This window comes from Diplotaxodon limnothrissa, linkage group LG4, assembly GCF_057381915.1.
Source record: "Diplotaxodon limnothrissa isolate DT_005_m linkage group LG4, D_limnothrissa_male_GT1.1, whole genome shotgun sequence".
Classification (NCBI taxonomy): domain Eukaryota; kingdom Metazoa; phylum Chordata; class Actinopteri; order Cichliformes; family Cichlidae; genus Diplotaxodon; species Diplotaxodon limnothrissa.
Window position 1 is genome coordinate 4,228,865 of NC_140599.1, and position 72,089 is coordinate 4,300,953.

Consider the following 72,089-nt stretch of genomic DNA (forward strand, 5'->3'; position numbering starts at 1 on the left):
AGAAAGCGTATGATAGGGTGCCAAGACAGGAAGTGTGGTACTGCATGATTGGCAGAGAAGTATGTGAAGGTGGGGCAGGACAGACAGATACACTGGTGAGGCGTGCGGTAGGAGTGACTGATGGATTCAAGGCGGTGGGATCACATCAGGGATCAAGGATGGCAGCAGAGTGAATACGAAGGTTTGCAAGATGGTGCTGAGACCTGCTGCGATGTGTGCTTTGGAGACGGTGTTGCTGACATAAAGACAGCAGGCCGAGGTGGAGATGCTCAGATTTTCATTGGCAGTGAGAAGAATGGACAGATTTAGAAATGAGTACATCAGAGAAACCGCTCAGGGTGAGCAGTTTGGAGGTAAGGCTGAGATGCTTTGGACATGTGCAGGGGAGGGATGGTGGATATATCAGATACAGGATGCTGAATATGGAGCTGCCTGGCAGGAGGAGAAGAGGAGGGACTCAGATGAGCTTTGTGGATGTAGTGAAGGAGGAAATGCAGAGGAAAGATGGGACAGGGCAGAAGCAGATGATGTATTGTGGCAACCCATAGTCAGCTCAAAGAAGAAGAAATCAGGAAGGGCTAAATCCTTTTTCATGGCACAGTAAATGTACTTCTTTAATTTGATACACATTGATAAAAAAAACACATGATGTTATTATAACGCACATGGAAAGTTGTATTCCATAAAATAATCTGTTATGGAAATATTCTATTATCAAAATCTAATTATTTACAGCTATTAATGTCGGTACATGCTGAAACACAGTACCCTGATTAGCATGTGAATAAAACCTCAATGGAACAACGTGTAATAGACTGTAATTGTATCTAATTAGTTATTATGCTAATGCAATAGCTAGCCTTCCAGACTAGCCACTGCAGACATGCATATTCTCTCATTTTCACAGCTCGGCGTTGGCTCTGGTGCTACTCAGTGCTTCTTTTAGAACAAACGCAAAATAAACAAAATGACAATGAACAAAAGTTTCACACCTCAAGCTGCTATTCCACTTTATTTTCACATTCATGGACTGTTTATGCTTATTAATATTTGAGACTCCCCAGATACCCCGAGAAAAAAGCAACTAGCCAGAGAAAACAAACAAGTAGGGCTGTTTGATATAACGATATATATCAGATGATGATATAAAAACGTCTATTGTTTCATTTTACGCTATCGTTTGTTTCGTGGTGTCGCAAAATAAACTGTTTACGATATTTTTTCATCGTTCTGATGGTCACTGCAGTGGTTATATTAATGTCTTAAAGTTCTCTCCTTCTCTTATATTTAATATAACCACACTACGGACGGACAAGCGCCTGTTTTTATGCGTTGTCGTTAGCAACAGCGACGGTGACACCTTTGCGTGTCCGCTTGTTTATGTTCCACATAAACCTTTCACAATCAAGCTCAAGATCCTGTTGAGACTTTTCAAAATAAACTGAATCACGTGAAAGATGCAGATTATTTACGGATGAGAAGTAAAAAAAGAGCCGTCAGGTGCTAAAAAATAAACCTTAGACTCAAACGTTAGAACAGGCTTTTCCCCGCAGCACGCCGTGTAATGAATACAAAGAAAACGGCGGCCTTTACAACTTATGTCTAAAAATGTATCGTTTCATGCATCGGTTAAAACACTCGACTCCAGCTACACGACGCGCAGCTGGAAACACTTCACGCAAGTTGAGCTGCCCGAGATTCACAGAATTTACAGAAAATGTTAAATTTTTGTGATTTATATCGTTATCAGGACGATAGATGTCTGATATCGGGATATGAGATTTTGGTCATATCGCACAGCCCTACAAACAAGCTCATCTTTTTTAATTTGCTAATTGTTTCTCTGGGTTCATCTCAATCTCACACTGAGATTGCACATGCTGACTAACAGCTGAGATGATTAATATTTATGAGGCAGCCCCGGAAAAAAAAAAAAAAATCACCGACATGGACATATCAAGTGGCAATACTGTCAATTTCACAAGCGGCAGCCCCTTCTGATATTCTACGAGACCAACAGGTCGTCTTTTCCTGTTCTCGGGTCTCTGGTGACAGCAGATCATTTATATTAGAGCCACATGCGCTGCTCTGTTCTGGTGTTTGCCAGCTGTTTCCAATTTCACAAGCAACCAGGAAAATGGATCCAAATTGTAACAATCAAAGACGCGCCTGAAGCCGCAAAAGTCACTGCTGAGGATTTAGAATGTGGAGAGATGGAAAGGACTGTCAGCCTGAGTCAGATAGGCTTTCTGATACGCAGCCATGTATCTAGCAATGATCACAGTCTGTCGCTGCAAATAAAAAAAACACCAAGAAGCAAAGGACAAAAATACCTAAATACAAAACAACCCCAAAACCCAACCTGTTTCAACGAAGTTTCCATTGGTGTGTTGAAAGATGTAAAATCCATCCAAAAGACAAACATGCGTCTACTCAGAAAAGCACAAAGTCTGATGCTTTTGTTTTACACAGCGGCTGTCAAACTCAGTTTAGGGCCCATACAGCCCAAGAGTGTCGGACCAGTAAACCGCCGTAAAGCCCCCACTCCTCAAAAGGACAACAAAAAGTTGTTGTTTTTCCAGTGGTCCAGCTTGACTCCTTCACTGACCTGATTCTGGCCCCCGAGCTTCAGACCAGTCCCGCGGCTGAACTGGAGTGCCAGTATAAGATAAATAAGGATTATTTTGAGCCGTGACTCATGCAAAGCTACTCTAGTAGAGTTCAAATGTTAAAAAAAACAAAACAAAAAACTTACAGCCAGAAATGAGTACAATAGGTCCTTTTCCATTGCTCATTAAGTCAAGAACTAAAATTATTTTCCTTCCTGGAAAATAAACATTTTTGCTCTGTGAGGACCCCCACGGTGTGACCCTCCCTCCCCCACCACCACTCTAAAAGCATGCTGGGAGAAACCAGCAGGTTTCCCCTGAGGATATTCTGATGCACAGCTGGGGTAAGGCCCTAATCACATCACACACTGGAAGCAGAGAAATGTGAATGAGGATATCACCCATGGGCAGAAGCTGTCTTCAGCGGCTCTGATCTCCTGTGTGAACAAGTGTGCAAATACGCGTTTTGTTCGAACGATTCTCTGTTGAGATTGTTTTTATTTTTTTTTTTTTAAAACTGCTCGGGAAATGTGAGGGATTACTGAATAACACACCAGCTCATGCAACTGAAATCCCTCAGGTAAAAAACGATTACAGGGATTCTGTTCAGCGGTTTCACGCAGAATGCTGATGTACTCTGGAGCTGCCTGTGAATGACAAAATAGTGAGAAACCCCCGAGATCTGTCAACACAACAAATGGTTTTCCTGCAACTGTGGTGTGATGGACATAGTTTTCTATTGATTCAGGCTTATGTAGGCACTTCAGACAAAAATATTGACAAAATGGCAAGTGCTATTGGTTTCCTACTTCAGTGCTACTTATTACCCATACTTCTGGTAATCCCAAGCAGTTGAGTGCCTGCTTGTTGGAGTTATTTCCTATTGGAGTCAATGTGGCTGCGACAAGGAGTTTTTCTTTCCCCTGTTTTGGCAGCAAACTGGATCAGATTTGGATAATGAGGTAAATAAGATGCACAGATAATAAAAACAAATCTCATATCTACTCTTCAGCCAATCAGCTGGCGATGGGGGGCATCATCACATGACCTTTGGATGAACTCATACACAGCACACAGTCTGCTAAACATATTAGGCTAAATGAACAATACATCAAACATGCTGAAGTATACCAATTCTCACGAGTGTGGAAAAAAAGTCAAAGTCTTATCATAATGAAGTCAATTTGCAGTTGTACAGCATGTAAAATCTTCTCCAGCTTGTGCAGAAAGCACCCTGCTGATATTTGGCATTCATGAAAACGCTTCAAAGGCATTACCAGCTTCCAGCGAATGACTGTAAAGCTTCATCTAATTTATGTCCAATGTGAGAAAACCCAGATGGATTTTAATCAGTCTTCTTTGGTAAAGCTATACGTGGTGAAAGGTGCAAATGAAAAATGTAAATGAATCAAAATTTCAATCTAAATGAGAGTCATGCAAAATGGCTACAGGGAAACAATCAGAGTATAAACAAATCACACCATCAAGCTGATCTCCAAGTTTGTTTTACATTTCTTTAGTTTTGTGAGTAAAGACAGATTATTTCAGACTCTAAAATAATTCAGCATCTTTGACATTTATATATTTGTACAACAAATTCAAAGATAACCGGCTTTAACTCTCTCTCCCGGAAACACAACATGTAACAGCCTCCCCTGTTCCCGTTCTGATACCTCAGTATTTGTCAATAAAGTTGTGGTTTGTTGACCATTACTCATAGTTTCTGGATTTTTCCAAGGGTGGCTGCATAGGCAGAGACCAGCCTCACTAATTTCTAACGGCTGATACAAACCCAGTCATGTTGTACTATGAGCAGGTCTGAAATATGACAGCAACTGTTTAGCTCAGAAATCAGCTTCTGGGGTTACTCATAGTAGGCTTTCAAGGGGTAATGAGTTAAACCCCATCAAAACCAGTAAACAAAATGAGAAATATAGCCACAATTACAAAAGCCCCGTCCATGCCGGCATACAAATTTTATATGTCACATACACAGTACAACATATAGTGAAATGCTTGTGTCCTGAACTGCGGACAGGCTGCAGACATACAGGCTCCATTCCAGGGCTGTTTTGTTTTTTTGCATGGGGGGGTCTAGCCAGGACCCTTACTGGATACCAGGTGGGAATCGAACTTGCGATCCTCGCTCCAGAGGCGTGTAGTTTTATCCAGCCGCATGATGCAATATATAACTCTGCAGCAGCTGCACTTAACAGACAATGAATTCTGTCTTTGCTTCACTGTGGATCAACTAAAAGTATAGAAAGCCGAGACGGTCAGAGGGCAGTTTAAGTTGTGTGCAGGATGTGCCCCCATTAGCAGGCCATTATAGGTGGAGGCTGGGCAGCACGGGTGAAGACAAAGAATCTGAAGAAGCTGTAAAAAGGAGCACCTGACAAGCTTCATGACGTACTCTGTGAGTAATGGGTTTTTTTAATGTAAAAAAACAAACAAAAAAACTCTTGCAGTGAGCACTTTGTGTGGAAATGAATGAACTCTTTGACATCCAGGTAGTTAAAGGTAGTTCTAAGGTAGTTACCATGACCATTAGAGAGCGCAGCCGTCTGCATATGTGGTGACCTTCAAAGGTTTTTGAAACATGTGCCTGAGAGTAAAGTAGGCCATGCTTTTATTTCTCCACACTTGGTAAAACACAAAAAAATGTCATTATGAATGTGCAGTAGCACCTGTTCTTTGATATAGGCTGAAGTATTTCTGTCACTGGGTCAGGGTCTGAATCCTCACAACCAAAATACGCAACACTAAAGGACACTGGAGGTTGAGAGCAGAATAAATCTTACAGTCTGTGTTTATAGATGACAAATTTGAAACTACCATCTGTCAGCATCATAAACAGTGTAGAACTAATTGTACTGTGTTTCTGTAGTATAGGTTTCTTAAATATAGACCAACTTGTTATTGATCTAGCTTTCTGAGTAAGCTTGGACTGATATCTGATCCAAATGTCCCTACAAATAACATTTTTGCTGTTATGTTACAAAAGAAAAACTTGCAGACAGTTTCCTTAACTAATCAGCAAGAAAGGTCCGTCTATCCTGTACCTTTGGTTTGATTGAAGCCTTGCTGCTCCCCCTGATGTGCCTCACTCCCTACTGTGAGAGGTGCAGGCAGCTGGGCCCCACCTACTTTGAATACAAACACCAGTAATTCTTATTGTAAACTGTTTCAAATACAGCAAGTCATTTGGTGAAAAGTCTTATTATAACTTATACTACACACTGATCAGGCGATCAGGTGAATGGAATAACAGTGATTATCTCTTCGTTGAAGCACCTGTTAGTGGGTGGGATGTATTAAGTGAACATTTTGTCCTCAGACTTGACGTGTTAGAAGGAGAACAAATGGCAAAGTATGCAGATTTGTGCGAGTCGGGCCAGATTGTGATGACTAGGCAACTGGGTCAAAGCATCTCCAAATCTGCAGGTCTTGTGGGGTATTCCCACTCTGCGTTGGTCAGTATTTATCAAAAGTGGCACAGTGGTGAACCAGCAACAGGGTCATGGTGGAGCAAAGGCTGGCCTCTGTGGTCCAATCCAACAGACGAGTTAGGCTTCAGACTACACAGCACATCAGAGTTTGTTGTGTATGGGGTTGCGTAGCCGTAGACCAGTCAGGGTGTCCATGCTGACTACTGCTCGCCACTGAGAGCACCAAAAATGGGCACATGAGCATCACAACTGGACCACGGAGCAATGAGGGAAGATGGCTTTGTCTGATTGAACACTCTTGCTAACATCTTGGTGCCAGATACCACAGGACACCTTCACAGATCTGGTGGAGTCCATGCCTTGGAGGTCAGAGCTGGTCTGGCAGCAAAAGGGTGACCGACACGACATTAGGCAGGTGGTCATAATGTTATCAGGGTATATTTAAATTGAGGCCTACTCTGTTCTGTGCTGGGGCCTTGCTCACCCTGTCTACTGCTTTCAATGCATGCAAGCAAAACCAAAAAGAAACAACCAACACCATCACACACACTTTATATGTCAACTGTGGCTTTGCTTGATATTTATAAATGTACTTGACTGTGGTGCTTCCCTGTTCAGCCAGTCCAACTGTGCCTTAAAGGGGAAGAGTTCCAAACCACATCTGCATGACCACAGTGCAGCAGGTTCTGCATAAAGCATGAGCCACACAGCTGGGTTGCTGTTACAAGGTGGTGAGTGAGCGTTTTCAAGGCCAACCCTAATTACATTTGACTCCTGAATAACGCTGGCACATCAGTTGGTTGAGATTTTGGTTGCTTGTGAGGAAATTAGGATAATGAGAAGGCAGGAAGGGCTGAACGTGTGTTGTAAATGTGCATCATGGGGGACTCAGTGGTGTGAAAATGATTTGAGGCTATGTGAGAACTAAAATTAGAAATCACATCAACTACACAGTATGTCAGATCACAATATGTCCTGTTGTGGGGAATCGCATCAGAGAACATCTGGCTGAGTGTTGCTGCTGCACTGCTCTCTGTGCTTTGCCTTCCCCACAGTCACTCAGCAGAGCTAACGAGGAGGTACAAGAGCAGGCGGAAATTTACAGCACACAGAGAAAGATAAGGAATCCATACTGTGTAGACTCTAACAGTTTGATTACCTTCAACCTTTATATTATTGTATGAGTTGTGTTGCACTGCAAAACACCTTTCCTCTTATCACAATTACAGTCTCTCTTCCTTTTTAATCACACCTTAAAAAAAAGTTAATATACAGATTTGAGAGTTTATTCTTGTTTAGCAGACATTCACTTTTTAAAGAAAACCTATGATGCTTATTTGCCAAAAAAGCTACAGTGTATGCAGACAAGCTAATGTAACAAATGTAACAAAGACTTTTTTGGGGGGAACCAAATGAAAAGCAGCTGAGTTTGATTTTGCTTTGTATGTTAACACTGCAACACGAGCATGCTCTTTATGCTGCAGCAGATTCTGTCCTCATTATTGCAGAAAAGAAAAAATCTCCCAAACACTAAAAAGGCAAAGAATCTCACAAAAAAGCACATCTCACAATCTAAAAAGTTCTCTCTGAGACCTTTCAGTGGCAGAAACGTTTCTCAGTTGTAGTCTGAACATGCTCAGCCCTCTGCCCTGAAGGCGTCACAGGGCAGAGCTGACCAAAAAACCCTGAGTTCACTTACAGGTTCTGCTGGAAACCACCAATCATAGCAGCAGCCTGTGTCACAGATACAGGCGACATAAAAAGAGCTGCTGACAATTATGTGTTTTATTTAAACGTTCTTTAACCTGCTTTTCCTTAGTTTTATGCAATTTCACTCCTGAGCCTGGGCTCTGCAGCATACATAGTAGGAATGACTTTAACATCCAGGTGCACGGTTTGAGAACATCTTTAACATTATAAAGAAAACACTTCAACAAAATTACAGAACAGCACTGTGTTGGTGCAATTACTGGCACACAAAATATGAGTAATTAAACCACCTGCATGAATTTGAGTGAACGGTTCAGCTATGAAGACGAAATAACAGATAACCCACCTGGTGCAATGGAGGGGGAGGCCGGCTTTCTTCACCAACATATTTACTGGAAAACATCATGTGGCAAAGCGTCTTCCTTCACAGAAACTCTGGGAAAAAAAAGAAAAAAAAATGCGTTAAACAGAAATATTTCAAGATGATTATTTCTATTAACAAATATTATACAACACCAGTCTTTATGCTTACATTTATATAGGACTGAATCACAATAACAGTCACCTCCAAGGTGCTTTTTACTGTAAGGTAAAGACCCTAAAATAATATAGACAATAATACTGTCGCCAAGTAAGCACTTGGTGACAGTAGGAAGGAAAAACTCCCTTTAACAGTAAGAAACCTCGAGCAGAACCAGGCTCGGAGCGGGGCAGGTAACTAGTTTGGCCAGCTTAGTCTTCTTTGTTTCAGTATTTCCAGATGGCTTGCTTGTCATTTCTGAGGCTAGCAGGAGAAAAACTCTTCGCTCGTGAAGTTCTAATATTCTTTGCATGTTCTTCGGGTAAATTACCTACCATAAAATGCACAATAATGATCAATAATAAGAGAAGCACATACAGGGATGTCCCCTCTGCTGGCACTGACACTCCCGCTTTGCACCAGCCTGTTTTGTTTTTACCACCACGCATGTGTTAATGAATTAGAATCATTCAAAACAAACAGGAAATCTGAATACAACCTGCATGCTTCCAACCTTCCAATGCATACTTGTCTATATAAGGAACAACATTTACCTTGAGGTGAAGTGGCGAAAGCAGTGAGTATGTTGCAAGTTCAATTGTTCTTAATAACAACTTAGCATGTCCAGTGTTCCCAATCAGCAAAGACAAACCATAAGGCAGGAAGAAGACGCCAAAATGCACCAAACATCAGACAGATGAGTCCGTCCACAACACGAGGACAGTCAATGATATTTTGCAGCATGGTTTGAATTACTTGCAGTGAAGAAATCCTGATCTTTCAAGAGTTAAAATATTTGGTGTCTGGGACCCCGTAAACCCACGCTGGGTAGAATACACCGTCAGTCTTTTCACAGACTAGTTTAAAGTTGTGCTACACATGCATAGAGATATAAAAACCTTATTATTAGCTTACAGTATTATGTTTAATGCTATGTAGGCCAGTAACAGACAGCTAGTGTCAAGTTACAAAAAGCAGTGAGGCTTAAATACTTTCAGTTTGACGTTTTCTTATGTGAAACTGAGCCGTTTGATTATAATTTGGATTTTTTTAAATCACTGAATTTACCAGAAAGCACTGCCTCTAATTAAGTTTTAATTAAGTTTCATTAAATTTCTGTGACTCTGGAGAAAATATAGGTCACCACTGTGTGTGTGTACACGATTAACTAAGCTGTTTTTGTTTAAAATGGAGAAAAAAAGCCTGATCCATTGATCATCTGGATGTTAACACTCTTTATTACAGGTTGTGCCTCAAGCCCGATAACATGGCTCTGATATCAGGGAGCATTACCAGCCACCTTAACACTTTTCTCCTGAGTCTTCCCTTTGAATAGCTGCTGCCGGCGTCGAGCCAAAGTGCTTAATGAAAGCGGAAAAACACATTGAATCTACAAACGGGTGAACTGGCAGCAGCTCAATATATTGCATAGGTGAGAAGACGTGCAAAGCTGCTGGCCTATGGCAATTCCTGAACTATAAAGACAGCACTGTCAGGCTGAACAGCCAGACTGTTAAAATACTACAACACACTCCTTTTAGTGTATAATAACTGAGTAAGATCAATGTAAGAACTGGTGGACAGATGGAACCAAGCACAGCAATGACTCTATGAATGATCTTTGAATAGAGCTGAAATAATTAGTGACCCTAAAATATCCATCAGTGTTCCTATGGTGCAGCCGATAACATTCACTAAATCCAGCAGAGTACAGCAGTTCTTTGAGTTGGGGCTGGAAATAGCAGGGGAGCTACCCCAAATCCTTCCAGCACTGTGGATCCACGTACAGAGCACGATCTTTCCTGCACTTATTTCATCTCCTCCCATTTTGATCTCCCAGCTGTGCAGTCAGTTTCTCTCTCTCTCTCTCTCTCTCTCGTTGTGTCTCTGATATTGAAAACACCAAACTTCCTGAAAAATATTCTTTCAAGACTCACAGTGTGAACTTTACTGTATAGGACTGCTCAAACCCTCAGAGGGAGGAGCAAAGGCCTCAGAGAGTCTTGTACTGTTGATCTAATCCCTGGGCAACTTCCTGTTGTGGCCACTCCTGACACCATTCTTTGTTCCAGAGAGTGAATGTGGGCGTGTGCATGTGGCACAAAAGACAAAAGCCGGTTATAAAATCTCTCTCATCTCACTAAGATTTTGTCTTTCTTCTCTCCCCTGAAAGAATACAAAGCCCTTGAGAGCTGCAACTGCAAGAACTGTGCTGCAACAGATCCAAGGATGGAGGGAGAAGACTGATCACAGAAACAGGCCAATCAGAGCAGTTCAAAGGGGAACAGAACCGCACTGGTGATCGGGACTGTCACATGACAACTGGATGATGAAATGAATGACTGACAAAAATGCCCCCGTCTGACCAATCACTGTGTAACAGCAAATGTGGAAACACACGGACAAGATGCATGATTTCCCCGAGGCTTCAGGTGATTAAAGTGAGCAAAATATTAGGTGTGGCACAAAAGCAGACAAACATTTGTCGTGTTCAGCTCCTTCGTGGCTATCGGTGTTGAAAGATTTAATCATAATTGACCTTATTAAGATCAGATGGTGGCGTGCTAAATTATAAGCCAAAACTAGCACGTTCAACCATTAGCTGGATCCATGTTTGCTAATCAGTACAAGGCAGCACACTAAATAGTAGAATTGTGTTCAGTACCTCGTAGCAAACCATGTTTGTGTCAGAAAATTACAAAACAAACCCCCAAAAAAGCTTCAAAAGGCAGCATCACAGCAAACACGGTTAAGAGATAAAACTTAGCAGACAGAACTGTTTTGTTCTTCTACAAAACCATAAAAATGTACTTTGATGTAAAGATTTAATATTGGCACTGACTCACTCATGGAGCCAGTCACCAGTGGCCATTACAGGAAGTTAAATCTTCTTTAGCACTACCATAATAAATAGGTAATTGTAACACAGTCTGAACAAAGTACTATTTATAAAAGCTGAAGCCTTAAATATAAAGGGTCGTTCTTGAAAAATCTTAAAAATCTTTGGTGCAGGACAACCAAGGATGAAGGTTTCTACTCTGAGTCTTTAATAACCTTTAACTGTTTTCTATAGTTCCAAATTAACAAGTGAAAACTATTTAGGAAAGAATCGTTTTCTTACTGGGGCGCACTCTGGCGTCAGTTTGTGTTTCAACAAACTATTGTGTGATTGCTATGTGACAGGTTCTGATTTCCAAGCTAAGCTAATCCAATAACTCACTACACACCTCTGTGCTGACAAAACTGGGTGGTTGTAAACCAAGTAAACACCAATAAAGATTAAATCAAGGTTCAGCCATTTTTATTTGGGAGCAATTCCCCTGGGTGCCAAATACTGCAACATCGGGAAAGAGTATCCATAACTAACAATAAGTCCCTTTTTTAAGGTTTGTGTTAAACAACCCAGCTTCATACTACTAGCACCTAGTTTCATTTATTTATGTGTTTCATTACAATAGGCAAAAAGGTGGGCTGTGCTCACATTTTTCCACAGCTAACACCACTGGTACTCAACTCACGGTGAATAGCACTGGTATAGAAACTCCAGTTAGAGAGAGTTTCCTCAAACAAAGGTCCAGACTATCATAAAGGCCAACGTGCATTTCATTTCAGTGCAGTATATTTTGTATCAGTATCTTTATGGAGTCAACAACTGGTTGTCAAGCACAAACAATAAAGCAGAGTTCAACAGTGGGTGTTTGTAGCTTCTGTTAAACAGAAGCTGCAGGTTCCTGCTTTAACAGAAAAGTATGACTCCAAAGAAAGCTGTGGAAAAGCTTTCTTTCTTTTCAATAATCACCAGAGTCTGTGTGTGAACACCCACAGAACACAACGAGAACATTACAGCTATTTTTGTAAAAGGTGCGCTCACACTAACATGTGCTTACAGTTCTTATATCATAGGACAAAACTGAAGACTTCAAATCCTCCATCCATCCATTCGCTTCCACTTATCCTTTTCAGGGTCACATGGGGCGCTGGAGCCTATCCCAGCTGTATTAGGGCGAGAGGTAAGGTACACCCTGGGCTGGTCGCCAATCTGTCGTGGGGCTAACTCATAGACGGAGACAACCAGTCTTGCTCACATTCACTCCTGCATTCACACCTATGGGCAATTTAGAGTTTCCAATTAACCTTTCCCCACTAACTGCATGTCTTTGGACTGTGGGAGGAAGCTGGAGTACCCGGGGAGAACCCAGCCAAACACGGGGAGAACATGAAGACTCCACACAGAAAGACCCTGTTTTTGACTTCTTAATGCATTTCAAGTCCAAGCAGAGCTGGACCAAACACATCTCCACACTTTGTAAGGCCTCTTTGACCAAAACGCAGAGCAACGCCGTGTTGCAGTCCACAATTAGCAACCTCAACTCACCCAAGATGACTTGGGCGGAGCTGAACCACAGGGTTTAAGAAAAGCACTCATCGAGAGCTCAGACTAAATGGGAACTTTTGGGAAAGAATTCCAAGGTAATGACATGTTTGTGTACTACATTTCATATTTATCATTGTAAAGTCTTCACTGCTGTTTTACCAAAAAAAAATGCTTTGAATAAACTTGTGTCCAAACTTTGGACTGTAAATGCACCAGTCAATCAGTCAGGATTTAAGATTAGCAGATTTATCAGTGTTACTGTACAAGCTGGTAAATAAGCAACAACAGCTGCAGTACAAAATGCCAAACTAGGATTGATGAAGTTTAGAAAAATGTTTCCACACAGATTTTTACTTGCGCTGCTGCCCAGGTATGATAATGGCTGCCAAAGTTTATTTGGCAGCCCCTTTTTCCCCTTTATCCTTCCAAGAGAACGAAGCCATCTGCAGTATGTTAGTGTTTCCCTTCAACAGGTTTGTATGAGAAAGTTAAGCTGGAGGTTTATATGGTTTCTTATATGAGGGATTAACATTCTGCGTATTAGTCGTCTGACCGTGTCATGTTTTTTCCACATCCACCAAGCTCTTCATGATCGACTTATTTATTGATCAAATATCGACAAAAAGTCTTAGAACTTGGAAACTGTGATTCTTACAAGTGTGGTGTGTATCGTAAACATACAGAACGCACTGTATAAAGATCTAAAATATGTCGCCTTAGACCTCTCACCTCTCCTTCCAGGTGAATACACTGACCTGAAGGTTAAAGTGACCATAATGCTATAGGGAGCCATTTAAAACAGCTTTAGTGCCGCTGCTTGCACTAAAATGTCGACAGAGAGTTCCCAGAGAAGACAGGCTAGTTTACCCAGGTTGAATTACAATTGCAGAGGGCAAAACTGGCTCAAGTTGTCACTTTTTCTTGACATTTTCTTGCCTGAAACACATCAGCCACCCAAATACTACTTGCAGTGAAATTCTAAATGTCCATCTGATTCTAAAAGCACTTAAACAGTAGTTCTGTGGTCCATGTTGACACTTAACCCCACCCCTCCAACGCACACGCTCGTCTACATCTGTGTGATGCGAGCGTGCCGAGGGACCTCTGAGGACTGAGGCAACGGCTGTCTCCACACATTATGTAACCAAGCTCAGACAAACACACTCAGCAACCCTCACGCTGAGCCTGGATCAGTGGGTGAAGGGTTGACGGGCAGTGGAGGGGATGCCACTTTCTCCTCACCCTGCCTGCACCCCATTCTTGCTACACATTAACTCTGAACCTCAGAAAAGGACGCAGGCCTTGCATTAGAGGAGGGAGAATGAGGATGTCAAAAAGAGGTCACCTGCAGCTGCTGGCAGGGATTAAAGCTTTGTATGTGTACGCATGCTTAAACTTACATGGCCTTTCTTTGCTTTGTAATTCCTTCCATCCACTCGTTCATTGTAATTCCCTTACAAGGTCTAAGAACAGCAATATTCCTTAAAGAAAAAAAACAACTCTTTATAAAATGAAATCCTCTGAGTTGCCTTGTACACAGAAAATATATATGAAAGGCACCCTTGAAATGATTTATTAAGCTGTGGCACTGAGGTTCAGCTAGAGCTGAGGGGAAACTCTTAAAGCTGAATACATTTTCAAACGGCTGCTGAAAACTAATAAAAAACACCAGCTACCAAACTCATAACTTAAGGAACTCAAGAGTGCTTCCTATGTAATTGTATGTAGGTCTGGATTTTGCACTCTGGGGAAATACTAAAGGGGGGGTCCACATTAATTTGTTTCATACGCAGCTGTGGCTCTGACAGTGTTTTATTTAAAATGATAAATGAATAAAGATGTGGGGAAAATGTCTCTTTGCTTCCATTTATTCATCACTACACACTGAAGGAGTGTTCTGTGCAGACTCTCGATGCTGGACGAAATCTTACAAGTAAGGAAACTTTCTTTGCCAGAACCCTGAAGCCAGTTTATTGGCTGCTGTTGCTCAGAGTTTTTTGTTTTTTCCCCTATAGTCCTTCAGTCCTTCATCACTGTCTTTGTACAAGCTCCCATTCAGCCCTACAAATTTATGAAAATGGACGCAGACACAGAAGTATCTGCTGTCACACACATGAAGTTGAGAGACATCCTATTCTTAATCCACAGGGTTTAATATGATGTCAGCCCACCCTTTGCAGCTATAACAGCTTTGACTTTCCACAAGGTTAGGAGTGTTTTGTGGAATTCATAACCATTGTTCCAGAGGTGCATTTGTAAGGGGATGACGAGAAGGCCTGGCTCACAGTCTCCACTCTAATATATCAAAGGTGTTCATTCAGGTTGAGGTCAGGAGTAGGGATGGCACCGGTTCTGACATAAACGGTAGTAACCAGACCAAAAAGCAGCGCACATTTCGGTGCTTTATTTCGGTGCTTTTTTTTCCTGAGCTGTGATACACTTTAGATTCTAGCCAATCATTTTACGTTTCTGAGGATAGTAGGCGGAGCCAGGTACGTACGTTCTTTTAGAGCAGAGCTACAGATTAAAAATGTCCAAGGCGAAGCGGTCAAAAGTCTGGCTGTACTTCACAGCAAAAGATGCAAACTCAGCAGCAACAAGTGCTTTAAGCTGATACCGTGATACTGTCAAAGGAGGTAACACCTCAAATCCCATGAAACACCTGGCGACGCATAGCGTTTTTTTAAAAGCTGAGAAATGCGCCGTATTTGATAGCTTGCTGCAAGACCTCACACCGAGCACATCTACTGCGGGTGGGTTGCCAGTTATCGGACCCGGAGTTCGCAACATCCCCCAAGAACCCGAAGAGGAGAGTCCTGGCCCCTAGCCCTGCCAGTGTAGCAGAAATGATGAGGATGATGATGCAGCAGCAGCCGTTCTTCTCTGCGTGAGTAGCTTAATGTTGTTCGTGTGTAATTTACGTTGAGTAGGCTAACCACGTTATTACATTAATGCATGTAAGGTGAACTAGCAAACATCATCATAGCTACATGCGGCTGTCTTCTTGTTTGATGGCAGATACTCCCTTCACCCTGGCCAGAAGGGCTAAAATGACCAAAGAAGAAGTGGAAAACAGTTAAACATGAGAGGTTTTGGACAAAGTTTGCATTTTTTCCATTGATTAAGCACTGCTTCCAGCCAAGAGTGATACCATATATGCCCCATAGCTGCAGAAAAGGCTAACATTGTTATCTTTTTACAAAAACCAGCTGAACATGAGAGGTTTTTGGACCAATTTTGTGTTCTCCATTCTTTAAGCACCGGTTTGAGCACCGTTTGAGCACCGGCACAGTTTCAAAAGTACCGGTTTGGCACCGGTATCGGATAAAACCTGAACGATACCCATCCCTAGTCAGGAGTCTGTGCAGGCCAGTCAAGTTCTCCTACACCAAACTCACTCATCCATCTTTATGGGCCATCCCCAAACTGTTCCCACTAAGTTGGGGGGATGAAATGAAGCATTAAGAGTTACTTTCACTGGAACAAAGGGACCAAAAAACAACCCCACACCATAATTCCCCCTCTACCAAACTTTACACTTGGCCTAGTGCAGTCACACAAGTATTGTTCTCATGGCAACCGCCAAACCCAGACTGCCAGATGGAGAAGTGTCATATGTTATTCCAGAGAACACGTCTCCACTGCTCTAGAGTCCAGTGGTGGTGTGCTTTACACCACTGCAGCTGACGCTTTGCGTTGTGCTTGGTGATGTAAGGCTTGGATGCAGCTGCTCAGCTGTGGAAACCCATTCCACGAAGCTCTCTAAACACTGTTCTTGACCTAATCTGAAGGCCACATGAACTTTGGAGGTCTGTAGCGACTGACTGTCACTGAGTGCACCGACCGGACATGTTGCACAGTTAGCATCTGATCATAGTACCACACTGGATTTCACTGAGCTCCTTAGAGCAGCACATTCCTTCATAAATGCCTAGGTGCTTGATTTTATACACCTGTGGTCGAGGAACTGGAACACATGACTTCAATGATTTGGATGGGCGAGTTGATTAAATATACTGTAATATGATTTTAATGATGATATTATGGTGGAGGAATATCATCTTAATTCTTCCACTATAACAACCTCAGATGCTTCTAAGACATACACATTTGGATTATGTTAAGGCTTTAAGTCAGAGGTGGCTGCTGTGATTGACAGTTGTGCCAAAACAGGCAGCTGTAGCCAGGAGCTTCTGCTAGGCACTGAATAGTCAGTGAAGCAGGTAACTTTACAAAGTTATGAATCACTGAGTAGCTCAAGGTGGATGTTAAATTACAGATAGAAGAATAATACTGTGCAAATGTGTAAACCACAGTGAAGTAGTTTATACATTTGCGAAACAAGTAAAAGATCCAGGAGGAGAGAAATCCCCAGAACGGCATCTGGCTAAAAAAGAAGAAGAAAAAAAGACCTCACACATGTGGAGCTACCTGCTGTGCAAGCCCCTTATGAATCAGCAAGCAGCCAAAAATCAGCTTTTACTGAATTTTTCAAAGATTAGGTTTACAATTTATTAAAAAACTAGAGCCATGTATCTGTATATGCCCTAGTTAGTTGCAGCACTCAAACCAGGGGTATCAAACATACCATTCCAGCCCACCATAAAAGCTTTGGAAAATGTAAAGGAGTGCATAGATTTTACACTTTTAACAGCATTTACATAAGTATGACAGCCCCCCCCCCCCCCCCTAAAAAAGTAATTAAGTAATGGATAAACAACAAAATAACAAATAAGTTCCTGTTTTCCATCATCTGCTATAGAATTAACTGTTTTCTTTTAATAGTGAGTCCACAGTTTGTTTGTTTGTTTGTTTGTTTGGAAGAAAAGGGCATTTTCTTTAATTTTATGAAACCTTCCTATTTTCAGCTGCGAGTACTCCAGTTTCATCATGCAGGCTGTAAGTGGCAAACGATAGAAAAGGAGTTTGACATCCCTGACTTAAACCAAGGTGTCTGGAACTACAAGTCTGGACAGAAAATGAATGACTGAGCCCCCCTTGACTGGTCCACATGCTTAGCAAACACTCAGTCATATGAATAGGAATGGCAATAAGAATTGTGAGGCCGTACATTAACGACACACCCACCCACACCCTTACTGCAGAGAAGTACAACAGACTGGTGCTAATACCTATATGTGCAGCTCAGTGCATAATGGCATAAACTCATATACTAGGCCTCTCCCTATAGAAGCAGCTATTGGCTGGGAGCCACATTTCATACATGACACCGCCCTATGACACAGGTATGACTCTGAATCCTCCAGCAGCTTTTCAGGCAAACTTTGGCACGCAAGCGCCCACGGACAGACCGACCTATGGGCACATGTCACAGCAAAGGAGCGAGCAGTGACGGTGGAGATTACACTACAGACACACACAGACACTACATAGTTGTCACATCTTCCCTCGTTCACCTCTGACTGCAGAATGTAGAGTAACTCGTTTCACACAGTGCGGTGGCAGTAAGAGGAAGCCGGTGTAGGTGAACCTGGGGACGTCACAGAGCTGCAGTGCACCGGCCACACGACGACGGCGTTTCCCTGTAGCTGGAGTACAGCAGGCCGGCGCAGCGCCGGGATTGACGTGAGGACAGCGCTCACCTTGCACCGGCGTCCCCGAGCAGAAGCTTTCAGCCTGTTTTCGCTGAAAGTGTCAAACTGTCTCACTCAGCAGCACTCCACCGCTCAAATAAAAGCGCCTCCCGGTAGCGTCCACGTAAAACCGCTGAACGAGGAGCGGCAGTTATCTCGTGAAGAAACAAGCTCAACAAACACGTTAAAAAAAATCAAATAAAAGCTGCTTTACCGACTCGAGCCGGCGTCAGCTAATGCCTCTCCCTCCGGTGTTAGCCTCCTCTACCGGTCCGCTTTCAGGTGCCTGGAGACGGGAGAGCAACGTCCGCTAGCCGGTACTGTCAAAGTCATGGCCACGGTGTGCACAGGGAACCCCACGGCGTTTACTAGTTCTCTATGCTCGGTCCTCCCCCATGCCTGTACAGTACGGGTGAACGCGGGTCAGCAGCCTACGAGGGTGGCTCTACACCGAGGGTCTGCAACACCCTCTAGCGGACGGATGTGAACATCCAGCGCGGAGGGTTATATAATGCACAAAACCTGGATAACAATAATACTGTTTTGTTTTTTACTTCATTAACACTAAATAAAGTATAAACGTCCGATAATATCAATATTTCTGTTTTGTTAAAATCAGCCCTTGTTCTCAATGGAGGCACAGTCATACTGAGAGGAAGAACATATATCAAAACTTACAAAAAGCTTGAAAACCAACACCAACTTACCAGATCCACTCCCTGTAAAGCTGAATGATGAAGGTATTTCTTTTAATTTGACACTTATTTCAATTTTTAAAAAATCAAGAAGATCATCTGCACTGCAAACGGAAAGACAAAAAATGTTTGCATCGCTGTCACAGTTTCTGTTTCTTTCTCCAACCTGACAGCGCATGCTGCCTTTCTCCTCCCCTTTAGGGTGGAGTTGTATACTTTCCCGCTCCTCAGTCGTAGCACCTGTTTGCCATCAAGTTTATCCACTTCAGTGCAAACAGACCAGCTGCTAGTGTTGCACCAGTGAGCTACATACTGAGCCGAGAGGATAGAAACTAAGGCTACGTTCACACTGCAGGTCTTAATGCTCAGTTCCGATTTTTTTTGTCTGCTTGTTCACACTACAAATAAAATGTGACAGCAAACGCGCGGAATCAAAGCGACCGCATGCGCAAAAGAAGACGTCACGCACAACGCGCTCTGTTTAGACCCAGATCAAACAGTATTGTTTGACTGATGGCCTTAATATAAAGACTTGTTTCGGACTTTAAGTTTACCAATTTTACTTTAAGTTATAAAGTTATTTTGTTATTTACATATGGCCTAATGATGATCCTTATTGCTGTTTTAGAGAGGAGCAGGGCTTCAAAGGAAATGTTCACGTTTTCTTCAACGTTGTCTTCCCAACATCTACACAGGATGGCCAGGAAGCGTTCGCGATGTCTTCTCGGGCGCTGATAATTGGCGTCTGTCTCGTGTCAGTGACGTAAAAGATGGATTTAATGCGACATGACCATCAAACAGCAGTCGCTTTCTAAAACATCAGATATGTATCGGATTCAGTACCACATACGAAAGTGACCCAGATCGGATTTGAAAATATCGGATTTGTGCCGTTCACACTGTCATAGCATGATCGGATATGGGTCGCATAGGGTCAAAAAAGTCGGATTTGATGCGCTTTCGCCTGGTAGCCTAAGTATTGATATTTGGATCGTTCTGTCCACGTCTACACCTGCTAGTGGTAATCAGAAATAATTGTCCGTGTCCCTGTGTTACTTACCTTCATGCTTAGTTTTGTGTGTAAATGTAAAGGCTGTGAAACTTGACACCAGTCTCTGTTGGTTTTGCGTTTGGGTCCACCTTTGCTGACTGGCCTCACAGCCTTGACAGTGACTGCTGACATATTCAACTAAGAAGTGCATCTGCTGCATCAGACTAGCTCAGTTTTGAATTACTGCTTGGCCTTGAAAATTCAGTTTTTTGTAGGTTTAGCGTAAAACAAAATTGTTTTACAGCAAATTCAAAATAAAAAGCTTTAAAATGAATTTCCTTTTAAACAATCCACACACTTGCTTACCTTATAAAAAGGTTTGCTATTAATATACATTGTTACTATTCATTCCTACAGGCAAAGGGCTGGCATTTTTAAAGCACTTTCAGTTTTGGGTTTAATTTTGTTGTTTTTTTGGCCTACTTGAGGTTTGACTTATTTCACATCTGTACATAGAGCCGACTTCTAATCATGGAGACCTCAGGAACCCTTTTCATATGAAGTAACATTGCTAAGACACAAGGCAACTTGGCAAAATATACATTTCTCATTCAACTTAAAGGAAGCAGTAAAACCTTCTTAATATAAGCAAGAAAAATATTTCCTGTTCTGCCCAAACACAGATTGCTAGACATGGTGCATGGACCTTAAAAAGGTGAACTTAGTTATCTGCAGGTAGTGGTGGCTGTAGCTCAGATAGTAGAGCAGGTCACCTACTAACCGGAAGTTTGGTGGTTTGATCCCAGTCTGCATGCCAAGTATAGTGCCCCCATGTTGCTCTCTGATGCATCCATCGGTGTGTGAATGTTAGACAAGAAGTGCGTAGAAAAAAAAGAAGTCCATGGGTAAAGGTGCAAGTTGTGTAAAGGGCTTTGAGTGCTCAGAGTAGAAAAATGCTATTTAAGAACCAGTCCATTTAATAATTAGCCTTGGATGATACAAATCTGTAGATTGTATCAATATTGACAGTAACAGACTTTTGCTGTTGTTTTATTTTAGACTTTTAGAGAGTGTACCAGAGTGCTGAAGACCGAAGAGGACCAAGGATTTATCTGACATGAACTTCCTTCCCTTGTGTCTCGGCCAGTAGCTTAAAAAGATATGCTAATCTGACTGCACCCTATTTAAACTGAATGAGTACCAAATATAACACCAACTGTAACAGCAGGTCACATTTTTAAATACACACATATAAGAAAATTATTGATACATTTAGTTACAATTCATCAGTTTGGAGACTCTTCAGTGCAAATCAGTGGGGAGGAACTCTCACTGACAGGTGTGAGAACACAGGCCACTGTAGCTGTTCACTGCTGGGCTTGGCCTCTGCTAAGCCCAGCAGTGAGTTACTGAACTGGGCTGTTGGTACCTTGTGGAGCATGTTAACTGAATTATCCATGATGGATAACAGTTCCACTACCTCACAAGTGTCCAGTTGTCAGCCAGTCACAGAACCAGCCATCCTAATCAGTTTAATCAGTCTACTGGTGTTACCAGCTCTGATGCTGCTTCCCCTACAGACCACAGCAAAGTATACTTCCATCAGTCTGTCGCACTCACCACGTGTCTTTGTTTCTGCGTCTGTAAAGTTTATAGATACTAGCCGAGCAAGCTACTGTTAGCTAATAACCTAGCATTTCACTCGTTGGAGTAAAAGTGGTTCTGGCTTAAATAACAAACAAAGCATACTAGCAAAAAGGTGTGACGTCCTGGAGAAACTAATACATAATGCAACAGTGGCTTTGTCCATCTTTTATATACAGTCTGTGTTTTCACATATATTACAAGATTGAAAGACGCAGTCTGTGACAGTGTAGCTGAGGACTCTTTCTTACTCAGCTTGCACATTTTAGTTTAGTTCTATTATATTAAGTATGTTTTCACTTCCCATTGATTTAGCTAAAGTTTTGTTTGTTTTTTGACACTTTGGCTTAGCAAATGTCTAACAATTCCTAAAATTTATAGTGCTCAGCTAAATAATTTGGAATTATTGTAAAGATGTTTCTTTTGTTTGTTTTACAGATATTATAATGCTTTCATAACATCATTGGTCTTTACAGGAAGCCAATTAGTTGAATGAGTTAGTAACTAATCACTGATGTCTGCTAATCCTGTCGTTGACATTTAAGCCAGAATATTCTAAACTACGGAATCTTTAGTGTCCAATTATATGTGAACACAGAAGGGTAGCGCTGTCTCATACGCAGTCATTTCAATAAAAATATAAACATTTTATAGTAATTTTCATGTAATATTCACTTTGTTAATTCAAAATGCATCTACAGGATCTCAGAGCCTTTTGTTCTGGACGGCACATAGAAAAGAAATGACACCATTTCCTGTGCATATGTGCTCTTTTTTTATTGCAATATCTGCATGTTGACATATATTTACACTCACACACGCACATACGCTCACGATGCCAATGGTCAAACAGAACAAGAACTTTTTACTTTGAAGCACTGAACACATGACATGAGAAAACAAACGTAGCAAATTAACCAGCAGCTTTCTACACTTCACATGCACAGACTGAAACGCACACGCACAATCCCATTCGACACTCCACGCACACACTCACACGCGCACGAGTTCCCACAAAGGACCACCAAGAGACGTAGTCAAGGTCTGGATGTTCAGAGTGCAGGATATATTTATAGATTTGTTTTTAACACTGATGATGCCAGAACTATAAGAGCTAAACTGAACTGTACTGTACACAACACAGACAGGCCGGCCATCAATCCAACATTTACTTTCACTATTACACTAATCTGGTAAAGTCAACATCTCCATAGCAACAGGGAAGAAGAGTGATACTGATACATTTTGAAGTAGTCTTAAGTTCATGATAATCTTCGTTATATCTATGTATACTATTTACAGAACATAAACATACTTTATATTTAAAGGGATTACATTTACACATGGAACATCATCTTTTTTTAACTACTATTAAATATTCACTAAAAGCCTCTTTGTGATCACATCTTGATATTCAAAAGGCTTCGGCATTTTTGCATGTGCTCCGTTTGATACTGCTTGTGAGGATACACATAATAACAATAATTACCTGCAGCCAGACGAGAGGTATGCAACAAATACAACAAAGACTATAGCTTAAAAACATAGATGACTTAAATTCTTAACTCTTCTTTTTTTCTTTTTATACACACAATTCACATAACACCACATTTTTTTTTACAATGATCTATTGATTTTTCAGGTTTTAGTTTTTTTTACAGATAATATTTTTTAACAGTACGACTTCCAGTGTTTTACTCTGATATGTGTACTTGATGATGAGAATGCCGAGTAGGAGGGAAGTGATTCTGTGGTATTGCCTACAGATACATGCCGAGTTATAGAGGAACCTGTTTGTTCCTGTCTTGGACCAGGTGTGTAGTTACATAGATAAATGCATCGATGGATTCGAGGAAGATCTCTTCTTTTCCTGCTCTTCTTCCTTATTTCTGGGTGGCGTGTCTATTGTCGTGTGTTTGGTTTGCTCCTCTGGTTGGCTCTACTCATAGAAGCTCCGATCACTACAAAAGGGAAGAGTGGGAAAAGAAAGCAAGCTGTCTTACAGGTTGGTTTGCATCCATCAACACACCCATTTTAGACTGAACCGTTTTAGCAACCCCCACCATAACACTAGAGTCGTTGTTTGGTATGAGCAGGCTTTAACAGGGTAGTAAACAAGAAACTGTCAGTGAAAGATGGCGGTAGCGCACGCTGCTTTATCTTCTTTCTCAGCTTCCTTGTAAAGACTGTAATTTATAAAATAAACATCATAATGTATTCGATAAGCTGAGCTGACAAACCCAAGAGGACAGTGTTTACTGAGGTCATAGATTAAGTGACTTGGTTTCAACGTAACTTTATTCTTTCATGAGTTATTTACAAGTTTCTCTTTGTTCACAGCCATTGACATGTCGAAGAGGTTAACATGTGAGGAGCGGATCGAAATTGTGTTGATATCTGGTGAACGCAGTAACCGGGTCATTGCAGCAGATTTCAATGCAAGACACCCTACGAGACCACCCATCTCCCATGCTACAGTTAGCAAACTGTCAAACATCCCTTCAGCGGATATTAGCTACTCACAAATGGCACCCTTACAAACTCCAGCTACTGCAGCATCTCAACGAGGATGACCCAGATCAGCGCGGAGAATTTGCAGAATGGGCAAAACAAAAATTGGAACAGGACCCTCAGTTCACGCAGAAGATTTTGTTCAGTGATGAGACAAACTTCTATGTGAGTGTTGAAGTTAATAAACAAAATCACCACTATTCAGTTTTTCAGTTTTCAGTTTTATTTGTCATATGGAAGTTAGCACAGGGTCAACATTGCAATGAAATGTATTTGATGAGCAGCAGTCACTCAGCAGCATGATACAGTAGGAGAAAATATAATAAAAGAAAATAATAAAGAAAATAGAAAAATAGTAAGGAGCAAAATATTAGAGAGACATGGTAAAAGAGAAAAGATGACTAAATATATATGTATCTATAAATATAAATATATGTACACTAGTGATTAAATAAGAAAATCTTGAAAAGAAATATGACGGGAGGGCAGATGGGATATTGCACAGGAATGAGCAGCAGAAAATTACAGTATTGCACTTTTAAATATAAATATCAATAACAATAAAGTGGAGTGACCAGTGCAGATTAAACAGAGTACTTGTGAAGCTGCAGGGTAGCTTCTGAGTGCTGTGTTGTGTGTGTTTAAGTGTTGTGGTTGAGGTGTTGTATGGCTTGGTGGTAAAAACTGTTTTTGAGTCTTATAGTCCGAGCAGACAGGCTCCTGTAACGTCTGCCAGATGGTAACAAGGAGAACAGCTGATGTGCTGGGTGGCTGTGGTCCTTGATGATGCTGTGTGCTTTACGGAGGCATCGCTGGAGATAAATGTCCTGAATGGCAGGAAGCCTCGTGCCAGTGATGTGCTCTGCTGCCTTCACCACCCTCTGTAGTGATTTACGGCTGCTGGCAGAGCAGCTTCTGTACCAAACTGTGCTGCAGCTCGTCAGCAAGCTCTCGATTGCACACCTGTAAAAATTTGAGGTGATGTTGGCGTGCATGCCAAACTTCCTCAGCCTCCTCAGGAAGTAAAGCCGCTGGCGAGCTTTCCTGATAGCAGTGTCTGTGTGAAGGGTCCAGGAGAAGTCCTCAGTGATGTTGACTCCAAGGAACTTGAAGCTGCTGACCCTTTCGACCTTGACACCGTTGATATGGATGGGCTGGTGTTCTCTGACTGGTCGTTTCCGGTAGTCCACTATCATCTCTCTAGTTTTGCTGATGTTGAGAGTCAGGTTATTTTCCAGGCACCACTTGTACAGCGCCATCACCTCCTCTCCAGAGGCCGTCTCATCGTTGTCTGTGATGAGGCCTATGATGGTTGTGTCATCCGCAAACTTGATGATGATGTTGGACTCATGTTTAGCAACACAGTCGTGTGTGAACAGGGAATATAGGAGGGGGCTAAGCACACAACCCTGTGGCGTACCTGTGTTCAGGATGAGTGATGAGGAGGTGTGCTTACCAACTCTCACCACCTGGGGCCTGTTTGTGAGGAAGTTTAGAATCCATCTGCAGATCGGTGTTCCCAGCCCAAGGTCGACGAGCTTCGTGGCAAGTTTTGAGGGGATGATGGTGTTAAATGCCGAGCTGTAGTCGATGATGAGCATCCTTGCATATGTATTCCCTTTCTCCAGGTGGGTGAGGGTGGTGTGCGTTGCCAGGGCGATGGCATCCTCCGTGGCTCTGTTTGTCCGATAGGCAAACTGAAGAGGGTCCAGTGTGTCAGGGAGGGAGGAGCAGATGTGACCTTTGACCAGCCGCTCCAGGCACTTCATGATGACGGATGTCAGTGCAACAGGACGGTAGTCATTCAGACAGGAGACCACTGATTTTTTGGGAACGGGAATGATGGTGGATGCTTTGAGGGACGTGGGGACCACTGACTGCCTCAGGGAGAGGTTGAAGATGTTGGTGAACACCTCTGCCAGCTGGTCGGCACACACTCTGAGTAGCCGGCCTGGGATGCCGTCCGGTCCTGGAGCTTTGTGAGGATTGACCTTTTTAAAGGTCCATCTCACAGCTTCTGTTTTCAGAGTTAGAGTTGCAGCCTCACTGTCCTCCTGAGGGTAGAGGATCTGCTCTCTGTTGTCTGCGTCAAAACGAGCATAGAAGTTGTTGAGCTCATCTGCAAGAGATGCAGCGGGCTGAACACTGCCTGTGTTGACCTTCTTGTAGTCAGTGATGCAGTGCAGTCCATTCCACAGTCGCCTGGTGTCAAAGCTGTGGTAGCTGGACTTCATTTTGTCCCTGTAGTCCTTTCTGGCCTTTTTTATGGACTTTCGGAGGTCGTACCCGGCTGCTTTATATGCATCAGCATCCCCGGAGTTAAAGGCAGAGGTCCGCACTTTTAGCTTGGCGCGAACGTCTTTATTTACCCAGGGTTTCTGATTTGGATATATGCGGACAGTGGTTTTTGTGATGGTATCATCCATGCACTTTCCAATATATCCAATGACAGAGTCTGTGAGTTCATTGATGTTGCCATCAGCTGCATCCACAAATATCTGCCAGTCAGTTGTGTCAAAGCAGTCCTGCAGGACCTCCTCAGCCTCACTGTCCCGTTTGTAAATAACCCTGGAAGCTGGTTTTTCCTGTTTCAGTCTTTGTCTGTATGCAGGCAGCAGCAGTATGGAACAATGGTCTGCCTTACCAAAAGCTGGGTGGGGGAGGTGTTTGTAGCACTCTTTGAATGGAGTGTAACAGTGGTCCAGTGTTTGATCACCTCTTGTGGGGAAGGAGATGTGCTGATAGTATTTGGGGAGAACCTTCTTCATGTTGGCTCTGTTGAAGTCTCCCAGCACAATAAAGGCAGCTTATGGATTTTTGTTCTCAAGTCCAATAATGATGTCATACAGTTCGTCCATAGCTTTAGCTTTATCAGCATGTGGGGGAATGTAAACAGCTGAGAGGAGAACTGAGCTGATCTCCCTCGGGAGGTAAAAAGGCCTGACTTTAATGGTCAGCAGCTCGAGGCTCTGAGAGCAGTAAGTTTTTAAGATACACACATCTCTAGCCCACGAGGAGTTAACCATAAGGCACACCCCTCCTCCCCTTTTCTTGCCTGAGTCCTTCGTTCGGTCTCCCCGGTAAACAGTGAATCCATCCGGCGTGATGGCGCAGTCGGGGACGCTGGGCTCCAGCCATGTCTCTGTGAAGGCCAGAACACAGCAGTTCCTGGTGTCTTGTTGGTGTTTAATCCGTGCACGCAGCTCGTCAAGTTTGTTGTCCAGAGACTGGAGATTCGCGAGCAGGATGCTGGGCAGAGGTGGCTTGCTGTTTCTCTGTCGCGTTCGGCACAAAACTCCAGCGCGTTTCCCCCTCTTTGTTTTCCCTCGACGTCGCGCGAGTAAACAAAGGATCCCAGACAGCAGAGCGTCCACGGAGTCGAAACCCGCTGTAAAGTCCGAACTGGCTGACGAACGTAGCTCCAGAAGCGTTTGTCTGTCATACCGAGTGTATGATCGCGCTGTGCGCACAGAAATTGAAAGCAGTACAAAATAAATAATAACATTTTTGCTGAGATGACTGGGAGCTCTCGTCGGTGCAGCCATCTTACGGCGCAACCGGAATTATGAGTCTGACACTAACCTACATTGGATGGATCCCTCCAAGACTGTTGGAACAACAAAGTGATGGTTTGGTGTGGTATATGGGGTACAACAATAGTGGGTCCATTCTTCAATGGAAACCTCAAGGCCACTGGATATTTGAAATTGCTACATGATGATGTGTTTCCTTCTTTATGTGTCACGATCCTGGGTCTTAGGAGCCAGTGTTTTGAGTTTTAGTTCATTTTGATGTTTATAGTAGAGATGGCACGATACCACTTTTTTATGTCCGATACCGATACCGATATCATAAATTTGGATATCTGCCGATACCGATATGAATCCGATATAGTGTTTTTTAATCAACAAAACAGTTTTTTTAAATATCTTGCTGCATTTTGTATAAGTTCATACTCAAGTTTAAAACAACAACTACACTAAAGCTATTCTGTTATACCTGTATGCAAAAAAAAAAAAAAAATTTCATAGTTCAGCAATACTGATCAATCTAATAAACTTAAACCTACACCATCCTCCCTATTCTGGTATTTTAAAGAGTACTTAGCATAAATATTAAGCAACCTAACTAATAGGGTTCCAACTCCCAGCAACAACAAAAATAAATAAATAAAAAATAGGGAACCACCCCTCACGCTCCACCTCATGATGCTTAATCGACGTAATCAACCTTAATTTGATGCAGTGTGAAAAAAAATACACAGAAATCAATTATTTTTCAAGAAATATTAAATAGATTCAACATCTTTCTTCAACAAAATTGCAGACTGCACAGATGGTACCTTCCCAAAGGAAAAAGTACTATAGCTTACTAGGGTATATATATTAGACTTAATAGTTACTATATACAGTAATTGACTTCTATTCATTTTACATCAAATTAAAACTTTGGGTGTAAGATTTGGATAATTATTTATTAAAAGCTAGACATTTTAAATGAGAATAAGAAAGAAAAGTATGTCTTTGTGCCCCCTTTTCCCTGTTAATGCCCTATCGGCCCCCCTGGCTAAACTTTGCTAGATCCGCCCCTGCACAGTTACCAGCCGTCAGCTATGTAGAAAAAGATCCTCGAGTAGAAAGTAATAATAAATAAATTCTAACAACAGCTGATCAAGCTTAAACGTGCTGCTGTTGTTCAGCCACTGGTTTCCTCTTTCTGGTGCAAAGTGGGCCAAAAACAAAGAAGAGACACGGACTCGCAACAGAAAAGCCGATCAGCTGATCGTTAAGCAGTTTCATGATTGAAGTAGCAGCCAGAAGAGGCAGTCACTCCATATATCGTTTGTTAAGCTTAACGCAGGAATGCTTTACAAACATTCAGAGATGGACTTACACACTTGCTTTACTTCTCTCGGGGATAACTTTGTCGGAGATGAAATGCCGGGTTGCTAGCGAAGCTCCAAATGCTATCCAGACCACCGACAGGTCCTGCATGCCACAGCCGCTCTATCACGTGATGCATACTGCTCTGACATGCTAACGTTCTGAGGTGAGTTACGGCGTGTTGCAAGTTTTGTGAGGTGCTTTCGTGATATTTAATGGATCGGATTACATTTTTTATTTTTCTCCGATATCCGATCCAGTAATTTAGGTCAGTATCGGACCGATACCGATACGTAATATCGGATCGGTCCATCTCTAGTTTATAGTATGTTAAGCTCTTTAGGTCTCCTATGTTCATTTGCTTATTAGTTCCCCCTTGTGTTTCCAACCCATGTTAAGTCTCCCCTGCTCTTCATGTGTTTCATGTCTGTGTCTTACGTTGTCAAGTTCTGGTTATCATGTCTGCGTCTCACTTTGTTTCCTATTTTATTTGGAAGAGATCCTGTGCTTTTATATCATGGTTTATGTTTTGAGTCCTTTGATGTACTGTTTCTTGTTTCCCTGGATCTCAGTTATGGTTATCTTAGGTTTAGCTCTTTGGCTTTGTTATATGGCTTCCCTGTGTTCCATGTTATGTCCACTGTGATGTTTTGTACCATGTTTCAGGTTCCTATGTTCTGTCTCCCCAGTTGCTGTTAAGTTTGCGTGTTTTAGAATTCAGTCAGTGTGTTTCCTGTTTTACTTTGAAGGTCCATGCCTCATGTGAGTGTTTCTAGTTTTGCGTCTGTTTTTGAGTTTACGTTTTGTCTCCGTGAGTTTGCGTTTGGGTCCTCTCCTGCCTGCCACACAGCCGAATCATGACATTATGCACTGAAGCTGGCACGTTCCCTGAGTTTTTCCAGCAAGATGGTGCACCACCACATTATGGGTGCCAGGTCCGAGCATTCCTAGATGAACAGTTTCCTGGAAAGTGGATTGGTCATCGTGGGCCAGTTGAATGGCCCCCAAGGTCTCCCGATCTGACCCCCTTAGACTTTTATCTTTGGGGTCATCTGAAGGCAATTGTCTATGGTGTGAAGATACGAGATGTGCAGCACCTGAAACTACGGATACTAGATGCCTATGCTGGCATTTCTCCTGCGGTGTTGCTATCAGTGTGCGAAGAGTGGGAGAAGAGGGTTGCATTGACAATCCAACACAATGGGCAGCACTTTGAACACATTTTATAAGTGGTCAGAAACTTGTAAATAACTCATGAATAAGAATAAAGTTACGTTGAAACCAAGCACACCATTGTTTTTCTTGTGACATTACCAATAAGTTTGATGTGTCACATGGCCCTCTTCCTATTGAAAAAACAAATGTTGTATCCAAGATGGCCGACTTCTAAATGGCCACCATGGTCACCGCCCATCTTGAGGAGTTTGCCCCCTCACATAATATCAGCAACTATTCCCATGTTATTACAGTGTATCCATATAAATGGCCCACCCTGTATAAAAACTAAAACATGCAAACAAACTTAAACTCTGAATCAAAGATTAATAAGCATGAACTAAGGCACCATGGGATAGTGAAATAAAATAAAGGGGTAGTAAAACTTCATGCATGACATTTAGAATGTCATGTTAGGCTGATGAGATAATGTTTATATATGTGGATAAAAAAAATGACGTGCTGATGATATAATGAATGAAAAATCGGGAACATTTTAAGTTAAACTATTTAATTAACAATAATTCCTTTTCTTTTACAAATTACAACCTTTAATCCATTATAAATAATAATCACTGGGAGCTCTCTTCTATATCTTTCAATATATTTTTTATGTTATGTCTATATGCTTTTTTTGGTTTTACAACAACCTTAATATAGCCAATTTTAGCTAAAATAAACTATACATGCTAATGTGAATGTTGTAATATTTGGCCATTAATTACCATTTCTATGTAAAAATGCTAATACCTTATTAGCAAGCTACAGCTTCATATTCTAGTTTCATCGCTTTGTTGTTCACCTTACCAGTACACAGCGAGAGCGACCAACAGCTTATATTCGGATTTGGTCACCTTCATTCAACCTGGTGATTGCAGAATAAAGCCATTAGTGTTAGTAAGTGTTGAAAACGGAGTAGCTGATTGTTAGCCTTTTTGTGCTACTGGCACAATAGGAGCATCTACTATATCTGTTATATCTGGGAATACAAGATTGAACCTTTTAAAACAAATTGTGTTCTTGGCTATTGTAAATTAGATGTGTTAAGTGTACTCTTTCAGTGATGCTACCAACATCCTGATACTCTATTTTAAAAAAGGGGTAAACATATGAAAGGAAAGGAGATAATGATAAAAATAAGAAGGTTTAGGCTGATGAGAGATGATGGTAGGTAATGAAAGTTAATGAAATTGTTGCAGAGCAGTTGTACTCACGCCCCCTCGTCTCTAAGCAGAGACAAGAATTTGGTCACTCTGTAATCTGGATCCATCTAGAGACAACAAAATAAAGACGGAGAGGAACTGAAGAGTGGTAGAAATAGAAGGAAAAGGTTCACACTGAATCATACAGTCACATCTCATATTTCCTAACGACATTAGGCAGTGACACTAGGATGCTCCATTACATCCCTAGAACTCTTTCTAAGGCTCTAGTCACTATGCTAGTCAATTCTAGCTTGATTGTATTTGTAATAACCTGATAAATACTGAACAGTTAAAATAGTTTTGGGCCACAAATTGTCTCCAGGAATGTCATCTTTTGGAAAATATAGCAAACAACACAATTTAGATGGGTACACAAGCCCTCTCAAGGTCTAGTAAATGGACCAGTTAGAATTTCTATTGCTAGTTCCCAAACTACTGCCTATCACCAAGCAAACTTTAAACCATCAGTCAACTCGTCTGTCACACTACAGCTCACACACAAAACTTTTTCAATATGTCGCCTTGCTTCTCTACCTGCATTGACATCTCGATGAGCACGAGGAGTTTCTTAATACCTATCCAGACCCGCTTTCCTTTGAGTTGATGTGCGATGCTGGCCCGCTCTTTGTCTGTGAAGCTTCCCAGTAGCTGCAAAGACAATAAAGCCAATTCAAGCAGCACTTAAAGTCTCTGGTATAAGTTATGGAAAAACATGCTTTTATTTCAGCTTTAGCAGCTAGGCTTTTATTTTCAGTTAAATAGGTTTTTCACCACAAGATTTCTTGTTTTTGTATGCGCATGCATTTATCCTTTTGGGAATGGGGTGGTTATGTATAATTCAGCACCTTCACCTCTGAGTGCTAGTTTAAGTGCACAATTATGATTATTTTTATCTTTAAGCAATAAAACATGCATGCTGACCTATTCTAAAATGAACGTGATTTTTTCTGTTGTCTGTACTGTATGTTGTGGCCATTTGTGCGTCTGAAACGATGGGGCCATCTTACCTCTAAGGCATCGATTAGCTGGTCCCCAGTAGAGATGTTGGGGATATGGATGGTGGTGCTAAAAGCATCTAACATCTCCATCTCCTGTAGGACGTCCTTCCTGCTGGTGGTGCCGATGATGAGCAGCTTCCGGCCCTGCAGGAGGTTTAAATTACTTGTTTCTGTAGGTTGTTGATTACAACATAAATTACGGCAAATTATCCAGTTATTTTCTGTGCTTATGAATGATTAATTTCTTCATTAAAGGTCTTACAAGCCCTGTGTGGACTTTATTTTTACAAAAGGTTTTTCTTGTTATTAGTAAATTTACTACCATATCTCATGTCACAAAACTTTTCAGAAAAACAAACACAGTTATGTCCATCAGTACCTACAGAGAGCAGGGCGATATGACCAAAAATATTTATCACAATATATATTTGAAAATTTGCGATAACGATATAACTGACGATATAATTGATGCGAGACAAAATTCAACTCCACAACTTTACTAGCGCAAAAAAACATCCATTTATTTTCACTTAAACAAGCAGCTGTTTTTTAAGCATTAAAGCTATATAACAATTTAACAGTGCAAATGTAAATTCCTTGCTGAAAGTTTAACCAAAAGGCATTTCCAGTAGAAATGGGCTGACATATCCTGAGTATAACCATGTATAATATCTACTGAAGTTAAAAAGAGGTGCTTTGCTACATTAAACTGCAGTGTGCCAAATAAAAAAGTCAAATACGTATTTCTCGGACCATAAGGTGCACGGGATTATAAGGCACATTAAGCGAAACAAAGCAGTCAGATAAATCAAACTTTATTCAACTCATTCTTCTTGCTTCCTCCACTTCCGTACCATTAATTCATTAATGCTGTATTCTATCACAGCTGCTCTATTCCTTCAGTAACTCTACAAACGTCACTGCTGTTTAGTTTACTGTCTTCATTTATGTTGGAAATGATAGCAGAGCTGTACGTTTGAATTTTTTCAGAAATCTCTTAGTCAGAACATGCTATATCATGTTTAGGTAACTAGCAAAACTAGCGCGCTAAGTTCCGCTAGCTTCCTGCTAACTTCTAACTCCGTTAAATGTAATAAATTCTGTTTTCATGGATGCCTGGCTGTTAAACTTCATAGTCGCACCTGGTAAAGCAGCAATGCTGATCGTTTTATTAAAGATGAAAGAATTTAGATAGTTTTTAACTCTCAGTGATGCTGTGTGTTCGTTTGACTTTGGGGCCTGAAGGGGACGGAGTTTAGGACCCAGATTACTCCCAGATTTACGAGCACCTTAGTTCGACAAATACGGCAATAACGACGGCCGCTTGCATGTTCTACAAAAAATGTGCTTTGTTTTGTATCTGACAAACACCAAACCAGTTCCACATCACTGATCTTGCACCATTTTTACAAACCAAATTCTGGTTCATCCGTTTCACTCAACAATCGGCGCGTTTTACTCATATTCTATATTCTATATTTATCTGTTCTTTGCTAAGCTGTAACCTAGCTTAGCTTAGCACAAAGCCTATTAATGGGGGAAATTAGCTAGCACTTCTATTGAAAACTAATCAAATCCACATGCCAGTACTTCTCTTGCTAACTGGCAAACAATGAATTTTAGAAGGATAAGTGGCATAAAGTGGTGTAACCTACCTACTGGACAGCGACGGACTCATTTTTACTGCCCGTTTTTGAGTATTTATGCTAAACTAAGAAAATTAGCTAGCTAGCTGAAGATACAGATGAACTTTTCTACCTGTATGCACGAAACTAACTAATTTCGCTGACATTGGATTTGCTTTATATTTTTCTTATTATCACCAGAATATCATAGAAAGACCAGAACTACGTATAAGGAAACATACATGTTGGTGCCACAAAGACTATAGACAATAGAGATAATGTCACTCCATTCTTTATAAAACTACAGATATCATTATTGTAGTATTGCAATAAATAAATATTGCGACATTTGATTCACAGCTTATTTCTTTGCTAGAACAAGAGGACAAGAATCACAAGTAAGTGTAGTTTTGTTTGTTCTATTATTTTCAAACTAATAATAGTAATAATGCACATTTGGTGCTTTAGTGAAATAGTTTGGGGGGTTTTCTGGGGGGTTTTGGCTTGCATCTCCTTACACTAAAGCTGCTGAAAAAAATGGGCTTGTTGAAATCTCAGGGGGTTTTAAGTTATCCACAGAAGGATACGGTAGCTAATCCATCACAGAGCTAAAACATATAGACATACATATAGAACATATATTTGTTCACAACATTAAAGTGTGTATACAGTTTTCAGATGAACTCTGACCTTGGGTGGAGCTTTCTTGAGTAGCACCAGCAGAGCTTGAAGGACCAGATTTGAGAAACGTGGACCGATGGGCACATAGTCCAGCAAACGCTCAATGTCATCCACCACAACACAGCTCAGCTGAGACTTATAAGCATCATCAAAGACCTGAAACAAAGAGAGGAAGAGTGAAGACAGAAAGGCATTAATGCATGAGAAACGACAAGAAAACCTACAATTTTAAATGTAAACATCTGATTATTTAATGAACTGGTGTAAAGTCAAAAAGACACTGCTGCATTTACCTTTTTGATTGCCTGGCACTTGGAGATCTCTGAGTGTCCAATCATCTTGTCTGGAGAGCAAATCTTAATGAAGGGGAACTGTGAGTCCTCTGCAATCTTAGCTGCCAGGGCTGTCTTTCCACTGTGGGGTGGGCCTGTTGGAATGCAAAGGGGAAGGTACAGTTTGCTACTGATGGATGGACATTTTTCTATTAATACTCCTCGCAGGGGTACTAGCTGGACGTGTTTCTGACTAATTACCCTCCAGTAAAACAGCAACAAGTGGTGTGCGATCACTGTTCTTGGTCTGCTGTACCAGCAGCTCTCCATCATCCAGAACATGAGTGACTGGGTCGCCCCATTTTATGATGCCATTCATGATGTAGCTGGAGTAGTCCTCCTGGTTGGTACCAAATGCCTTAGAAAATTTAAAGAAGAAGTATTAGGAACATTGTTTTGCCTTTTTCATATCACTGGATTGAACTGTATTCATAACATAAGCTCATGACATCATCTCTGAAAACAGCAGAGACATACTGGTTTGATGTCATTGTTGAGGGATCCCATGAAGTCATCTCTGGTGACCTGCAGCTTCTCTGCCCTTTCCATGTCCACCTCAACTGTAGAGGTAGCCTGGAGATGAAATCATCACATTTAAATTATGACAAATTAATGGGGCAATGTCAATTCAATCCCCTGTCACTACTAATCTGAAATATCTACAAAAAACAAAAGTCAGTAAGTTTCAGATGAGCATAAAATCGACTAAGGAAAGCAGAGGAGCTAGTGTACAGCTGTCGATTTACTGGTTGATCTATGCTCCTACCCTCATCTATGGCCTTGAGCTGTGGGTAGTAGACGAAAGAATGAGGTCACTGAAATTAACCTCCACTGAAGTGTGTCTGGGCTCTCCCTTAGAGACAGTAATATATATGCATTGGGTGATATAAACAATGCATTGATGCCCTAAAGCAGGGATGTCGAACTCCAGGCCTTGAGGGCCGGTGTCCTGGAGGTTTTAGATGTGTCCTTGATCCAACACAGCTGATTTAAATGGCTAAATTACCTCTTCAACATGTCTTGAAGTTCTCCAGAGGCCTGGTAATGCACTAATCATTTGATTCAGGTGTGTCGACCCAGGGTGATATCTAAAACCTGCAGGACACCGGCCCTCGAGGCCTGGAGTTCAACACCCCTGCCCTGAAGTGCATCAGTTGCTGTGGTTTGCAGTAAACTGCATTTCTTGAACAGAGATGCGCAGCAGCAAATCAGTAATTAAAATGAACTAATGAGAAAGAAAATCATAACTACCTAAATTGGCAGAAAGCATATTTGTGCCATCCACTAACTTGGAGGAGGCAGGGTTTATGACCTATACTGCTGCCAGGCACCAAAACTGACGTGACATCTTTGCTTCAGTTTTGGGGAGATGCTGTTGTCCATGGTTTTTACAGCCACTGATATTTAAATCTGATATCTGATCTGTGTTTTAGACGAAAACTATTCACGTGGATGGTGTTTCTGCTTCGTCATTACACTGACACAGCGCTATGTATGCTTTGTGTATTAGGAAGTGCCTTGTGACCTTGATGTGCCGGTTCATGGCGGTTGACTGCGCAGCCCTGACCAGACCCTCCAGCTCTGCACCGCTGTAGTTCTTAGTTTCTGCTGCCAGTTCCTTGACGTTGACGTCGGAAGCGAGAAGGTTGAAGCTTCGCATCTTGTTGGTGTGGATGTTTAGGATCTGGACGCGTCCCTTTTCATCAGGAAGACCTAGAGATTAGAATGAGGGTTAAAAAAAAAGAGTAGGAAAGTTCATTAGCATACAGGCTTCTATTCAAAAACATTCGAGCTGAGCTTCCAACTAGCACTAGCCGTAGACAGTATAAAAGATGGATATAGCTTCTGGGTATTAAAATGGAAGCCAACATTCAAATCCCTTAAATGTGTATTATTTGCTCCCACTAGGGAGCAATGTCGGAGGTTACAAGAAGAACTGCAAGTCTTTGGGAGAACAACCTTCCTACTGAGTTCATGGTCTCAGTCACTCATACTGAATTAAAAATTAAGTCGGTTTTATAAGTCTTGGTCATACTCTTGTTACATCCAAGATGGCAACAGTAACAATACTCATTTCGTTGCTTGAGAAAGGGTCATCAAAAACTAGTGGGTGAAAGCACAGTAGCTACTGTCTCTGGGCACTAGCTTGCTTTATGTGCTAATATTAACTAGCTAACAGAAATGCTTTAGCTACTGATTAGAGACACTTTAATGAAGCTTATGCCCCAAACTTCATATTTTTTACGGAGCTGACTGAATTACATGGGTGCTACTGAGTACCACTTCACACTAAATCCATTGGTATCAAATTTTAGCAGCAGAGAGAGTTTGTATTTTGCATTAGACCCTGTGCACGAGAAAATGCTAACTTCCTGTTTTAAGACCGGATGTAGGGTTGTACATTTTCGGTAGCTTTATTTTGCAGTCAATCGCTACTGCGAAGGTGGACTCCAAAATCATGTCCAAAATACGAAAACGGAAAGATTACGTTAAGTTACAAAGAGCAGAGGGTGGGAACACTCACCATTGCTGTGTCATAAAAAAATCGAATGATCAATTTTGATGTTTGAAGAGCGTAGCTCGATTGTTTGTTTACATCAGCGGTCTCCAACCTTTTTTGCGCCACAGACCGGTTTATGCCCGACAATATTTTCACGGGCCGGCCTTTAAGGTGTCGCGGATAAATACAACAAAATAAAACTAGTACTGGTACCGAAAAAAAGAAGATTTATTCATAACACACATGAAAAGACCCAGGAAAACCAAGTTAACGATAAAAACGATAACAAAATAACGCTGAAAACCGATAAAAACCCTGAAAACCATACATTTCACACCTGAGCCTCAACTCTCGCGGCCCGGTACCAAACGACTCACGGACCGGTACCGGTCCGAGGCCCGGGGGTTGGGGACCGCTGGTTTACATCACTCAACACAAGCAGAACTGCATTACTGCATGCAGAAGACACATCGTCCACATTCAGGAGCACATCTCTGTATAGTGACAGTTCTTATGATTTAATCAGGCAAATGTCCAGCATTCAAACTACAGGTGAACAATAGTCAAAGCCATATGTTTCCCCGTTATATCGATATCAGTACACACCTACACAGCATGTCAACAAACTGGACATGCTAAAGGAAGGTAGAAGTTATCGTTTTTTGTTTGTTTTTTTACCATACCACACAGGTGTGTGTATATATATATATATATATATATATATATATATATATATATGGTGCATTGAGGTGCAATTAAGCTTAAACTGTCATTATTATTTATAGAAAAACAAATATACTGTAGGTTTATTTCTCAAATAAATGTTTGGAACTGAAAACAGGTTTTGATCTTTGGTTTCATTCTGTAATAGACTTTTTTTTTTTTAACGAAGGTTTGAACTTTGAAAGAGTTTAAACAAGAGAGAAAAGTGTGAAACTGTTCATGCATGTCTAAGAAAAGTGTATAAAGTGTATAGTGATGGGTTTTAGTCTTAAAACATCTAAAATAATTGTAAAAAATAAAGCTGGCTACTTCGCAGATTTCACCTGTCGCTGGTTATTTTTAGAACATAACACCTGCGATAAACGAGGGAACTCTATATATAAAATACCAAGAAATTTCAATCCTTTCTCTCTTTTGCTCTGAGGCGCGAGGGAAAAATATCGACAAGTCGATGAACATCATCTATAGATATATCCGGTAAATGCTCAAGACATCTTGAGAAATGTAAATTGCCGCTTGATTCGTCCATTTGGTTGACTTTTTTTGGAAAACCCCACGGTAAACAAGCTGCGAATATCACACCGGAAACGGAGCGCCCTACAGGAGTTTCCCCACCGGAAGTAGCATATGCTAAGGCGCACATAGTCTATTGCTCAATAAAAAAAAAAAGGAAAAAAATTAGCAGCAGAGTACATCTGAGTTAAAGGGAGAAAGAAAGGCAGACCATGTGACATCACTCCAGGGCAAGCTGAAAGCAGTCTCACGTGTGGTTACACTTTTCAAAACCGAGTGTGTAGTGCAAAATACGAAAGCTGACCATGGCAACACATCTAATCTGTGGAAACACTGAGTTCACCGAAGGACCTGCTGCTAACTGTAGTATGTCTGATGCTAACTAGATTTATAAAGAGGGGTGTAGTAGGATCATGGCCATGAGCTATAGACAGGAGAAACAGGGACTACTTTTTCTGGATAAAGTTGTTCCATTTGGCATGCACACTGTGTTCTGTGGATTGTTCAGAGTAACAAAGACGCTGTTTTTTGGAAGAGGAGCTGCGGTTGGATTTTCAAAATGTTATTCAATTAAATGGAAAAGAAAAAGGGTATGTTAACGTGGCATGCCTCTACATACCATCAGGAGAAAGCCAGGACAGTACGCTTATTTAAAGAAGAAACATTTTTTCCAACACTGATTTTCCTGACACAATATGTACTTTGTAATGTGACGTCTTATAGGCCGAGTATAATAAAATGTGTTTGTGTCATTCAGAAGCTTAAAGGTGGTTGCCTTATTTTCCATTTACCTCAATGATTGGATAAGCCCGGGTTTACAGTAATACCACTACTGCAGCCTCAAAACTACAAACTCTGAAATAATCCACGTGTAATCCAGTTTATATGCCAGAAAAATATCATCATGGTTCTGCTGTGGAAATGATGCTATTTGGATTTAGCTGACATTTTAATGGTTTGGATTAATGGTGCCCCACCTTATAGCAAGCCATTCAAACGAGCACACTGCATCACATTTTATTCCACGTGTGCCTGAGACTTGTACCCAAATGAGGATCAAGTATTTAGAGAGAAAATGCAATCTCACCGATTTCCATTTTCACCTCAAACCTGCCGGGTCTCATCAGGGCGTCATCTATCAAGTCAGGCCTGTTGGTCATACCTGGAGAGAAGGAGCGAAGGCAAGATAACTGTGAACCCAGAAGAATTCATGCTGTTAAAGATGCTACACTGCATTAACTAAATTTATTGTTTAATATGGATAAAATGGTTTTCCCAGCTTTCATGGAATAAAAAAATGATTGTTGTTGACTCATATAGGCCTCTTATGTGTTCGAACGTAAGGGACTCCTGCTCTCCAACCATTACATATATTTTAAAGCTAACAATGGGTTCAGTCATTTCCTCTGATGCTACTTACCAATGACCAAGATGTTGTTAAGCTGCTCCACGCCGTCAATCTTGGACAGAAGCTGGTTGACAACAGTGTCGTGCACGCCTGTGCTGCTGGCGCCCGTTCCTCTCTGCTTGCAGATGGCGTCCAGCTCGTCAAAGATAATGATGTGAAGGCCACTGTTAGCGCCCAGCTGAAAGTCCGAATAACTTTGTAAGTTGTGTATTTATTTTTAGCTTAATACAAGTACAGAAAAAAACACCAAGTATTACTTACCCTCTTCTGTTCCTCCTCAGCCTCGGCGAACAGTTTGCGGATGTTAGCCTCAGACTCTCCCACGTACTTGTTCAGGATCTCTGGGCCGTTGACGACCTTCGGCTCGCGGGCGTTGAGCATCTTGCCAATCTGCCTGGCCATCAGCGTTTTGCCACATCCTGGTGGTCCAAACAGCATGATGCCCTTCACGTGCTTGCAGCCTGGAAGAAGGAAAGTTGACGGCATGATGAATGTTAAAGGGACAGAGGCAGAGAGGAAAAAGGAAAGAAGAAGAATCAGAAAGAAGAAAAGGCAGATGTAAAATAAAAGAAAAAGATGGGGCAGGAAAGACAATGGGAATGACACTGAAGATGTCAGATGATGCCAGACATGCTATGAAGTTGTCCAATGTGTTCAGTGCCACAGGGAGGAGACTAGATTCATAAAATGGGCTGTAAAATCAATATAAATGCTTATTTTCTGTGTGTATCATGAATAAAATAAAGGGTATGGTACAGGTACTGTGGCTTTGTTCTTTCACTCTGTTATTGCAGTATATATTATTTTTATTAGCATGGGGAATACACACAGTACATACAACATGCTGAGGTTTTCCCAGCAATGTTTGATCCATAACAAGTCACAAGCTGCTTATGTTGCATTTTTTAGGTCTTGCAAAAACAATAGAAACAGATACATTTTCTCATCATCAGCCCATTAAGGAATGGGAAACAGAGGTTAAGATGCAAGAAATACTCCAAGAAAGACAATCACTCTAGCTTAGTACAAATGAGAGAATGGTTCCTCACCCATCTGCTCCACAATGTCAGGGGGAAAGACTCGAGAGGCAAAGGCTCTGCGGAAAATGTCTGAGAATTCCTTGTCCAGACCACCAATTCCCATCTTTTCAAAGTTCCAGTCTGGGTTGATGATTGTCTGTCGTGCCTCCTTGGTCTTTGCCTTGCCTGTTAAAACATAAAGGGGAACGATTCTCAGATATAAGGAAAAGTCAGTGAGGAAAAAAAGCATTGAAGCTTTTCTTGTGGGCAGAGGTGCTGCATAGAAAATGCTTTTTTCTGAGAATGTGTTCTTGCTGCCATCTTGTGGAGCACTTGTATTTATACCGACATGAATTGTTAGTACAGCTTGAATTTGCCTGTGTTTGCAAAGCTTTTTTTTGTTCATGCTTGCTATGAGCAGACTACAAGACAGAACGTACCGACTAGTGTGAGGGATGAATTCTCAGCCTTCTCAAAAATCACCTGGCTGTTGCCGACCATCAGACCGACATCGATCTGTCAGAGATCAGAGTTAGGGTCAATGCTTCTTATGTGAAAATTGGCACATTATAGGAAGCATAAGGATTCGCTTGTATTTTAGTCACATGCTAAATAATCATGGTTTCACAAACTAGAAGATGTTGCTTTTCAAATCAACTGCTGCCTCTAAATTTTGGTTGGGGTAGGGTTAATGTCCACTGTTTTTAAACAATTTTGCCTATGAAGCATGTGGCTTAACTGTCTGAGGTCTAAGTAGTCATCAGTGATGCTATCAGAACATATTATTTAAACTCTTTTTAAAAACTCCTGAGTTTTAGGGTTACAGTTGGACGTTAGGGCTGGGGCTGTTACTGATGCCAATGCAGACCTCACAAGTTTAAAAAGCTATATTTCGATTGGTATTAGGACATCTGCCAGGATAAAATCTTGATGTGTTGTATTTATTTACTTTTCAAATCTGTGGTGATTATTGACACAAATTGCCATCCATTACCCAGAGATCACTCTTCTTCCATTTATCTTTTACATTTTCTGATAATACATCCGTGCCTCTCCTCCCATTAAAACAGTAGCTGGGAGAGATCTCCTGAATGTCAGTATTCTGTGATATCCGGTGGAGACAACATAAGAGCGTAAAAGCACAGATACAGACAGATAAATACAGCAATTACAGCACATAAAAGACATCATACAAACAATAAGTGGATTACGCTTCACATGAATCCAAACAGGAAGCCAAAGTCAAAGAAAAAAAGTCCTTATTCTTTGTTATGTTGAGTTACATGCTTGATAAAGGTCTAACCCAGGGGTCGGCAAGTGTATTTTATTTATGTTAGTTCTTTTTAACTTGTAGTTCTAAATTGGGAGATTATTGTGATTTTGAAACATAAAAATAAAATTATATTCTATTATTTTTTCATTGCTCAAAATAAGCGTCACACTCGCGGAAGCCGTTCAGGAGCAGAAGTCTTATTGTAAACATATCACGGCAGACCTGACGATGTTTGCATGAACACGCTTTTCAGCATCTCTATATTGACCACTTTTCACACACGGTTGCTGTAGGCATACAGCCGGCTGTAGCTTTGCAGCTCACAGCCCAACACACACCAACGCAACAGCAGAGAGAGCACAGACGTTAAAGCGGCGAGGCGTGATTGCGGGTGCCGCTCAGGTGCGTCCCACTCCCCTGCAGAGGCGCTGCAGACCACGCCCCGCTACACACATTAACCTGGTAAAATACATATTTAGGCAGAATGTTGCAAATATCTATTTTTAATTTTTTAGCAGCATAGTGCTTTTTTTTCCAAATATTTTTAAAAGTCGGGTCAAGGCTCCAAAAGCACAAAGGTGATATAACAGTTTTTGTTTGCTGGATCATTTTAGTTCAGCATCTTTCCTTTTGTTATATTTCTTTAAGAGTTCAAAATGTGTTAATTACATAAATAAAATTTTCTCTGTAGCACTTCATGGATTTCATAAGCAACACACCTTAGTTGTTCACACAAAGCATAAAAGTAAAAAACAATATATACAGTGTTATCTTCATTTTAGATGTCAGAAAGTATTTGCGGCTCCCAGTGTTTTCTTTTTCGGCTCTTTGGGTGTTAAAGGTTGCTGACCCCTGGTCTAACCATAAGGTAAATTCATGTACCTGCTTTGTGTACCAGCGCAAGCGTTAGCTAACAGGCTTAGCTTAGCGACCATAGCCTATCAGTAACATAGGACAGCGTTAACAGTTCAGATCATAGGGAACTTTATTAGTTTCATTTTTGAACTTGCTAGCAATTCTGTGGTTGTTGTACAGGTTCCCACAAACCTGCCCCAGTGATTACATATAGTTTTACCTTCGGGCACTATCAAAACAACTTTGTTCTAGAATTGCTTTTGTTTTTAAAAGATGTACTTTCCAAAAACACATGTAGTAAATGTGCTAAAGGTAGAAGCCATACAGCAGCTCTCTTGTGTCTTCAGCAACTTCTTGCTTGCACTGGTGCATTTTTTCAGAGTCACTGTGGTAACATTTATTACAATATATCTTCATATCTAATGGTTTCCTGTCAGAGTCAAATCTTTATCTTTGACTCTCCAGCACCTGTAGCTACACTTTATCTCAAAGACATGGAGACGTTATATAGAATCAGCTGGATTCATGCATGTTTTACTTTGCCTCCCTCCCTTTATTCCCAACCAGTCATGACAGATGGCTGCTGCTCTTTGACCCTGGTTCTGCTGAAGGTTTCTTCCAGTTAAAATGGAGTTTTTCCTTTCCACTTTAACCAAGTGCTTGCTCAAAGGGGGTCGTCTGATTGTTAGGGTTGCTTCTGTATTACTGTAGGGTCTTTACCTTGTGGTAAAAAACCCACCTTGACATAACAGCTGTTATGATTTGGTAATATATAAATAAAACTGGATTGAATATAAACGTCATGTATATTCACTCAGAGTCTTATGACATCAAAAAACATCCCATTACAAAAACCCTGTTGGTGACAAAGGTCGGGAATGACCATGTCTCATTTTTTTCCTTTTTTTTGCATTTCCAAATAACAACAGTGGAAGCTCATTTTCCTCCTCAGTCACCTGGTCTATGAGCAGAGCTACTATGGCAGCTGTAAGTTCCAATTTGGGAATAATCAGAGGTTTGAGTTTATTAATTGCTTAACTCTTCAAGGATCTTTGTGTCCCATCCAAGCCTCATTCAAGTTAGTTTTTGTGGGATTAGCTTTAATGTGGATGACAATGAATAATAAATGGAGCTCACATCAAAAGTGAACTCTCCTGGCGAGAGTTTTGTCTCTTAAATTGAATTTAAATTGAAACAGGTTTGTTTCAGTATATCATTGTATGGCTGGAGATCTTTCAACAGGTCTGGCATCCCCATTAAAGTCCAGATACTTGTTCTTCTTTATTATCGTCTCTTTAGGTACTGAAAGGTTAATGGTTCTGCTTTTACTGAGCAAGGTGTTTAACTTGAAATCATTGTTACAACACAGTGTTAATCGTGTGCAAGTTTCAGTTCCTCCCCTTCATCCACTACTTATTTATGAAGATGCCCAGTTAAAAATGATTTAATGCTTTTCTATTTATTCAATCCACACTGTCTTGTGCACATTACAGGGAAAAGGTCTGCACACTATAAACAGGACAGGATATGACACCAGAGCTGCAGCATCTTCTACTTTTCTAACACACAGTTGTGATCGCCACAAGAATCTGAGAAGAATCTGGGTGAGTTGTATGGCTTTGCAATATACTTCAGTCGCTATCTTGGGGCAATAGGTGCAGCTGTGGGGCAGTAGGTGCAGTGGGTCAGAGTGTTGTTGGGGAAGAAAGTCGACCCAATATTGCCCCAGTGTGTCACGAGTGTGAACAGGTGAATGTGACTTGTAGTTTAAGACATTTTCAAACCAAAAAGTCTAGAAAAAAAAGTAAAAGAATTTAAATGCACTACATTTAATTCAATAACTGCTGTTCTGCAGAAACACTTTAATTTTAAAGCTTTGTTTAGCGCTTTGTTTTCTCTCAGTGAGATCCTCTTTCATTTCATGGAGGGTTTGGAATATCATGCAAATCTTTATGTCCCTAAATAGCCACTCCTGCTGTTACAGTTTCCAGCTCAAGTTGTTACTTCTTAGCTTTTAGAACAGCTTTTTCAGAACGTTTTGGTGTAAGCCTGGCAGCTTGTGACAGTTATTCAACCTTTGACTTGTTTTGCAGTAGTAATGCAAGACCAGGAAGATTGTGATGGCCTCAGTGAACACAGTGAATCATCACTCTTTATATGTGAAATACAGCTTTGAGGTGTAACATTCTCTCTAATGTGTTTACAAAGGAAACTCAACAATTCATTTAGACACCTTATCCATAAATTCTCGCAGCGCTGTCACTGCGGGGTTTGACTACAGCTTGACGAGATGAAGTCCCCCATCTTTCTTGGAAATAAAGTTAAAAGGGATTTTTTTTGCATAATTTGCAAACAACACAGATTTTTGATTAAAACAACAAACTTTGCACTTCTTCATGCTTTCAGTCTCTGCACAATTCAATTTGTCTATTCTATTTGTCTAACTATATTTGTGCACACTGTATTAAGATAAAAGTATGTAAAAAAATCATCATTCCAAAAACATAACCTCCTTTGTAGAGGAGGAGGTAATATTATGAGTAGGGCTTCATTTCTCAAATGCAAATCAATTTCAAGCTTCCTCCCTGGAGTTTAATTATGAAAGCGTAATGCGTTAGTCCAGCACAAACAACAAAGTCCCGCAGGTGCCAGGACTGACTCACATCCAGACTCCCGTCCCCACTAAACGAGCCCTAACCGCAGGCACTTCCAGTAACAACCAGGCTGTTACTGCTCAGTTCCTGTTTTTTTACCAATGAGCGATTTCCAAGCTGTATAACTCAGAGCCTCTACATCAAAACCCTGATTTACTTTACTTTCCCTGGGATAATTTGGCTGATCTTGTTATTGTGACTCAGTACCTTTTGCGGTTTCTTTCCAGACGCTGGTTCTCCTTTGAGGATGCTGGCATCCATGGCCTCAATATCCTTTACCACCAAGCCAAACAGCTTGTCACAGAAACTAAACACTAGCTGAAAGACAGGAAAGCAGGATGATGGTACATCAAAAGTCAAATGTTATGCCTCTGAATATCGATGTGTGTGTGAGTCTGACACTTTGAGGCATGGAACTAAAAACCTGCTGGGTGACAGAGAAGGCCTGGTTGTTGAACTGCTGGATGAACTCGGCGGCCATCTTGTCTGAGTCGTAGGGAGAGGAGTCAGTACTCTTCTTCTGCAGGAAGTCGATTTCGATTGTCATGGCGCCAATGCACTGCTTGGACTTGTCAAAATTGTAGTTGGCCACTGATTGGACAAACAAGGCTACAATTACTATCATATTTAGGTTAATGAGTCAAAATCTGCTTTGGATTTTTATAACAAACCCTAAAAAACAATGAATCTAAAAGTAAAAGCTGTAGATGTATGTAACACATGAGGATATAAATGAACAACTAATAATAAACCATTACAGAAGAGATTCTAATGGATTTTTTAAATAGGAACAATTTGCAGTATTTGACATTATTAATAGTTTGCAAAGCCCCATCCTAAAGGTAAACTGTCCAATTTTAACTGTAGCAATTAAGCTACATGCTTAGGCATTAAAGCCCAAGTGGCCTGCACAAGAAATTAAAGCAAAGATTTAAAAATGTATTCGTCTTATACTTCTCAAATATGGGAAAAAAGCACAAGAAGTTAATGAAAGTTTTTCATTTATTTTTTCAACACGTGTCACAGTTCTTAACTGTTTATCTTTAACAAGCTAACAGGCCAATGCTACTATATAACTGCCTCAGTGATTTCTAGAACTACATAATAATAATAATAATAAATGCAAGAATATCTGTAACAATCTAATAGGACAACTGCTATTAAGCTAACATTATTAGCTCTGGGAGCTCAAGGAGCTTTTAAAAAAAGGACGTTTAACATCACATGCTTCTAATTTCAGCATAAAATACATCTTAAGGAACTGCAGTGCAGACACCACCCTGTCCTGCACTTTATTGTGTGCCTGAGATTACTTACATTACCCGAGAAAAGTCTGCAAAACCAACGTAGTTCATTTGAAAATGCAATATGTAATCTTCGTGCCTAACATATTATATTTGAATAAAATGGAGTTTTACATTAATGACTCGCTGTCTTGAAAAGTCAGTATTTATCACAGAAAGTAAACTGTCTTAATTTACGAGTGCATCTATATGCAGCAGCTGAAAGCTTGAAAACAGTAACTACAGAGGTTTTGAGTTGGTATTCTTAAACATCAAAATCAGCAATCAGAGAAGCGCATTTCATACCTTCCACCTCCTGACCTATGGAGAGACCAGCCCATTTCCTCTACAGGAGAGAAAAAACCAAGAAGAAAAGCCTGAGCATGTGGCTAACACGTACTTAACAAGTCTGTGAGTTTTTGCATGTGTGTACCTGTGGCAGGCTGAAGGCGATGCTTCCTGCAGCCACAGTGTGGTGGGTCTTGACTGTAAACACAAACTTGTGGTTGGGTGTGGTCTTCACACTCACATGTCTGTGGAGAGAGATTGGATTACAATTTTTATCTTACATTACATGTTTATAGTTATAGCTATAGTTTATAGTTATTGCTCAAGTTGAAGCTGAAGGTGTCTTTAAGGTTATTTAGATTTTTTGAGATAGCAACTCTGAGATAGCAAAAGAATGGAGCCCATGGCCTCCAAGCCTGGAGGATCCCAGCTCTGCCACCTCACATGAACTTGTTAACAGTCAGACATTAAACGGTGCTGTTAGGACTGTGGGCTGGTTGGAGCTTCTCTTTCTCTTGCAGCAGGTAGAACTGTGGGCAGAGCTGTATTTCCAGTGCTTGCTCCCGCACTCCTGTTTGTCATTCTCCTTTATCCCTACCGGATATTTAAGTAGTGGCTGTGGCAGCAGTTCTCTACAAGATCATTGTCTCCATTACAGGGATAACTTGGCCAACCTCAGTGTGACTTAATCCTTTTTATTCCCAGTTGATCTTCTTAATGGTTCTTGGACTTCTCACCTTCAAGTGAATTCTTTCTTCACCTGCCCTCTGGAAAAACTGAGGCACTGCAGGATATCTACTTACCTTGGAATCCTTTGGATCATACCTGTCTGCCCACTCTCCACCGCATTCCTTCAAACCTCAGCCTGTTCACCTTCAGTCAACCCTCTCCTGTGCCCTTGGTGCTCACTTATACAAGCAAGCCTCTATTACGATGACTATTGGCTGACACATTGCATCCCTTTACTCCGTCTATCACTAAGAGCAATCTGCCCTCTCAGTCTAAACCAGCCAAGCGCTTTTCTCTTGTGCATTGTAAATAAATAAAGGTTGCAGATGCTGAAATATGCAATTATTGTACAGTGGGATGCAAAAGTTTGGGCAACCTTGTTAATAGTCATTATTTTCCTGTATAAATCGTTGGTTGTTACAATAAAAAATGTCAGTTAAATATATCATATAGGAGACACACACAGTGATATTTGAGAAGTGAAATGAAGTTCATTGGATTTACAGAAAGTGTGCAATAATTGTTTAAACAAAATCAGGCAGCTGCATAAATTTGGGCACTGTTGTCATTTTATTGATTCCAAACCCTTTAGGACTGATTATTGGAACTCAAATTGGCTTGGTAACCTCAGTGTGTCATGGTCCTGGGCCATGTGGGCCCAGTATTCTCAGTTTTTGTGTGTTTTGTATTTTATTCCCTAGTTATGCCTTGGTTCCTAGGATTATTTAGTTAAAATGTTCCTTATTTGGTTACCTCCTGTGTGCCCCTGTGTATCTGTGAGCCCTCGTCTCTCCTTGTGTTTTATTCTGTTTTCCCCAGCCTGTTATGTCTGTGTTTTCCCCGCGCTCTCTCTCCTCCTGTCTGAACCTCTGTACTTCCTGTTTTACTTTGCCCGTTTCCCGTCAGTGTTGCGTTCACTCCTGCCGTGTCTTGTTATGACTATCAGTGTCACCTGTGTTCCCCGTGTGCTCCAACTTCCCTCGTTAACCCTCTGTGTATTTATGTCTGCGTCTCCCTCAGTTCTGTGTCGCGTTCTCCCTCATGGCCGTGTGTGTTCCTCAGCGAGCTTTGTATTTAGTTTCCCAGTTTAGTTTTGTATTTCCTACGTTCTGCCTCTCCAGCATTAAAGCTGTGATTTTTGAGTTCATCCCCGAGTCTGTGAGTTTTGCAATTTGGGTCCTCCTCCTGCCACACAGCGATCCATGACACAGTGACCCCTGACCTACATATACAGGTGAACAGAGTCAGTTGTAAGTTTCCCTCCTCTTTTAATTTTCTCTGAAGAGTAGCAACATGGGGGTCTCAAAACAACTCTCAAATGAAGACAAAGATTATTCACCATCATGGTTTAGGGGAAGGATATAGAAAGCCGTCTGTTTCCACAGTTAGGAACATATTGAGGAAAATGGGAGACCACAGGCTCAGTTCAAGTTAAGGCTGGAAGTGGCAGACCAAGAAAAATCTCGGATAGACAGAAGCGACGGTGAGAACAGTCAGAATCAACCCACAGACCAGCACCAAAGACCTACAACATCATCTTGCAGCAGATGGAGTCGCTGTGCATCGTTCAACCATTCGGCGCACTTTACACAAGGAGATGCTGTATGTGAGAGTGATGCAGAGGAAGCCTTTTCTCTGCCCACAGCACAAACAGGGCTGCTTGAGGTTTGCTAAAGCACATTTGGACAAACCAGCTTCATTCTGGAATAAGGTGCTGTGGGCTGATGAAATGAAAAGTTATTTGGGCATAACAAGGGGTGTTATGCATGGAGGAAAAAGAAAAACACCTGCTACCTACAGTAAAATATGGTGCTGGTTCCATCATGCTGTGGGGCTGCGTGGCCAGTGCAGGGACTGGGAATCTTGTCAAAGTTGAGGGACACATGGATTCCACTCAGTATCAGCAGATTCTGGAGACCAATGTCCAGGAATCAGTGACAAAGTTGAAGCTGCGCCGGGGCTGGATCTTTCAACAAGACAATGACCTGAAACACTGCTGAAAATCCACTAAGGCATTCATGCAGAGGAACAAATACAACGTTCTGGAACGGCCATCTCAGCCCAGACCTGAATATTATTGAACATCTGTTGTGTGAGTTAAAGAGTGCTGTCCATGCTCATAAGCCATCAAACCTGAATGAACTAGAGATGTTTTGTAAAGAGGAAAGGTCCAAAATACCTTCAATCACAATCCAGACTCTCATTGGAACCTACAGGAAGCGTTTAGAGGCTGGAATTTCTGCAAAAGGCGGATCTACTAAATATTGATTTCATTTCTTTTTATGTGGTGCCCAAATTTATGCACCTGCCCGATTTTGTTTAAACAATTATTGCACACTTTCTGTAAATCCAATAAACTTCATTTCACTTCTTAAATATCACTGTGTGTGTCTCCTATATCATATATTTTATATTAGGGCGATCCTGGCTCAAGAGTTGGCAGTTCGCCTTGTAATCGGAAGGTTGCCGGTTCGAGTCCCGGCTTGGACAGTCTCGGTCGTTGTGTCCTTTGGCAAGACTCTTCACCCGTTGCCTACTGGTGGTGGTCAGAGGGCCCGGTGGCGCCAGTGTCCGGCAGCCTCGCCTCTGTCAGTGCGCCCCAGGGTGGCTGTGGCTACAATGTAGCTTGCCATCACCAGTGTGTGTGTAAATGGGTGGACGACTGGATATGTAAAGCGCTATATAAATACAGGCCATGTACCATATTTAACTGACATTTTATTGTAACAACCAACGATTTATACAGGAAAATAATGACTATGAACAAGGCTGCCCAAACTTTTGCATCCCACTCTATATGTCAAAAAGCATAGTATGATTCACTGGTATCTAGCTTATCTGTATGTGGTTTGTGATTTTTTTTTTCTTTAATTTTCTTTTTTTAAATTTATTGCTTCTGCTGAACTGATCTGCTGTCTCTCACTTTAAAATGCCAAATGCAGCAAGAATCACATGACAGGCGAAGGGTTGAAATGCTTATCAAGAAGTGCAAAATGATGCAAACACACACAAAAAATGAATATAAGGAGGACTGTGAAGAATGCCTCAATGCCACCCAACAAGACTGAGGTGAGTGTGACAATAAGAGACAAAATTACGCACGAAACAACGCAGCTGTATCTGCTGTGTTTGACACTCGACATTCCCACTGTTGTGGATTTCACTGGCAATAATTACAGACCCCAAAATACAAAGAAAACCTCCCCTAGTTTCATTACGTGGTCAACAGTCATTGACAGAGAAGAACTTGGACCATAAATCAAGGAGCATCACCAGCTCCAGCGCCCTGGCCTTTACCTTCCATGTTCTCACACTTTTAGGTATCTCTTGATAGAGCAGCCTTATTGGTTCACCACACACAACCAACAAATGGGAAGAGTCTTTCATGTACTACAGATTCTTCATTGTTTTACTTATGAAGCCCTGCGACAGACTGGCGACCTGTCCAGGGTGTAGCCTGCCTCTCGCCCTAGGACAACTGGGATAGGCTCCGGCCCCCAGCGACCCTGAAAAAGGATAGGGGGAAGCGAATGGATGGATGGATGGACTGCGGATCACATCAGATGTTACCCTTTTTAAAAGCAACACAATGAACCGTGTATTAGATGTGTAGATTTTAACCTTCTGAGTTCTGAGTCATCACAGGGTTGGAATCCACACCTATGATAACCTCAGAAGCTCCAGGATAGCCCCAAAGTGAAGACCTGTACAGGATGTGACCCACCTCTTGCCCCATGGCAGACAACAGAATCTTCAGTTTGACCTGAGTGCAGATTTTCATCAGATTCCTGCAGCTTTACTTATCATTGTTCCATAATAAAGTGAAATGATAATCATCCGCTGCAAGTCACTCCATCAGATCACCGACTGTCGTCTCCAGGATGAATAATGGGTGATAAAGTGGGCGGTCAGGTGGGTATTTGGAAAACTGATTGGAGAGATGCCCGGGTGTGTGCTCAGATTGATAAATGCGACGGTGATTAGGTAATAGGAAGTACTCACTGTCCTGACTGCAGATCCTTCTCACTCACCACGGCACAGTTAGTCAGCGACAGCTCGTCTGTCGGGCATCGTGCCGCTTGCATGGTCTGCAGAGAGAAAGATAGCAGAGGAAGGACAGAGATGCAAAGAACCATAATTGTTTGAGAGATACTGGGAATGACCACACACATTTTATTCCAGTACACTTTTTTATATTCTTTTAACTTGGGATTGTTATAAGAATTTCCTCCTAGCGGGCACTGAGCCTGTGAAATGTCATGTAAGGAGGAAAAATAAACACAATGTATTATAAACTGAATTTTTGAAATATAGGACACTGCCGTGATATTTTTCTATTCAGTTGTAACATTACTGACATGATAGCTCAAGTAGATGCATTCCACCTGTTAGAAACAAGGTGGTCCAACCTGAGATACCCACTATTAGATACACAAACAAACTTTATTTGTCACGTACACAATCATACAGAGTACAACATGTAGTGAAATGCTTGTGTCCAAGATGAAGACCTAGCTGCGCCATTCCAGGGCTTGGTTTTTTTAGCATGGGGGATCTAGCCAGGACCCTTACTGGATACCAGGTGGGAATTGAACATGCGATTACCACTCCAAAAGGTGTGTAGTCTTACCACTACACTATCCAGCTGCTGAGACACCGTGCTAATACCAGGTCGGACACCCCCTTTGCCTTCAGAATCACCTTAATTCTTCATGGCACAAATTCAAACATCCCTCAGAGATTTCGGTGCAACATTCTCAGATGATTTGAGCTTTTTGACGTGGGACATTATCCTGCTGGAAGACGATGGGTCCACTCTTTTCATAAATTGGTGGACGTGGTCAGCAACAATACTCGGGTGGACTGTAGTGTTTAACTGATGCTTATTTGGTCCTAAGGGGCCCAAAGCCCCCACATCATTACAGCCTGAACTGTTGGTGCAAACCAGGATGGATGGATCCTTGTATTCACATGTTTACATGTTTCTGAATTCCCCATCTGAACATAACAGCAGAAATCGAGACTCATCAGATCATTTTCTATTGTCCAGTTGTGAGCCTGTGTGAACTGCAGCTTCATTTTCATCTTCTTGGCTGACGGGAGTGAGGAGGAGACAGAGTATAGGGAACTGTTGGACCACACTGTGCAGTGGGGTGGTACCTCCTCCAAAATGTGGCAGAGACAAAGGAAATGGTGATAACTTTTAGGACAAAGTGAACACATTTCCATTCTGGGAGAAGACGTAGCATTAATGGAGAGCTACAGATACATGAGCATTCACCTCAACAAATGACCATCTTCGTAGGAAGAGATAGCTGGTGTTGTCTTAAGTTGCAATGCATCTGACTTCTCACATTTCACCACAGACATCATTTAAATGTCACAGCTTACCTGAGTGTTGTTGCTGACCATGTCAATTTCTTTCTGACTTCAGTATACCCATTTTCTGATGGATGCTTCCAGCTGGACAACACACCTTCCCACAAAGCTCCAATCATCTCAAACTAGTTCTCACTCAAACAGTGAATTCGAGCCTCTACAGTTATGAAATCCCAATATTCTGTAGAACACCTTCAGGATGTGGAAGAATGAGAAATTTTGATTTGCAACCAACAAATGAGCACACGCTTTTCTTTTTGTCTCATTTTTCTTCACAATATTCATGACAGCCAGTCTCATCATCGTCTAAGGGTGTCCTGCTGCTTTACATTCAGTCCATGTCAAATCTCAACCAACCTTCCAACTCAAGAGAGGAATTTTCTGAGTATGAATCCCTTCTTTCAGTTCATCCACTTTTCCACTGACACAGCAGCGAACACACTGACACACTCTCATTTGAACACAAATTGAAATCCTTTGCAGAACAACCACGTCTGCCACACTGAACAAAAGTAGGCAGATAGAGAAATTCCATTGCACATTGCTGCAGCATGACCACATGAAGTGGTAGCCATGGTTACTGCATTAAGTGACGACGGAGAGTGATAAATGAGTTTTGCTTTTCTGTAGGGGTGGGTTTTAATAATCGATTCATCGATTAAAATCGATTCTGGCTTGGATAACGTGATATCGTTTCATTAAATCCTGAATCGATTTTTTTATATATAAATGTATTTTGCCCAAAATTCCAGAATCTCAGGTGAAACGTCACAAAATTTTGACAACCACCAAACATTTAAAACAGTAAATGAGAGCAGGAGCACGGCTTCTGCACAAAGACGTAAACACAAAGCGCGGACCCGCCGATGGATCAGAATCAGTGAGATGTCGCCTTTCTCACCCGACGGCACGGACACGGTCGGGGCTGAAAGCCGACAGCTCGCTGATTCTGATGTTTCGGCGGGTCCGCGCTTTGTGTTTACGCCCTTCTGAACAAATTTAAACTTTTTAAAATTATACAAAATGCAAAACGCTGTGTCTGTAATAAAACTGCTGTAACTTCAGAGGTGATGTTCATATGTTCATTAATGGTTTTCTTTCGTTTTTGATCTACTGCAGAATATTTTTTATAAAATCCCAGAACAGGAAAATCACCTTCATGTTTTTCTGTGTTTTATCTTCAGCTACTTTGAAACAAAAGCATCTGCTGTGATGCTCACACCTTTGATAAAGTCTGGAAAGTGTCAGCTTCCTTATTATAGATACAAAAATATGTAAATGTACTGATCTGAATTATAATATTTCTGACTGTCTGAGGCAAAATTTCCCAGATTCAAATCGAATTGAATCAAATTGAATTGAATCGATTCAGGACCTTGTGAATCGAATCGATTCTAGAAGTCAGTGACGATACCCAGCCCTACTTTTCTGCTATGTGAATCCCTCGGCGGGAGCACAGGCTACAGATCTGCGCTCACTGTGAACACATGCTTTTTGTTTTTTATTGAAGCTCTTCATTCTTAGAAGTTTGTGACGTATGCTGAGGAAACTTGGTCCTTTGAAGCAAATATCCCAGTTTCAGTGGTGAGGTCTTATGTTCAGATGTCTATGGGAGCCATATTTTGTGGACAGCAATGGGTACCTGGTACATTTTAAGCTGCAGAAGATTTAAGGAGACACCTTTGTCATCCATCACGTCTTGGCGCTTAGATCAATTTTGGTTGCTTTTTGCCAACTGCAGTTAACAAGGAGGCTGACAAATCTGAAAAAGAAAATTCAGGTGGGTGGGTGCTATGCTGCTAGCAACGTAATGTGAGCAGCTGCAGGGACCCAGTGGAGAGGAATGAAACACAGAGCGTGATGTGAGCTGGTTTAAGACAGAGCATTTTATTGTATTATTCCCCCTTTTCCTTTAATGTAAGAAGTGATATAATCAAGTGGCACAAAGAACATAAGCAATATTAGCATTTCAAAATTTCAAAGTCTTTCACTGGCAAAGAAATCACATTTATGCACACGGGTACACTGTACTGCCAAACATCTTAAACTCTGGCCACGATTTCAGTCGAATGATTGGTTAACAGCATTTTCCTAAAAAGGGAAAAGTTGAATTAATAATTTACTGTCATAGGAGCATAAATAGTGTCCTCTGGTTACAGGCAGATATGGGCAGTAACGCGTTACAAATAACACTTTACTGTAATCCAATTACTTTTTTCAAGTAATGAGTAAAGTAAGTAAGTAATTTGTTACATTACTTTCAGTGCCACAGTGGCTATAGCTGTCTTTAGCTGTCTGTGAGTACACCAGGACTTTGGTCTCAGTGGATGGACATAAGAGTAGTGCCACACCCCAGTTCTGAATTGTACAGAAGAGGATTAGGACCAATAGGGAAAAAAAAGTGTGTGTGTGTGTTGGGGGATCAGAATTGTGAGAAAAATCAGATTTCTGACATTAATCTCAAAATTCTGGCTTTCTTCTCTGAATTCTGAAAGATGAAATCCAACCCCCCATTTCTCTTTCCATAGTGTCAAGTTCTCTTCTCTAAAACTGTCTTGCAGCAGGCTGGGAAGCAGATACAATTGGGTATTGTCAGCATAGTGTGTGTGTCGACCAACCTTTGAAACTTCATAATGTTAGGAAGAAAAGAGGACCCAGCAACAACTGGGGTGTCCCAGAGAAAATCAAGTGAAGTTTGGCAAAGGTTTAACCACAGTAGCCTACTACAAGAGGATTTGATGGCCCACTATGTCAGTGGTCAATAATTGATGTAATAATCAGGCATTCATAATAGTCATCCACACAGCATTTATATACATGCACATGGCAAAATATGACAGGGACTTGTCTGTGAAGGTTCTCAGTCATCCAGGTCATCGTAGTCAAAGGAGCTTGTAAAGAAAAGCGTCTGGACTTCTTTAAGTTGCTTGAAGACGTTTCACCTCTCATCCGAGAAGCTTCTTCAGTTCTAAGGTCAAATGGTGGAGAGTCCCAGATATAAACCTAGTGGGAGTAACCCCCCACAGAGGGACAAAAGGACCCCCTGATGATCCTCTAATCGCCTGAGCCAAGGTGGGAAACTGGGCGTGGGTCCCAATCAGCCAGAGTTTCGGGTGAGTTCATTGTGAAACCTGGCCCCACCTTATCATGCGAATTCCTGAGGTCAGATGGCCCAGGATGTGAGTGGGCGTTAAGGCGTCTGGGAAGGGATCTCAAAACTGGATTATAGATGGCAGAGAGTTGGTGTCGTAAACCCCCGCCTCTGTTCAAAGATGGTCGCTCACAGTGGACATAGATGGATTCTTTCACTCCTCTTTCAAACCATCTGTCCTCTCTGTCCAAAATGTGAACATTGGCATCCTCGAAAGAGTGACCTTTGACCTTAAGATGCAGATGGACAGCTGAGTCTTGTCCTGTGGAGGTGGCTCTTCTGTGTTGTGCCATGCGCTTGTGAAGTGGCTGTTTGGTCTCTCCAATGTAGAGGTCTGAGCATTCCTCGCTGCACTGTACAGCATACACCACATTGTTAAGTCTGTGTTTTGGCGTTTTGTCTTTCGGGTGAACCAGTTTCTGTCTGAGTGTGTTGCTGGGTCTGAAATACACTGGGATGTCATGTTTGGAGAAAACTCTCCTGAGTTTTTCTGATACACCGGCTACATAGGGAATGACAATGTTGTTGCGTCTGTCCTCCCTCGCTGGTGTCTGATCTTCTTTTCTGTGCCTCTTTGCTGACTTTAAGAACGCCCATTTAGGATAGCCGCACGTTTTGAGTGCTTCCTTTACATGTGTGTGTTCCTTCTTTTTCCCTTCAGGCTTAGAGGGAACATGTTCTGCCCGGTGGTGTAGGGTCCTGATTACTCCAAGTTTGTGTTCCAGAGGGTGATGGGAGTCAAAGAGGAGGTACTGGTCCGTGTGTGTGGGCTTCCGGTAAACTTCGATGTTGAGTTTGCCGTTCTCTTCAATGTGCACAGCGCAGTACAGGAAAGGCAAACAGTTATCCTTTGTGTCTTCCCTGGTGAACTTGATGTTTTTATCCACAGCGTAAATGTGCGCAGTGAAGGATTCCACTTCTTGCGTCTTGATTTTGACCCAGGTGTCGTCTACATATCTGTACCAGTGGCTGGGTACTCTTCCTTTGAAAGAGCCAAGAGCCTTCCTTTCCACTTCCTCCATGTAAAGGTTGGCTACAATAGGTGACACGGGGGAGCCCATGGCACAGGGATAACTGTTTGCCTTTCCTGGACTGCGCTGTGCACATTGAAGAGAACGGCAACCTCAACATCGAAGTTTACCGGAAGCCCACACACACGGAACAGTACCTCCTGTTTGACTCCCATCACCCTCTGGAACACAAACTTGGATTAATTAGGACCCTACACCACCGGGCAGAACATGTTCCCTCTAAGCCTGAAGGAAAAAAGAAGGAACACACACATGTAAAGGAAGCACTCAAAACGTGCGGCTATCCTAAATGGGCGTTCTTAAAGTCAGCAAAGAGGCACAGAAAAGAAGATCAGACACCAGCGAGGGAGGACAGACGCAACAACATTGTCATCCCCTATGTAGCCGGCGTATCAGAAAAACTCAGGAGAGTTTTCTCCAAGCATGACATCCCGGTGCATTTCAGACCCAGCAACACGCTCAGACAGAAACTGGTTCACCCGAAAGACAAAACGCCAAAACACAAACTTAACAATGTGGTGTATGCTGTACAGTGCAGCGAGGAATGCCCGGACCTCTACATTGGAGAGACCAAACAGCCACTTCACAAGCGCATGGCACAACACAGAAGAGCCACCTCCACAGGACAAGACTCAGCTGTCCATCTGCATCTTAAGGTCAAAGGTCACTCTTTCGAGGATGCCAATGTTCACATTTTGGACAGAGAGGACAAATGGTTTGAAAGAGGAGTGAAAGAATCCATCTATGTCCACTGTGAGCGACCATCTTTGAACAGAGGCGGGGGTTTACGACACCAACTCTCTGCCATCTATAATCCAGTTTTGAGATCCCTTCCCAGACGCCTTAACGCCCACTCACATCCTGGGCCATCTGACCTCAGGAATTCGCATGATAAGGTGGGGCCAGGTTTCACAATGAGCTCACCTTAAACTCTGGCTGATTGGGACCCACACCCAGTTTCCCACCTTGGCTCAGGCGATTAGAGGATCATCAGGGGGTCCTTTTGTCCCTCTGTGGGGGGAAACTCCCACTAGGTTTATATCTGGGACTCTCCACCATTTGACCTTAGAACTGAAGAAGCTTCTCGGATGAGAGGTGAAACGTCTTCAAGCAACTTAAAGAAGTCCAGACGCTTTTCTTTACAAGCTCCTTTGATGACAGGGAGTTGTTAATTTGGCTCATCTGAAAGATTGAAAGCAACCTCAGAGTAAAAACATCTTAAACTGGCGTCTTCATCGTCCATAATTAGTTATATTCCAGTATCATAAATGATAGATAAAAATAAAAGGTACCCCTGACTTATCATCAGCTATACTTTTATGCATCCACATCTGGTATTTATAGTACAGGAAGTGTAAAGCGGATGCTTTCACAACACAGAGAAAAAGTGAGACTGCTGTGAGTCTTTTCTGGTAAATGAAGCCTGGAACACTTAGTGATGAGTTACCAGCTGCCCTAAATTTCACTGAAATGCTTCATAATTAATGCTCTAGAGATGGAATTCCTTCCACTGCTTGCAACGGCAGATTTAGGAGTCAGGTAAGACTCACTTAAATTTCTGTAACTTGTTTTTACATTCATCACTTTTGCATCTGGTAATTAAGAGATGGTATTAAAAAAAGAGCAGCATGCAGCTCGAGTGTTTAGCCTCCTCATCTGGAAAATAGCTGTCAACAGAAAATTGTTGCACTGGCAAAATTCCATATTCAGATCACTGAGTAACAAAACAATCTTTGCTTTAATCTGTTCTCCAAAATTCTGCCAAATCCAACTTTAATCTCAATGGGATTTAGGTCCAAGCAGAAATATGACCTCACAGTTAATCGCATATGGATTACAAAGTTTACATGCTCTTTTTGACTCTTTCACGTCCACTAGAAAATATAGACAGGCGACATGTTGCTACAATGGTCCGAGTCCACTTAGAGGGAAGCGTCACTGCAAATCCGAGCTTGTCTAGAGCCACCTTTATCCCATGACAGACTTTTCAACCCTTACTACGATGCATTAGCATGCATTTTTCTTTAGTTTGTCATTTTCTGTATCTGAATGTGTGTAATACTGCAATACTGCACATTCTTTGTGTCTTTAAATGACAGCAACATTATAAAGAGAAAACACATCTTTTAATATTAACTGTTTGTTGCATCTAAAATGAATGAAATGCATCAGATGTAGCACGATACTGGTAGGAGAGGCAAACACTGCAGTGTTGGCACTGTGCCCACATCACCTGCACCTCAGCAAGTCTGAGCAGACAGAGGTGATTCAGAGCAAGACCGCTGTGTCCAAGACCCTTAAAGGGGCATCTCACATCATCAAAATAAATGGCCTCTGCTTGTTTCTAGTCATTTCTATGGTTTGCCGTCATGTTTTAAAACTTACATAGCACCAGTCAGTGTAGCTTTATCGCATACTGTACACTGTAGTGCTCAAATATAAAGAGGTACATGCAGGAAAACCCACAACACACAAAACTGTGCATAGTGACTGTAGTTTTTAATCAAAGCTAATCAAATGTATGTATAAATATTTCTGAGGATTTCTGGTGGTCTGTTGATTTAACGCTACATTTCAATTTACTACTATTTCAAAAGAAATACGAAACACAAACTCTCTCACCTTTACTGATGTTAATAATATAGATAGATTCAATAAATACAAATATTTAAGGCATATAAATTATGCATGATGTTTAAGGCCTCGATAGAAAAAGAAAGCTATGATATTATGGTAGCTCTGGATGAATCTTCCTAGCACTGCCCTACTTGTTGATATAATCTATTCCATTAGTTCAATGGAAAAAAAGGCTTTTCCCCTTTTGATTCAACCAGTGGAAGATGCCGCTGCTATAAATCCACGTGGAACATTTTTTGTTCTATCAAAAACGTTTTAAGTATATTATGAGCTTGTTTATCGACTGTGCTTTCTTCCAGACCCTATGTGGACACAACAACTAAAGCAATGGGAAGTTTGTTTTTTAATTATGCCAAAATAAAAAAAGGAAGTGCTACACTGCTGCAGCTGCAGTTGTAGTTCATAAAACTAAACTCTGAGCTCAAAGATACTGTAAATTTTGTGAAGCCAAGAAGAAAAGACCATTCTCACTCCCGAGGCGTAATATAGAGACCATTTGTCAAGTCCCGAGCCGTTCCTGAGGAACGCAACAGGTGACCTTCCGCGTTCTTATATTATGGATGAAATCCATAGAATGACGCGCCTCGGTAATACACGTTCCAGCCCTGTATTCCAGCCCTAACCATAACCTTAACCAGCACTTTAATGACATTAGAGAGTAAAACAAACGTACATGTGTAGATTCATTCCAAATGGCTCTCATGTTTCCTCATTTTTGCGATCTCGTAATATAGGCATGCGTTGGGTGCCCGGAAGTGTAATATACTGACGATTTGTCACCTAGCGTAAAATGTTACGCTTTGGAAGTGAGAACGTGTCGAGGAGAAACTCGTAGCTGAGTGAAAACCTTTGGTGGGGAAGAAAAAGGAGTATTTCATTTTTTTTACAGTTATTATTTATTTCTACAATAACTCAGATGTCCTAACTTGTTCAAATACAGGCGCACTTTACATGCCATATATTTGATGATATAGTATACTGTTTGTAATTTCTTCGATTTTCTTAGATTTCAAAAGATGCTCTTTCAAGTACAAGTAAGCCTAGACTATCCTCACTAGTCCAAATGTGCACAGAGGAAGCATGATGCATTAGAGTTCATTTGCAAATCATCACAGACCAACATCTAACCATGGGGGATCAGAGAAAGCCATTTTCTAGTCAGAAAGAATGAAAATGAATTAACTTTCTGGAGCAGAGTGCAATTGATGACAGATGCGGTAACGCTGATGCTTTTAGCAGTGGCAAAGAAATTGATGCGTGTGATGCTGTAAAAAGCAAAAACACTTGGAACACAAATACTGTACAAGTAGGGGTGGGTTTTGATTATCGATTTATTATTGATTCTCGCTTGGATAACGTGAAATCGATTCATTAAAATCCTGAATTGATTTTTTAATATAAATTTATTTTGGCCAAAACGCCAGAATCTCAGGTTAAACCTCCCAAAATTTCAACAACCACCAAACAGCTAAAACAACACGGATTCTGCACAAAGACATAAACACAAAGCGCGGAGCCGCCGACGCATCAGAATCAGTGAGACTTTCTCACCTGACTGCACGGACACGAGCTGAAAGCCGACAGCTCGCTGATTCTGATGTTTCGGCGGGTCCGCGTTTTGTGTTTACGTCGTTTTTGCGCTGATTCTGAAGCTGCAGGTTTTTCTCTCTCCAAACAATATTGAGTAAACCAGCAGCAAAAGAAGATCCAAACTACGCTTCACATAAACATCGTCATGAATTCCCTCTGATTGTTTTGCTTCCACCACGATAAAATCACACTTCATGCACAGCTCTCTCTCTCTCTGTACTTCAAGAACAGTTTCCCGTCTAAAAACCTGTTTTCTGCATTATTCGCTTGCTTGTTACGCACAAGTCTACGGTTGTTTACAGCCTGTCAGACACTGTTTTTTTTTCTTGTACTTCCGAAAACAAAGCCTCATTTCTGCCGTTCAATACTGAACAAATTTAAACTTTTTAAAATTATGCAAAATTGCAAAATGCTCAGCTGTGTCTGTAATCAAACCTCTGTAACTTTGCTCTGCTTCATGCCGGCAGCATCAGGTAATGTTCATATGTTCATTAATGGTTTTCTTTCATTTTTGATGTACTGCAGAATATTTTTATAAAATCCCAGGAAAGGAAAACCTTCATGTTTTTCTGTGTTTTATCCTCAGCTACTTTGACACAAAGGCATCTGCTGTGACGCTCACACCTTTGATAAAGTCTGGAAAGTGTCAGCTTCCTTTTTATAGATACAAAAATATGTAAATGTACTGATCTAAATTATAATATTTCTGACTGTCTGAGGCAAAATTTCCCATATTCAAACCGAATTGAATCGAATCGTGGATCGAATCAATTCGGGACCTTGTGAATCGGAATCGAATCGATTCTAGAAATGAGTGACGATACCCAGCCCTGTGTACAAGCTTGCCAGCTGCATCTCATCCAGGCTAACCTAGAAAACATCTTATACACAGTGAATATTAAACAGACTATTTATAACCAAAGGCCATGCCTCTGATCTAATTAATTTTTAAAGGCTGTCTGTCAAACATTTGTGATAAAATTCACTATGATTAGAAGAGGTGAGTGGGTTGTCTTATGCATACTTCAACATATAAAGTGGAGGTAAATGTGGGATGTGTTGGCCACTTGCTTTAGGTGTGATATCTTCAGGAGTTTCCAAGTCTTTTGCCCAAATAATACTAGATAAAGATCATTTTTATATTCAGAAATTGAGCATGCACATATCCAGCATGGTGGCTGAATGTGCTGACATACAAATCGTTGCAACGGTCCAGAACTTTCCATTGAGAGAGAGAGAGAGCAACTGCTAGCCTGTTGTGATTATATTAACATTGTCTGAAAGTTAATTTATGAGTCCATGTATCACATTTCCTCATTGTGTAAGAGTCTGTCTGCATGTAAATTCTCGCCATTTTATTTTTAACCTCATGGCCAAATGATTAAGGTGCATTAGGGGTAGTAGTAAGCTGTCGCTGCAGTACTTCACCGGGGTATTTATGAGTAAAAATGAATCAACTGTGAAAAAACAACTCAGATAATAAGCAGGGCATATCAGGCCATCCTCATTTGGATTTTGCACTGCAGGCTGTTTTTCACAATCCACTAAATCACTCTGATGAAGACCGTGGATGCACATTCGCTGTCAGGGTCCTGGGACTGGGCGACCCAGGATCCCTGAGCAGTCATGTATTATATTATTATTATTATTATTGTTGTGTATTTTGGTGTTGCTCCCCCTTCCCTGTGCTTGTGTATATGTGTGTGTGGGTGGCTGAGCACTTGTTTATAGGCGGCGTCAGGCCTGGAGGGTGTGGCCCTGCAAGGGGACTGGCCACACCCGAAGCCACACACCTGCTGCTGATCAGGCCTCGTCGGGGGAGCTACTTAAGAGAGTCTTGGAGCTCCCACCGACGCGGGATCATTGCATGAGACTCCACGTTAGTCACCCTGTCTAAGTTTAGTCAGAAAGTGTATGCCTGCCATTTCTGAGTGTCCTGACAGCTGCGCTATTGTTTCCCGCAGGAAGAGCGTGGAAGGCACGGAGAGCAGCGAGCACCGGGGGGTGCTGACACGGGAGCAGAGAGCACACGGACTATTCACGGGAGACACGACACGGGAGTCTGGGAGAACACGGGGATTTATTGTTACGTTGTTTTCACTCTGTAAATAAACACTGTTTGTACATAGAGCACCACGCCTGGGTCCTCCTTCCCCACTCCTTCCACGGTGTGCCATGCCATACCGTGACATTCGCAAATTTATTTCTTGCTTTGGAGAACATGAATGTCTGCAGGGATCACCAAAGTCATTAGGAGTTATCCAGGAAATTACGACCAGCTAATGATAGCAGGTTCCTTATTCTCTCTGTTCACATTCTGTATCATGAACATCGCAGCAGAAAAATGTGTTTAAGACAAAATATCGAGAGGAAAAAGAAAACTGCCACTCCTGGTGCTTCCCTGCTTCCCTTTGTAAGTGTTCTCAGTTTTACAACATTAAGGCCTACCCAGAAAACTGACAGATGTCCTGAGTATATATAGCTACCATATTCTGATGACTCACCCAGTCTAAAGCGTTTTCAAGCTATAATCCATGTTCATGTATTATTATTATTATGGTTAACGCATAGCAATGATGTATAAAGCTTTACAAAACACAATACCTTGAAAAGAACCCCTTTTGATGTCCATCTCTAGCACAACCCTTTGTCTTTTAGCTCTTTTGACAGCTACAGTGCATTTCAAGTACATTTTCTAGCTTTTGTACTTTGGCCCAAAGTCAGTGTTTATATTTTATTTTCATCCTTCTGACAGAACAACACAATCAGCAACTGATTTAGTAGAAGTCATACCTCTCACTCATTCATTTCTAACCAACCTGGCCTGGCAGCTACCCAGTCATTCCACGGATGGACAGACTCCAACTTCACCTATGAGTTGGAACAGTAAGAAGAACTTGTTCATATGTAACTACTGAGCTCAACAATATGCTAAGCCTAGGATCATAGTCATTAAAATCTTCTGATGAAATGATACATTAATCATAGCTAAAGCCAAAAACCTCTTCACAAATGTTAAGGAATGCCAACTGTTCACTTTAGGATTTTTGGTGTCAGCAAAGTTAGCTAAGATGCTGTAAAGCTTGGATCCACCTCACAGTATTATATATTTCTGCAAACTATCTGCCTGCTGAATCAAAATGGTAAGTTCCTAATGGAACACATCCATTTTGTTCTGGAGACTTGCAGTTTCACAGGGGAGTTGATTAATGGATGCTCAGGAGCTAGCATTTCCATCCAATCAACATGTGACACCAGCTTGAGTTTGCTGCCAAAGACTCGGTGGTTGCCGGTGGTTGCCTCACATCTCTTGAGGTTCGAGCCAGATATCCAGGCAGCAGCGGGAGGCTGACAGCAGTGACGCAAGCAAGCTATAGAACCGACTCTTCGGTCAGAGAGTGAGCAGAAAATAGCAGATATATCCCACATAAAAGAAGATGGCAGCTCTCTTTGAGAGTTATACACCCATACATACCTTGAAAAATATTACGACCTTGTGGGCGCCAGTGGAGGCAAGCAGAGAGGAAGGACAGAAGACAGCATTTGAGAAGGAGGGGGACTCAGAGCAGCAAGCTGCTGGAGCTAAGGTGCAAAGCTGTGGTGGCTGCAGACAGGTGCACTTAAACTGCATTCACATGTATGGAATGACTCATGCATGTACATATACAGATTACCTGGGGTGGTGAGGGGTTAGAAGTGCATACAAGCCAGAGTTGGGGTTTGCTTAGACTAAAAGACTTAGACTTACAAATGTCTGTAATGTTCTTTGGAACTTTTTCCCAATAAATAAACCCCAAGTCTGGTGGGCTCATGCACAAAATGTTATGCATGTCACAGGACAATATGTCTTCCACACACTGGAGACAAAGTGACAGCTGCAACACTGTGGTGAGAGATGATGGACAGAGAAAGAAGTCAGCCATTTTTTCCCCTGATTTGTGAATATTCATTTATAATGGATGGATTGTGACATGGCATTAATGTAATCATACTGGTAATGAAAACTTTCACTGCAGTGTGTGAAATGACAACAACTTCACATCCAATTTTGTCAATAAACAAGTCAATCACGAGGCAAAATTTTGGAAAATGTAACATCTGAAAATTTGATTAGAATTGCTCCAAAGCAATTGCTTTGTTCTGTTATGGCTGCTAGCATTGTTAGCATCAGTTAGCATTAGCCAGCATGCTCAAACAGACAACATATATCACAGGAAGGGTACCAAAGCCACAAGCAAACAGATTAACAGGTCTTTAACAAGCATCATTTGTCTTCAATTTTGCTCTGTGTCATCAGTAAACCTGTGTTTGCCTCAGTGCTCTGACCCCCCTATGACAGCTCTTTTAACACAGTAGGAACAGCAAAGGGATACAACCTGCACAAAAAACATGTGAATAACTTTAAAGGAAGCAACCTTGCGAGAGTACACAGGATACACAAGATCATTTGATTTCATATCTATCTATCTATCTATCTATCTATCTATCTATCTATCTATCTATCTATCTATCTATCTATCTATCTATCTATCTATCTATCTATCTATCTATCAAAAGCCTTTCAAAGGCTTCATTGTGTTGTCAGTCTCTAACTCTCACTGTGAGACAGAGACAGACAGACTCACTTTGGTCTCAGTAAGTATGCTGAATTTTGGACCTTGCAACTGATTGATTTATCATCATTAAAAGATCAGAAACAGCGACTCAACTCTTATGGGAAGGTTTACCACAAGGTTCAGGAGTGTGTTCATGGGAATCTTTGACTCAAAGTCTCCAAGCTAATTTATCCCAAAGATGTTCTCTCAGGTTGAAGTCACATTTCTGTGCAGGTCAGTCAAGTTCTACTAATCCATGTCTGTATGGACCTTGCTTTGTGCAAAGTCCCGAAAGTGGTCCACAAAGCTGGGAGCATGTAATTGTCCAAAATATCTTGGTATGCTGAAGCATTAAGAGTTCCTTTGACTGGAACTAAGGGACAAACCCAACTCTTGAAAAACAACCTTAACCACCCACACCATAATCTCTCCCCCCCCCCAACCAAACTTTACACTTGGAACAGCTCAATCAAACAAGAATCGTTCTCCTGGCAACTACCAAATCCAGACTTGTCCATCAAATTGTCAGACAGAGAAGCATGATTCGTCACTCGTCAAGTATATAACAGGTATATTTTACTTATATATAATTTTTTTTATAGTATCGGGGCGATCGTGGCTCAAAGAGTTGGCAGTTCGTCTTGTAACCGGAAGGTTGCCAGTTCGAGCCCCGGCTCGGACAGTCTCACCTGTTGTGTCCTTGGGCAAGACACTTCACCTGCTGCAATATGGCAGCCTCGCTTCTGTCAGTCTGCCCCAGGGCAGCTGTGGCTACAACTGTAGCTGCCTCCACCAGTGTGTGAATGTGAGAGTGAATGAATAGTGGAATTCTACAGTGCTTTGAGGGCCCCGAAAAGCGCTATATAAATGCAATCCATTATTATTATTATTATTATTAATTCCCCTCTCGCCTCTGAAGGCAGTCTAGCCTTCAAGCTTGGGTTCTCTACCAGAGGCCTGGGAGTTTGAGGGTCCTGCACAGTATCTTAGCTGTTCCTAGGACTGCACTCTTCTGGACAGAGATCTCTGATGTTGTTCCTGGTATCTGCTGGATCAGGGCAACATCCGAGCTGGCATGACTTCATATTTATCTGTTTTGCTCGTGTCTGCGGTAGGCATGCTTAGCGTGGGGGTACTAGCCTTTGCAGCTGATGTACTCTGGCGTTCTTTCCAGTTTTTCTCACATAATTCTATGAGCAAAGGATCCCAAATCAAATAAAAAGATATAGTATTTTCTACATGACTGCTTCTTGTTGATTGTTATTCAGTTATACTGCTTGAAAAATAATGTTTTGGTGCTGACCGTAGCGGTCTGTTAAATTGCCTTTCATTTTCCTTTGACCATGGAAAGCTCAAACCAAGAATTGGCAGAACACAATGACTTGCCTCAAGGCAACAGGCAAAGTCACTCGTGGGCTCACCTGAACACTACCAGCCATAGCCAAGGCTAAGTTGGTAGGTATGGTTGGTGCAATCGACCCATCAGTTAGAATCAAGCTTATCAAACCACTTGGTAAAATCTGTCCTTGGAATCTCTTGTTTGCACTAGTACAAGACTAGAGACCTTCCAATATTTCGACCTGAAACCATATATATAGATATTAAATGCCAGGAAGACCTAAACTGTCTCTTCAAAGACGCTAGTATCTGGGGCCTGGATCTCCTCCATACCTGCTTCATACCCTGGGGGACGGGGCTGTGGCTCCCCACACTCCCTAGCAGATCGTTACATGGAGAATCCTTTGGAATACAAGCATGCTGATCCACACAGGTGTGCACACAGGTGTACACACGGGTGTTCACAGACGCGGACTACACCTTTCTTGGCTGCTGCCTCAAAGCACATGGTGCGCTGTCTATCTTGCGTGCTGCACAATATCGTTTATTATTTAGTATCTACTGATATCTACTGCTAGCTAGTTTATTGTGATGGTGCTGTTTTTTTGAAAATAAAATAAATTCATAATTATAATAAAGGTCAATCAAATGGACCAATATGGCAAGGCCATGATGATCCACTTGGTAAAATAAATCCGCTTGGCATCTTTCTTGGCCTTAAGACAACAATTCTGTCAAAAAACGATTTAATATGAAGGCAATGGGCAGAGAGTTACAGGCATAGCTCTAAAGAATGTAGCCTCATGGGCAGTGTAGTCCGTGCTGCAGGGAGAATGGACTGCCATACCCGTTATGTGACTGTGAGTGTGAGGAAGGGAGAAAAAGGACAGTCGAAAAGTACGAGTTGTCACCGAGCAGAAACGGAAGCAGGAAGCATGTAAATATAATAATAACCACTGCAGCCAAACAGAGTGCCTGACGAGCCCAGTTGTAAGTAAGCTATTAAGACTTGACTGTACGCTGTATTTGTGTTTTCCTCTGAAAAAATAAGTTCCATTGGAGCAGCCTTTCAGCGCCTCTCTCTGTCTCTCGCTAGCAAAGTTGACCCAATCAACAAAGTAAAGCTAGTTTTCAGCTACGAGCCCGACACGAACCCGACGTATTAGTCAGAGGTTCCTTTACTACGGTTCGGAGCCGCAGACCTGTTTTATATAAGCGTGAAATAGTTTTCTATACGAGATCGCTGCAAAAAGTGCAGCCTTACCTAATGTCCACATACTGTTACTCATTTTATATTAAGATTTAAAAATCTAGTTGGTGTTGGTATGGCGGGTAACCTTCAGTAATAGTAATAAATCACACAGCAATAGTACATTCATGTAGTCATGAAAAGGATGATAATATATTAAGTAATCCAAAGTATTCAGTGTCAAATGACTTTGATTTCACTGCACTTCCCTCATCTAATAACTCTGCATTCACTCCAGCATACATCACAACTGTGACAAAAATTCTTTGTTGACTAATTATTTAATAACCCAGATTTTTCTCCACGTTTTTAATAAAGCCTGAATTAATAATCTGCCTGTGTCTCTCCCATGAGACAACTAGCCAATTGGCTGCCTCCAGGTTCCTTGATTTTTTTTATTCAGAAAGCGTTCTTCTCTTTTGGCAATGTGCCGTGGAAGCAGGGAGTGGCTGAATTACTATGCGGTCACTCCCTGCATCTCCCTTTCATTCTAAATATTTTTCTAATCCCAGCATCCCATTAAATTATTCATCCAGTCAGATGTCTTCTCTGGCAGTCGATGGGTAATGAAGCTGCATCTGCAGTGCCCAAGATAGTGACTCATTAGATAGCTTCGCATCTGCTGTTCCCTGTTGAGCTTGGCTAAGCTATACACTTTCCCACTTAGGGTTTTTCTGTACTTATCAAATAGCACTGAGACATTATCAGAATCAGAATCAGAATCAGAATACTTTATTGATCCCTGGGGGAAATTATTTTTTGTTACAGTGCTCCATTTTAAACCAACATTAAGACAAGACAGACAATACGCTAACTAAGAATAGTACAATATATACATATATATACATACATACATACATAAGTCACTTATAAATAAATATTTGGAAAAGAAACATGTGTAGTTGTAGCAGCAAACAGTGTGTTAAGTGGATGCATTGTACAGGGAGATGGCCACAGGCAGGAATGATTTCCTGTGTCGTTCAGTGGTGCTTTTCGGTAATCTCAGTCTCTCACTGAACGAGCTCCTGTGACTGACCAGCATGTCATGGAGTGGGTGGGAGGTGTTATCCAACATTGTCTTTATCTTGGACAGCATCCGCCTCTCCGACACCACCTTGAGGGAGTCCAGCTCCATCCCCACAACATTGCTGGCCTTACGGATCAGTTTATTAAGTCTGTTGGCATCTGCGACCCTCAGCCTGCTCCCCCAGCATGCAACAGCATAGAGGATCGCACTGGCCACCACAGACTCATAGAAAATCCTCAGCATTTTCTGGCAGATGTTGAAGGACCTCAGTCGCCTCAAAAAATAGAGACGACTCTGGCCCTTCCTGTAAAGTGCTGTGGTGTTTTTAGCCCAGTCCAGTTTATTGTCAATGTGTACTCCAAGGTATTTATAGTCCTCCACAATGTCAACACTGACCCCCTGGATTGAAACAGGGGTCAAGTGTTTCCTGGTCTTCCTGAAGTCCACGATCAGTTCCTTGGTCTTTGCCACGTTGAGCTGCAGATGATTCTGCTCACACCACGTGACAAAGGAGTCGACCACAGCCCGGTACTCTGTCTCATCATCCCTGCTGATGCATCCAACCACCGCAGAGTCATCAGAAAACTTCTGAAGATGGCAGGTCTCTGTGCAGTGGCTGAAGTCTGTGGTGTAGAGGGTGAAGAGGAAGGGGGAGAGGACAGTCCCCTGTGGTGCCCCTGTGTTGCTAATCACCTTGTCAGACACACACTGTGGGAGACGTACATATTGTGGTCTTCCTGTCAGGTAATCAACAATCCAGGACACCAGAGAAGCATCCACCTGCATCGCTGCTAACTTATCACCCAGGAGGGTCGGCCTGATGGTGTTGAAAGCACTGGAAAAGTCAAAAAACATGACCCTCACAGTGCTCGCCGGCTGGTCCAGATGGGTGTAGACACGATTGAGCAGGTAGATGATGGCGTCCTCTGTTCCGAGACGAGGCTGATAAGCGAACTGAAGGGGATCCAGATGTGGTCTTACTATGGGTCGCAGCTGGTCCAGGATGAGCCTTTCCAGGGTCTTCATGATGTGGGAGGTCAGTGCCACGGGCCTGTAATCCTGGGGGCCACTGGGACGAGGCGTCTTTGGTACAGGGACGAGGCATGATGTCTTCCACATCACCGGGACCCTCTGCAGACTCAGACTCAGCATAAACAGTTTATGAAAGACTCCACACAGCTGGGGGGCACAGGTCTTGAGGACAAGGGGACTCACTCCGTCTGGTCCAGCAGACTTGCCTGAGTGAAGTCTCCTCATTTGCATCTCAACCTGGTATTGAGTGAAGGTGATGGGTGGGGGAGGGGTGTCAGGAATCTCACAGGAGGCAACATGTGAAGAGAGAGGCTGGCACAGTGGTGTGGCTCTGGATTCCAGGCTGACTGCAGGTGAGGTTGTGGGGGTAGGAGCAGACACTGTGGTGTCGAATCTATTGAAAAACAGATTCAACTCGTCGGCTCTATTCTCACCTCCCTCAGCTCCCCTGCTGTTGGTTGGCCTGAATCCAGTGATGGTCTTCATGCCCCTCCACACCTCTCTCATGCTGTTCTGCTGGAGTTTCCACTCCAGCTTCCTCCTGTAATTGTCCTTAGCCTCTCTGATCTTGTCCTTTAGTAACACCTGGATCTTCCTCACCTCCTCTTTGTTGCCCCCTCTGAAAGCCCTCTTCTTGTTGTTGAGGAGGGCTTTGATGTCCTTAGTCACCCACGGCTTGTTATTTGGGTAACAATGAACAGTCTGAGCTGGAACAATGGAGTCGGTGCAGAAAGTTATGTAGCCTGTGATACACTCAGTAAGCCCATTGATGTCCTCG

General features: G+C 41.8%; 1 protein-coding gene across 1 annotated transcript; it reads right to left on the bottom strand.

Moving 5' to 3' along the window:
* Positions 1-31,030: 31,030 nt before the first annotated feature.
* On the bottom strand, positions 31,031-52,367 carry nsfa (N-ethylmaleimide-sensitive factor a). The gene is made up of 19 exons (XM_085351984.1): positions 52,285-52,367; positions 47,699-47,798; positions 47,572-47,611; positions 46,407-46,573; positions 46,190-46,300; positions 41,641-41,716; positions 41,231-41,386; positions 40,443-40,642; positions 40,194-40,359; positions 39,861-39,935; positions 36,563-36,750; positions 35,515-35,610; positions 35,239-35,395; positions 34,999-35,132; positions 34,715-34,861; positions 32,409-32,543; positions 31,936-32,049; positions 31,411-31,466; positions 31,031-31,061 (listed from the first exon to the last, which is right to left on the bottom strand). Exons 1-19 carry the CDS (start codon positions 52,365-52,367, stop codon positions 31,031-31,033), a joined length of 2,232 nt encoding a protein of 743 aa, XP_085208110.1.
* Positions 52,368-72,089: the final 19,722 nt, after the last annotated feature.

Bases quoted from the DNA above. Each gene is read 5' to 3' on its own strand.
- nsfa (XM_085351984.1), bottom strand. From the start codon at position 52,367: ATGCAAGCGGCACGATGCCCGACAGACGAGCTGTCGCTGACTAACTGT. The intron at 46,574-47,571 runs GTATGAAATGCG...TTGTCCAATCAG, and splicing joins CATAGGTCAGGAGGTGGAAG to TGGCCAACTACAATTTTGAC. The intron at 31,062-31,410 runs GTGAGTACAACT...TGCAATCACCAG, and splicing joins CTGCTTAGAGACGAGGGGGC to GTTGAATGAAGGTGACCAAA.